The following is a 72,089-nucleotide window of genomic DNA, read 5'->3' as shown; positions in this document are numbered from 1 at the left end:
GTTCCGCTTGAGAAGATGTCGCGTCCGACTTAAACATAGGATTGTTGTAGCGAGTGTCCCCTTCATCGTTTACATTAGAGGGATCTTTTTGACAAAATTTGGCACTTTCAGCAACCAGTTTTGTTTTTTATTTGGTAAATGCTTCTGTCATTCAGTGATTTAGGGCAGTATTGACTTTATTCGCTTGTCTTTGCATACAGAGGTGACATGGATCAATGATGTTTGTTGTGTTGAGAATTCTGCGGGAAGCTGTGTCCCACAAAAGAAGTACTAGAAACCCCTTTCAGGAAGCCTGCATTGATCTGAGCTGCCTTTTTGCCCCTGTTACTACATGGAACCTCATTTCTAAGCTGAAAATGCTTGCCTACATATATGTATCTTGTTCATTTTAACCTTTCCGTCCATTCTATACCCCCAAAATGAGCTTTTTTTCTTTCGCTTGGTTATGAATCCCCATTTTTTACCCAGATTGCCACCCTAAACATAGTCAAAGTACTTATTTTGTGCCCCAAAATATGAAATTTTGTATTCTCTTGAACCTCTAATGGAGAGCTGGCAATGCATATTGACCATCTGCTGCAGTTTAAAGGCACCCATGACATTATATGCTAGGATATATCATTGGCCTCTGGCAATAAATGGGGCTCCGAGCGACAAGGCGCGTTCAAGATTTCACACTTTTATTGGTGCTAAACAACAAGTTATTGGAAGCTTATTGATTTCTTCTCTTCAAAGTATCTTTGATCCTCATTTGTACTAATTTGTTTATTGTCTTGGATGAAATTGGATTTTTCTTTGCTTTGAGATTGACAATTTTTGGGGTGATTTAAAAAAAAAACACACAAAAAGACACATTATCAAAACTGCTTAGAGTGAAAATATCTAAAAATTCATTCTTTCACCACCCCGCATAAGCCACGTGCATGTCCATTTGGTTTGTGTTGGTTTTGTTGCAGATATTGAACTTAACACATTTAAATCTTAAAGGGACATTAAGCTTTAACAGGCCTAAAATCGCCTTCTTTGGACCGAAAACACCGCGTGTGAAAATATGAAAAAAAATGGCCAAATGGACAGATAATCCAGCCAAACTTATTATATGTGTGCATATGAATAGGAAGATAAGAATACGCAAGAAAAAACACATTTAATCAGAGATATTTTTCCTTTAAACTAGCTTTAGGTAAAAATGTAATAGCATCTGCATGTGCAAAATATGACTGGGAAAGCTGATTTTTGGTCATTTCTTAGCAAAAGAGAAGAAAATTAGTGCATTAAATGCATGAATTCAGAATATTTGACCTGGAATAGTTGTTTTTTCAAGTTGATTCCCCACCCTTGTATAGCCGAATAAGGGTCTAAATTGCTTTCCGACTTAAATTCAAAGGCATTTTGGTTGACCGTGTAGCGTTATTGTGCTACATGCAGTCAGAATTCAACGCCAAGGACTCCGCAATCCAGTAACGCAACAATAGCTTGTGCGTAAAGCATAAACATTCAAACACAGCCCCATTTCACCTACATGGAATGCGGACATTTATTTACAGTTTGACAGTGCAACATATGCTTAACTGAGCCAGCTTTCATATTTAGTACAATCATGCATATAACAAGCTTATCACCTCATATTATTCATAGAAATACACTAAAATACATAAATGCATGTTTTTTTCTTCATTGTATATCTTTTTTCTATTGGGTATTTTGACTTTTTTCAGGTAGAGGAATGTCCTGCAATTAAGCCGAGGGCCACTGGATAAGGGTTGTTGATGGTAAACAGGTAATAATACTAATTTAGTATCATGTACACAGGCAAATAAGCATATTTATGATGCTTAAGGTGTGAAATACTGTCCTAATCAGTTTTGTGGTCACTCAAATTCTTGCCGTCGTGCAATTCCCATGCAGTTTGTATCGATTATTCCGCGTCCTGACACGTAAAGCTCGTGCTCTGTTGGCAGCAGAAGTTGGCACTCAACATGTTTATCCTTGTTCCTGAGCATGTATGCAGCACAGCTGAGTTGATTTGCTACTTGTTACCCTACCATTAGCTTGTGTTTGGTACTGTTTTCTCACAATATGCTTACAGTCATGGTTCCGGCTTGAGAAGATGTCGCGTCCGACTTAAACATAGGATTGTTGTAGCGAGTGTCCCCTTCATCGTTTACATTAGAGGGATCTTTTTGACAAAATTTGGCACTTTCAGCAACCAGTTTTGTTTTTTATTTGGTAAATGCTTCTGTCATTCAGTGATTTAAGGGCAAGTATTGACTTTATTCGCGTGTCTTTGCATACAGAGGTGACATGGATCAATGATGTTTGTTGTGTTGAGAATTCTGCGGGAAGCTGTGTCCCCAAAAGAAGTACTAGAAACCCCTTTCAGGAAGCCTGCATTGATCTGAGCTGCCTTTTTGCCCCTGTTACTACATGGAACCTCATTTCTAAGCTTAAAATGCTTGCCTACATATATGTATCTTGTTCATTTTAACCTGTCCGTCCATTCTATACCCCCAAAATGAGCATTTTTTCTTCGCTTGGTTATGAATTCCCCATTTTTTACCCAGATTGCCACCCTAAACATAGTCAAAAGTACTTATTTTGTGCCCAAAATATGAAATTTTGTATTCTCATTGAACCTCTAAATGAGAGCTGGCAATGCATATTGACCATCTGCTGCAGTTTAAAGGCATCCCATGACATTATATGCTAGGATATATCATTGGCCTCTGGCAAATAAATGGGCTCCGAGCGACAAGGCGCGTTTCAAGATTTCACACTTTTATTGGTGCTAAACAACAAGTTATTGGAAGCTTATTGATTTCTTCTCTTCAAAGTATCTTTGATCTCTCATTTGTACTAATTTGTTTATTGTCTTGGATGAAATTGGATTTTCTTTGCTTTGAGATTGACATTTTGGGGTGATTTAAAAAAAAACACACAAAAAAGACATTATCAAAATTGCTTAGAGTGAAAATATCTAACAAATTCATTCTTTTCACCACCCCGCATAAGCCCCACGTGCATGTCCATTTGGGTTTGTTTTGGTATTTTGTTGCAGATATTGAACTTAACACATTTAAATCTTAAAGGGACATTTAAGCTTTAACAGGCCTAAAATCGCCTTCTTTGGACCGAAAACACCCGCGTGTGAAAATATGAAAAAAAATGGCCAAATGGACAGATAATCCAGCCAAACTTATTAATATGAGTGCAATATGAATAGGAAGATAAGAATACGCAAGAAAACACATTTTAATCAGAAGATATTTTTCCTTTAAGGTTACAATATACTAAATCTTTTTGGAGTGCAATGCTATACTCTCTAAAAACATGAAACATCATTTATTTGAAGACACGGTTCTCTGTAGGGTCACTTGCCATGACTTTATTTTAGTATATTTCTGTGTGCATGTGGCAGGGAAAACATTGTTGTTTTACTAGAAATTCACTCTTTAATCTGAAGATTGGAGACTACATAAGACTTTGACAGATGGCGGGAAACCCTCATGAACTGGATAGAAGCCGGTAAATAGATGGCCGTAAAACAGTGACTTTTGATTCGTGACGAGTTCTTTCTTACATATCGCGTGACCTATCTTTTGTATTGCTTAATCAATTCGGCTTGGAAATGCTCTTCGAGAAAGGTATGGTTATAAGGTCTCTATGCGCAAAAGTTTGACTTTATTTTCGTTAAAGTTATTGCTTTTACATTGAATTTGTGTAGGAAATCTTTTACTATATTGTACTAAACTAGCTTTAGGTAAAAAATGTAATATCATCTGCAAGTGCAAAATATGACTGGGAAAGCTGATTTTGGTCATTTCTTAGCAAAAGAGAAGAAAATTAGTGCATTAAATGCATGAATTCAGATTATTTGACCTGGAATAGTTGTTTTTCAAGTTGATCCCCCACCCTTGTATAGCCGAATAAGGGCTAAATTGCTTTCCGACTTAAATTCAAAAGGCATTATGGTTGACCGTGTAGCGTTATTGTGCTACATGCAGTCAGAATTCAACGCCAAGGACTCCGCAATCCAGTAACGCAACAATAGCTTGTGCGTAAAGCATAAACATTCACACACAGCCCCATTTCACCTACATGGAATGGCGGACATTTTTACAGTTTTGACAGTGCAACAGATGCTTAACTGAGCCAGCTTTCTTATTTAGTACAATCATGCATATAACAAGCTTTATCACCTCATATTATTCATAGAAATACACTTAAAATACATAAATGCATGTTTTTTTCTTCATTGTATATCTTTTTTCTATTGGGTATTTTGACTTTTTCAGGTAGAGGGAATGTCTGCAATTAAGCCGAGGGCCACTGGATAAGGGTTGTTGATGGTAAAAACAGGTAATAATACTAATTTATTATCATGTACACAGGCAAATAAGCATATTTATGATGCATTAAGGTGTGAAATACTGTCCTAATCAGTTTGTGGTCACTCAAATTCTTGCCGTCGTGCAATTCCCATGCAGTTGTATCGATTATTCCGCGTCATGACACGTAAAGCCTCGTGCTCTGTTGGCAGCAGAAGTTGGCACTCAACATGTTTATCCTTGTTCCTGAGCATGTATGCAGCACAGCTGAGTTGATTTGCTACTTGTTACCCTACAATTAGCTTGTGTTTGGTACTGTTTTCTCACAATATGCTTACAGTCATGGTTCCGGCTTGAGAAGATGTCGCGTCCGACTTAAAACATAGGATTGTTGTAGCGAGTGTCCCTTCATCGTTTACATTAGAGGGATCTTTTGACAAAATTTGGCACTTTCAGCAACCAGTTTTGTTTTTTATTTGGTAAATGCTTCTGTCATTCAGTGATTTAAGGGCAGTATTGACTTTATTCGCTTGTCTTTGCATACAGAGGTGACATGGATCAATGATGTTTTGTTGTGTTGAGAATTCTGCGGGAAGCTGTGTCCCCAAAAAGAAGTACTAGAAACCCCTTTCAGGAAGCCTGCATTGATCTGAGCTGCCTTTTGCCCCTGTTACTACATGGAACCTCATTTCTAAAGCTTAAAATGCTTGCCTACATATATGTATCTTGTTCATTTTAACCTTTCCGTCCATTCTATACCCCCAAAATAGCATTTTTTCTTTCGCTTGGTTATGAATCCCCATTTTTTACCCAGATTGCCACCCTAAACATAGTCAAAAGTACTTATTTTGTGCCCAAAATATGAAAGTTTGTATTCTCTTGAACCTCTAAATGAGAGCTGGCAATGCATATTGACCATCTGCTGCAGTTTAAAGGCACCCATGACATTATATGCTAGGATATATCATTGGCCTCTGGCAAATAAATGGGCTCCGAGCAACAAGGCGCGTTTCAAGATTTCACACTTTTATTGGTGCTAAACAACAAGTTATTGGAAGCTTATTGATTTCTTCTCTTCAAAGTATCTTTGATCTCTCATTTGTACTAATTTGTTTATTGTCTTGGATGAAATTGGATTTTCTTTGCTTTGAGATTGACATTTTTGGGTGTGATTTAAAAAAAAACACACACACAAAAGACATTATCAAAATTGCTTAAGAGTGAAAATATCTAACAAATTCATTCTTTCACCACCCCGCATAAGCCCCACGTGAATGTCCATTTGGTTTGTTTTGGTATTTTGTTGCAGATATTGAACTTAACACATTAAAATCTTAAAGGGACATTTAAGCTTTAACAGGCCTAAAATCGCCTTCTTTGGACCGAAAACACCCGCGTGTGAAATATGAAAAAAATGGCCAATGGACAGATAATCCAGCCAAACTTATTATATGTGTGGCAATATGAATAGGAAGATAAGAATACGCAAGGAAAAACACATTTTAATCAGAAGATATTTTTCCTTTAGGTTACAATATACTAAATCTTTTTGGAGTGCAATGCTATACTCTCTAAAAACATGATCATCATTATTTGAAGACACGGTTCTCTGTAGGGTCACTTGCCATGACTTTATTTTAGTATATTTCTGTGTGCATGTGGCAGGGAAAACATTGTTGTTTACTAGAAATTCACTCTTTTATCTGAAGATTGGAGACTACATAACACTTTGACAGATGGCGGTATTGCTTTTACATTGAATTTGTGTAGGAAATCTTTTACTATATTGTAACCTTATAGAAACCGGAAGTAAGTTTTAACGTATGGACCGCTTTAAAAGCAATGGCGGCCAGTGTACATGTTTAACATTAATTTAATTATTTTTCCCGTGCTTTATGCATAAAACCGTGTACAGTGAGTAGAATCATTTAATTTATGATTCAGTTTACTTATATGTGCAATTAAAGTGCATTTGATTTGCGAATGCAATAGACAAATCGAAATTCATGTAAAATTTAGATAGCGTTATTTTCTTTGTTTTGATCAGTGTATTTCATTTTCCCAGAGTTGGTGTAACATTCCAGCCGGCGGATCTGTCATATATGCACCATTGATTTTCGTTGAGATTCACAATGCCTTCTAAACGAAAGCGAGGTTCGGACAAGCCAGAGGAGGGCGAACGTTCACCGACACCGACGTCTGCTTCTGCACCAAAGAAAAAGAAGAAAGAGTTGCAATATGATCCCGTGAGATTAAATTATTCATTAACACATTTTTTTTTAATCGTTCGCAAGCATATGCCTTTGTCAGAATTGATGCGAAGTTAGTTAATTATCTATAAAATAGAGAAATGGCCAAGTAATTTAAACAAAAAATGCTTTTAAAAAGTTCAAGTAGCAAATTGAAAATCTAATAACTTAAATTCAAATTATATATTTGCCCACCTACACAAATATTCTATGATACCGTACTACCATGTAAAATTTAATGTTGAAATATGAGTAAATATAATACTGAAAACACTTGTATTCTCAATTTTGAAGCTTTTTTTAGCAAAACAACAACAACACTAATTTCCCAATTTTTATTAAAACGCCACAAACTTTCCCAATATAAAGGAACCAAGCCCTTTCCCAAAATTGTGAAAAAATCACTGGAATGGATCAAAATAGATTGTTTGTATTAATGAGTTTAAAAATAATAATAAATGCATGTTTAGCAAGTCAAATAACAAGAATAAAAAAAAAATTGCCTTTTTTGCTCATAAGCAGTGTGTAAGTTATGAAAAAAGAGTAATAACATCTTTTTCAGGTAATTTTTCCGAGTACATCTGATATAAACTTTGTAAGAATCGCATGCTTCAGCAGTTGTGCAGTGATATAATTCAAGTTGCATAGTTGTATTGTTTGTTAAAAAATGTCATGAATGAGATATTAAAGTTTCAGTTTAGTCATGAAAGTTCAGTTTTATAGTTAAGCATGTGCTGATTGCGCTTAAAGGCCTGGTTTGAGCGTTTCTTTATTTGACCGCACATAAAAACTGACGACAAAATGTTGAAAAAACATAACAATTTTTTCTTGTGTTAAAGTACCCATGCATATATATCGTCACACTGCAGCAAATATTATCTGTGATTATCAATTAATAAATTAAAAAGAAACAGTGTGATAAACCATCGGTGATTCATTAAAAAAATGTAGAAGGAAATAAATGACATGCGTTGTGCTAAAATGGGTCTATGTCATAAGCAGGCAGCAAATCTTCAGTTAAGCCTTTGCATGTACGCAGCGTGGTCAGGCTCCTAATCTAGAATTAGGCTGGCCACACATGGCATAAGATTCATTTGGCATGACACAGCTCATATCATGGATCAATGCACAGGTAGAATACTGCATGAAACGGCCATTTGATCAGTGCACATAGTGAAAATATTGCCCATAGATCATAGATGGGCCATTGATCAATAAACCTAGTAGCATTATACGGATTACCTCATTGATGGGCCATTGATCAATGAACATACCGTACGTCTTCGCTTATAAGACGGTTTGACTATAAGACGAGACCCCAACTTTAGGTCCCAGATCGGCTGTATATTGCGTGGCCTTGCTAATAAGACGGGGCATTTTTTAAAGACTAAAATCGGTAAAATTTCAATAGTCTAAATTGTTGGTCGGCCATTTTGTTCGTAAGTACAATACACCAAGTAAGCTCGTTATCGGATTCGTACCCTGATTAACGTCGTCCTTTTTGAATGCCGAATTTATATGTATATTAATTTTTTTTTGTATAATCATGTACCGGTACTTGACATATATGGATAATTGTAACACTTATTTATTAATACTTACATTATAATCATTGTATAATTCATTATCGCACGCTGACAATGCAACTTCAAACAAGAACAACAGAAGATGGAATTCCTTTTATATCAATTGTATTTATAGAGCATTTTAAGCTCATCTATTTTTGGAAAAAAAAGAGCTATTGTCATCACCTTGGCGTCGGTGTCGGCGTCAGCGTCCAGTTAAGTTTTGCAATTAGGTACACTTTTCTCATAAAGTATCAATGCTATTGCATTCAAACTTTGTACACTTACTTACTATCATGACGGGACTGGGCAGGCAAAGTAAGATAATTCTGGCTTGCATTTTGACAGAATTATGTGCCCTTTTTATACTTAGCAAATTGAAAATGTTGGTTAAGTTTTGTGTTTTGGTCAATTTTATTCCTTAAGTATCAAAGCTATTGCTTTCATACTTGCAACACTTACTAAATATCATAAGGGAACTGTGCAGGCAAAGTTATGTAACTCTGACTGGCATTTTGACATAATTATGTGCCTTTTTATACTTAGAAAAATTGAAAATTTGGTTAAGTTTTGTGTTAAGTTCCATTTTTCCATAAGTATCAAAAGCCATTGCTTTCATACTTGCAACACTTACTAACTATCGTAAGGGGACTGTGCCGGCAAAGTTATGTAACTCTGACTGGCATTTTGATGAATTATGTGCCCTTTTTATACTTAGAAAATTGAAAATTTGGTTAAGTTTTGTGTTTAGGTCCACTTTTTTCCTTAAGTATCAAAGCCATTGCTTTCATACTTGCAACACTTACTAACTATCGTAAGGGACTGTGCAGGCAAAGTTATGTAACTCTGACTGGTATTTTGACAGAATTATGGGCCCTTTATACTTAGAACATTTGGTTTAGTTTTGTGTTTTGGTCCACTTTACCCCTTATGTATCATAGATATTGCTTTCATACTTGGAACGCTCGCAAACGATCATAAGCGGACAGTAAGGGACAAGTTGCATAAATCTGGTTGTCATTTTTACCGAATTATGGCCCTTTTTTGACTTAGTTACTTTGAATATATGGTTACATTTCTGTTTAGATTCACTCTAAAGTACACTACGCGACCCGTGATTTTTGCCTAATTAGCGGAGTAAAGGCGGGCATTTTGCTTTTTGACCGTAAAATCACCGCGATTTCACGTGACTCGTCACTCCGACGTCGCGCGAGAGCAAGATAATCTTCGCACTGAATCCCCTAAATGCTGTGGTGATTCGCCGCAATTCGCAGTGATCGCAGTGGATATCGGTAACAACGATGACTCGCCAATTCATGCATAGAAACCGAATCGTATCGATAACTGTATACATGTACATAACGCTTCTAATGTTCACAATTATCCGTTAATCCAACATCAAAAAAATAATCTTAAACATTTATGTCGGTAAATATGTTTGATAATTTCATTAAAACAACCATATGACTACGCCATTTTTCAGAAGTGTAAAGAGTACAGCGCATAATGTGGGACAACAGCTTCATTGGACGAGCGAATTTAAATTTATATTGAATGCAATACGATCTTACCAAGAACGTGTATTGCGTCATACGCCTTCATGTTAAAAAAGATATCCTCCTGGAAGTAGTGCTATTAAGGCATAATATTATCAAACATTTTTTGAAAGCGTTGTAACAAATTAATATTCAATTCAAAACTAATATACCATAAGTATAAATGTTCCGTTAAATTCACAAATGAGAATATAATGTATAATCCGAAATACACTTCCGATGTTTTAATGTTAACACGATGTTTACAATTGCTTCCAATATATATTCATCATGTATATTCCCAACAAAAGAGCGCGAAAATTATGCGGCATTGTACAAGGTCAAGGTATACGAGCGTGCAAGTATTGATTTTTTATACAAACTGTGTAGCGCAGAGAACATTAAATTCTGTTGATTTCGGTCAAATGTTTCTTTGGTATTTTTAAAACAATTATATCGCCAACAATTTGATACTTTTTTAAAGTCATTTCAAATCAACACGTCGTATCCGTATCGTTACTGATAGAAGTAAAACATAATACCTTGACTTGTATACTTTTTGTTGTTGTGAGAGACCATCTGAGTAAACGGCGTTTGTCAAATGTCCCGGATTTACAAAATCCATACAAAATCCATATATACATGTACCTTATCTTAGGCTTAACTGCACCTCGAAATCTCTGTATATCTGCACCGTCCTCCATGACAATGCCTACCCGAATTGGCAGACTACGCTACGTGTCAAAATCGATCAATTAACAGGGGTCCTGTTATCATATCAATTTTCTCACGTTCGCGGTCAACCGAAAAAAAGGGCGCCATTGTGTAATGTGGTTGTCAATTGACTTAATCCTACTACGTCATTATTTCGCGCTGCGTAAGGACAAAGGATAGTTGTTCACACATCTGAAGTCCAACATCGCTGAGTAAAAAATTAAAAGCAGTGTATGTTCGCACGTTTAACCGACGAAGAAGTTTAGTAAAAATGTAAGCATATAAAAACGTCATCCTCACTAAATTTATTATTTTCTTGTTCTAAACCCCCAGTAAACATAACGTTTAAAAATAATAAGTGAATTTGAATTGCATTCGCCATGTCAAAACGCCCAGCAGATTCGTCCACTTGTCCCAGCAGCAAAAAAGTGAAACGCGTATGTACGTTTCAAGACAAGTGGACGACTGAGTTTGTTGCATATCTAGAAGCAAAAAGGGTATGTTATAAATTAATAAACGCGTATCAACAACTACGCGTTACACACCGGTCTTAATAACAATAACACCGTGACGTCACCATCTATGTTTAGAACGCTTACACTGAAAACATGTGGCTTGTAACTAGTAACGGAAGTAGTACTGTTTAATTTGACGTTAATAGATCAAGTGTATTTAGATAGGCTTTCGAACTTTTGCAATTGAACGATGCGAAACAAAAAAAAAAACGTACCAAAATGCATATGTCTATAACATCGCTAAATTTTATACATGTCCCGGAAAACACGGCAAAAGTCCCGGACAATTTAACTCAATGTCCCGGAATTGGTTTGAAAAATTATGGCATGTATGAAACGCTGACAAATATATGCAAACTGTTATTTTTTGTCAATGCCCTTTGATCCATTATCGCACTTATTGGCAGCGCCATCCTGTTGTTTCTGTGATTGTAACATGTTTTCACAGTTTGTACACGTACAAAGATGCCAATTAGACACTAGAACAAACACTATCACCTGCTGGACAGTACACAATAAATAATCGATAGTTGAGTTTTTTTTGTTTAGGGCGTGAAAACCCCAGAGAAATGAATGCACATCATACATCATCATCAAATTTACTGAACTCTGCGAACGCTAAATGCATGTTGATATACTCGTTTTTTTCAGCAAAACAACACAATGTTTAATGGCTTTAATATAGGCAAATGATGTAATAACAACATATTTACGGAATTTGACGAATGCTTTTTGCAACAATTATTATGGTGGTATTATTAATGTGGCATGCTGGTAATTAGATACCATGTTTTCTTTAAACACTGAAACAAATAGGTGCTTTATTTTTGAAAAATTACTGGTACAGATGTTGAAGAATAACGTTCGGTTACCCTGCATTCCCTGAAAATAGAACAAAATATGCAAAACATTATTCATCAAATGAAAGTGATACATATAAATAAATAAACATATATTTTAGATTTTTACAACAAACGCTTCCAAACTGATCAAATTAATGACATAAGCGACCCTAACGCTGATTCTTCACCGCCACAGTAGAAACGATCCGCAGTAAATTGGTGCAAATAGAAAAAAATAATAGATCAATGATAACAGTTTTTACTCATTTATACACATATGTTTAAATAAATCTATATTTTAAATTTTTTATTCGATAATGAACTCGTGAGCAGAGCTCCAGATAAGGGCCTAAGCCGTCAATACGCCTTTTTCATGAAGATTTACGCATTTATTTTTTATAAACTGGACGTACAATAACGACTTTACTATCCATTTCACGCATTTACGAAAAAATCTGGCCGTACCGATACGTCTGCGTCAGCGCGGCGGGATTTGTTGGTCTCTAACCTTACGGCGCTTTTCGTAAATTTAAATTACCGAAAAGTTGTAGACTGGGTTCATATCGTATTGTCTTTTCTGTTGCGTGATTTGCTATAACTTGAAAACCCGTCAAAAACAATATGTCTGCGCGCAATGGAATGCCGGTGTAGCGTAAAAGATGCAAGACCCGTAAAATCTGGAAGTTCCGGTTCCGGTCATGTGAATTTTACGTTAGGCTCTGTAAAAAGGGCAAGACCCGTAAAAAGTGCAAGTCTAATATTGTTTTGCAATGACTTTGGTATTTAATTGGAGAAAAACATCACTAATAAAGAGTGTGAATGGGCCGACGTTCGTTTCTTCAAGATTGGGCAAAAAAAACATTGTCATGCGGGTAAGACTAATTTTCGGACATAACTCTTTTCGGACATACCGATAGACTTTCAAATTGAGCTCCAATTTGAGTTTTAGGAATTATTGATTTTTCGCCACACTTGATATGTGTTTGTATAAATAGCGTCGTGTGTTTTTAAATTGGTAAAATAAAGCATGCAGAAATGTTTATGTGAGCTATTTTCTTGTTTTAAGGTGAATTTTCGACCGTAAAATATGCAAGTCAGGCTTCTTAAGTGTTTAATACTACCCAACATTAATCTTATTTAACAAAAAAGCTTAATTATAATGTAATTGCTCACAATCAATCCTGACAAGCCTTAAGACAAAGTTTGTTGCATTATGTGTGGTAGAAAATGTACCATATGTTATTTAAATCAGGCAATAAGGGCGTAAAATATGCAAGTCAAGGTTATTAACGCACTGGCATTTTATATGGAAATATCTCCCAATGTTCCATTTTTTTGTTGCAAAATGAAAAAAAAGTGATTTATTTCATATTTTATTGCCCATAAATTTCATTGCGACAAACTTTTCAAAATATAGTTGTCGATTTATGCAAGCACTGCATAAATTTACTCACTTAAATCATCATAAAACCCTTATCATTTTAACAAAGAAATCTAAGAACTATGCAAAAGCTGTCCCAAGCACTGCGTAAATTTACGAACTATTACATTTATAAAAAAGGTGGTGTGGTAGTTTGAATTTCACTAATAAAGTATTTTTGGGAAGTATCTTTTAACATAAATTTACGCACTTAAATCAATATAAAACCCTTGCAAATTTACAGGCTATTTATAGTTGTAAACAGAAAATTGTCTCAAGCACTGCATAAATTAATAAACCAATTTATGGCAAAAGATAGCAACATTATTGTTTGAAATTCAAATATACAACACTTTTAACTAAAATATATGATCTTTCTGCATAAGTCACGCTCTTCATAAATTAACGCGCTTAAATCAAATAAAAACCCTGGCAATTTCTCCAGTGGCAGTGCGTAAATTTACGAACTAATTTATTGCAAAAGCAGTTCGTAATTATCCCCCGCCAGAGGCGGAGGGATATTGTTTTGGCGTTGTCCGTCCGTCCGTCCGTCCGTCCGGCACTTTTGTGTCCGGAGCCATATCTTGGAAGTTCTTTGGTGGATTTCATTTAAACTTGGTATGAGTATATATATGCATAAGAGGATGATGCACGCCAAATGGCATTGTACACCATCTGTTAAAAACAGACTTATGGCCCTTTGTATCTTGAAAAAATACTTTTTAGTGTCCGGAGACATATCTTGGAAGTTCATTGGCAGATTTCATTGAAACTTGGTATGAGTATAAATATGCATAAGAGGATGATGCACGCCAAATGGCATTGTACACCATCTGTTAAAAACAGACTTATGGCCCTTTGTATCTTGAAAAAATGCTTTTTACTATAGGCACTTTTGTGTCCGGAGCCATATCTTGGAAGTGCTTTGGCGGATTTCATTTAAACTTGGTATGAGTATATATATGCATAAGAGGATGATGCACGCCAAATGGCATTGTACACCATATGTTAAAACAGACTCATGGCCCTTTGTATCTTGAAAAAATGCTTTTTAATAAATTGTGAAGGCTTAAGAATCTTCCTTTGTCTTAGTTTTGTGTTATTGTCCTCCGTCCGTCCATCTATCATTATGTTCATCCGTCCAATTTGCATCCATCCTCAAACAAAGCATATGTTGCGGGGGATACCTTGGGCCTTTCAGGCCCTCTTGTTTATTGTAAAGAGGTCAGCTAACTATCTTTCTACATGTACTGGAACAAGGATAAGGCCAGCAAGTAGAACCATTTAATACCACCGGAAAACTACACAAAGTCCTTTATGCGATTTATTTTCCACAATGACATACGATGATGTAAGATGGTATTACATGCGGTAAATACTGAAAATAAACAAAGAAACTAAATAAGCTATATTACTATTAGACATTGACGTATAAACACATATTGACTCCAAAAGTACAAATACTGCAGTTGCATTCAGGAACTGGACTATTAAAGATTCAGAAAACTATAAAATAGTTATATAAATGAAGAATTTAAGCTCTAAAGGTTAAAATACGAAATGAGCACAAGTACGAACAATTTTGGGTACTAATCCAGAAATCTATAAAAACCGAAGTTTAGAGAGTTAAACACGAAAGTATTACTGCTAAAGTAACGATTACATCAAGAAATAATTAAATACTTCAATGACTTACACCATGCAACCTCCATAACGCTGCATTTATATTAAAATTGATGGAACAATATTTTGTTCAAACATGGCTGACGTAAAAAATACACGAGGCAAACAATCGACAGAAAAGATAACGAACTATCGAAAAGAAGCGAAGAGCTAATTAGCGACAAGAGGTACTCCCGGTATCTGGGGGACACGACACTCCCCATCTAATATCTTTAAAGATATTACATTAAAATTATTATACAAATGTATCAACAACAAAAATATAACAATCAGCAGAATTAAATTCAAAAGTTGAAAATTCCGTTTTGCGAAGTCTTATGAAGTTCTGGACTCAAAAATATCTAGGGCCCTTAGATAAAATCAAATACAGAACCACAAAAGGCAATTAAATTTAAAAAGACTTAACACAAAATATGTGATATACATGAACAATTTACTAGTAGAAAAATTCGAAACAAGTTACAAATATTACGCTAATTTAGTACTTATGAACAAATTACTGCATATTGCAAGTATTTCTTAACAAGACGTTTCAAAACATGGACACTGGAATACAATTAAACGGCCGACTTATGATAAACTCACTATTCAAACTGTAACACTTTTAGAGCACAAATAACGTTCCACCACTTTAAACGCACAAATAACGTTCCATCTGAATGGCTTCTTAAAAGTTTCACATCAGTCAATTATATCGATATAAACACTGATCACCACATCAACATTCGTGCCTTACTAACAACACTGTTTCTATGACTGGTCTAACAAAATAGACTGGTTTATCGTCTTTGATTACACAAACTTCAATTTTGCGAATTTTCTCATCAGTACTTGGAAACAATTTGCTCACTCTTCCTAAAGGCCAATGATTGCGAGGTACTTCATAATCTTTGAGCAGAACTGCATCATTAAGCTTTAGTGGGGCTCGATCTGCATGCCACTTAGATCTGGCTTGAAGGGACTGGAGAAACTCTTTTCTCCAACGTAACCAAAATTCCCCTGCAAGGTACTGGACACGTTTCCATTGATCTTTGTATAGGTTTTTAATGGATTGGTGATCAACAGGCTGTTTATCAGGATCTAGTTTCAAGTTCAGTAGAGCTGATGGACTCAAAACTTGAGGGCATTCTGGGTCTGAGGACACAGGTACAATTGGACGTGCATTCACGATCGCACTAACCTCGGCCATAAGAGTAACTAAGACATCATGAGTAAGGTTATGCACATTAGAAAGCATAGATTCTAGTATACGTCTACAGACCCCAATCATCCTTTCCCAGGCCCCTCCCATGTGTGAGCTGTGGGGGGCGTTGAAAATCCACACAGTGCCAGACCTATGGAGATAACCTTTCATTTGTTCATCTTCAACATTGATAGCATCGACGCCAATATGAGCGGTAGCACCCACAAAATTTGTACCGCAATCAGACCTGAACACTTTTACAGGACCACGAATTGCAATAAAACGTCTAAGGGCGTTTATAAATGCTGATGAAGGCATTTCATCGACTACTTCAATGTGTACTGCTCGAATTGTGAGGAACGTAAACAGAACTGCCCAGCGCTTAGAACAAGCCTGTGAACTGCGAGTTTTACGAGAAACAACTTGCCATGGGCCGAATATGTCTACCCCTACATAAGAGAAAGCATACGTTTGCTCTGTTCTATCTGTCGGCAAGTCCGACATTTTTTGAGTCTCAAACTTTCCCCTAAATTTCCTACATGTCACACAGTTAAATATTAGAGAAGATAAAATGCGTTTCCCCCCTAAGATCCAATAGCCCGACTGTCTAATTGCACCTTCAGTAAACAAGCGCCCTTGATGATACACGGATTCGTGACAGTGTCTAATGAGTAGTTTAGTCACATGATGATTTCTAGGCAATATAATGGGATGTTTCTCCTCTACGGACAAATTACTTTGACTAAGGCGACCACCTACTCTAAGCAAACCTACATCATCAAGGAAAGGATCCAAGGACAATAGGGGATTTCCCTTGCTAAGAGGATTCTTTGAACACAAAGCTTCTATTTCTACTCTAAAATTGTCATACTGAACCTCTTTAAGGATTAATGTCTTTGCTCTAGACTTAGTTTCTAAAGACCGAGACTCTAAGCATACATGCCAATCTTTACACTTCACAGCTCCTTTGATTGATAGGACAATGTGCATCAATACACCCATAGCAAACACCAACCTTTCCCATGAGGAAAAGTGTTCGAAACGGCTCGTACCTAAATGTGAATTTTTCTCTGCACAAGTTACCATGGCAACTACATTACGCACTTCACTATCTGACTGAGGATCAACTAATGGATAAAACTCTGGTAACGGCTCAGTAAGCTCCTGCAGGAAAGATGGAGCTAACAACCACATACTATCTTTCAACTGTTGAGGGCAACTACCTCTTGTACCTATATCTGCGGGATTTTTCTCTGAACAAATGTATCTCCACTGTTTAGGAGTACTTACGAGTCTAATCTTCTGTACTCTATTGCTTACATATGTATAGAATCTACGAGACTGGTTGTTTATGTACCCTAGTACAACTTTACTATCTGTATAAAACACTACCTGGGTAAACTCTACATGCAAGTTCTCTACGACTATCGAAAATAGCTCAGTCACTAATACGGCGGCACAGAGCTCTAAGCGTGATATTGTGTGTCCCTTGGAGGGAGCTACTTTGCTTTTACCCATAACAAAACTAGCGTGCTTGGTATTACTATCTGAATAACCAACAATGTAAGCTACCGCTGCAATGGCTTTTTCCGAAGCGTCAGAAAACAGGTGTAATTCTAATTGGTGCATCTCCGACAGAGATATGTTGAAAAGAGACCTTGGGACTTTGATACATTCCAAATCTTTCAGACTTTCTAACCAACGCTGCCACCTTGTCTCAAACTCAGAAGGTAACGGTTCGTCCCAGTCTACACCACTAGACATGACATCTCTAAGTATCAATCTACCCAATATAATAACAGGAGCTAAAAAGCCAATGGGGTCAAACACACTATTTATGATGGACAAGACACTTCTTTTGGTCAATGGCTTATTCTGTACATGATACCTGAACAGAAAACAGTCCGAGTTCAAATCCCACTCAAGTCCTAGACTACGTTGTACGGGAAGGCTTTCAAGCTCAAAGTCAACTTGGTTCAAATCCACCGCTAAGTCTTCCTTGGGAAAACCTTTCATAACGTCAGGTTTATTTGAAATAATTTTATGAAGACGAATTCCTGTTTCGGACAAACATGCTTGTGTACGTTGGAGCAAATCCACGGCCTGGTGGACAGTAGAACATGAGGTAAGCCCATCGTCTACATAAAAATCATTATGAACAAACTGCCTAACATCGTCATTCGATTTCTCAACAGACTTTCTTAAAGCGTAACTAGCTATAGCTGGAGATGGGCTGTTACCAAACACGTGTTTGGACATACGATACTCTACAAGTGGCTTTGAGACATCGTTATCTTCATGCCAAAGAAAGCGGAGATAATCTCGATCACTCTCGTGAACTCCAAAACAATAGAACATTTGTTCTATATCTACCGAAACTGCAACTAACTCGCGCCTAAACCTAAGCAATACACCAAGAAGGCTGTTGGTGAGATCTGGGCCTTTGAGTAATACAGAATTCAATGATACGCCATCATACCAAACAGATGAGTCGAAGACAACACGGATTTTGGATTTCTTTGGATGATATACCCCAAAAATGGGAAAGTACCAGCATTCGGAATTATCCTGTAACTTTGGAGCAATTTCTGCATGGCCATTAGCAAGTAATTCACCCATGAATTCAACGAAATGCTGTCTCTTGACTGGGTTCTTACTCAAATTAGCTTGGAGACTTTTTGCTCTTTGGAGAGCCTGTGCTTTGTTATTTGGGAGTTTAGGACGGGATGACCTAAAAGGAAGGGGGCAGACCACCTATTCTTAGAATCAAGGACGAGCTCATCATTCATGATGGCCAAAAAATCTCTATCATCTATAGACAACGATTCCTTATCGTCACGGACAGTAGACGTGAACACATAATCATATGTCATCTGTGATGACATGTGATCAAGGTTTAATACATCATTACATGGTTTGAACAAAGTATATCTACCATTGTCTATAACATAGGTTGAATTGCAGCCATAATCATATGCCACTTTACCCATTTCCTTTGACTCAGACACATGGATTTTGCTAGGACACGGTGGCAAAAGTGAAGCTCGCCCGTCACCCACAACAAAGGTCTTCATAACATTCACATCTGGGATTATGTGTGTACTGCCTAAACAGACCTCACCTACTACAACCCAACCAAGAGGCAAGAGTTGTGCAAACGGGGAACCTTTCGGACCTAAACGTTGATCCATGACATGATGTACATCTGGGATGTCACGGCCAAGCAACAACAAGATTTTTGAATTGCTATCTATCTCTGGGATTAATGGCACTATATCTGACAAATGTGGGTGATTGGCTGCCACACTAGGTGTAGGAATCTCATTCCTGTTACTTGGTATATCATGACATTCTAACACAGTAGGGAGATCAAAATGTACACTTTTATCAATGCATTCAACAACCAAATTGTCTGATTCTCTACCAGATTTAACAGAAACACCATTACATGACGACATTGTATACTCAACAGACTTGCCAGTTACATTTAAAAGATGAAATAATTCTGGCTTTGCTAGACATCTATTACTTTGATCATCAATGGTAGCATAACACTGAACACAGTTATCTGGGTTATCTTTGACATATACATTGACAAGCATAATTTTTGCACAAGATTTACCAACAACATTTTCACCGCAAATTTCAGTACATTTGTTATCAATGTTCTGTTTCTGTTCTGAAGATCTTTTGATCTGTTGTCCATCACTTCTCCAGGTAGATGATTGCTGTTTCTCCCCACCATGAGGGTCTATGGGTTTCTGGGTATTAGAAACTTTACAATCGCGAGCTTGATGATCTCCAGAATAGCACCGAAAGCACAACTTGTTTTCATAAAGAAAATACTTCTTCTCCTCCTCCGTCTTACATTTAAAATTTCTGCATTCCGCTAGAGAATGAGGAGCTCCGTTGTGGATTAAACACTGATTACTAGATACACTAGACACATTAGATTTCTGATCACGATGAACTCCGGTTTTTGCTGCTGCAATATGACCGCTGTATGCTGGTTTCGAAGACGATGAATTGTGATCCCTTTGTCCACACAAGTACTGGAACCTTTTGTTGGCTGGGTTTCATAAAAGAAACTAGGGTCGTTGTATATTACGCTGTGCTTTTTCACGAAGCTTGTAAATATACCGAACGGTGGGAATGGCACTCCATGAAGTTCCTTGTAGTGAGATGCATGGGTTATCCATTTCTGCTGAAGACTGTGGGGCAACTTGCCCACCACAGGATTTACACCTATCGAAGAATCAAAGTACGATAATGTTTTGTTGTATTTGGGGTTAGTCATCAACCCCTCGATCTCTTGTAAGATGTCCGCTAAGTCATAGAGTTTAGCTCTATCTTTATTTGTCAAACAAGGAAAAGCTTGCAGACGATTTGACAAAGAATTCAGCACACTTTCTGGTGAGCCAAATCTTTCGTCCAACCTCCGCCAGATCTGATTCAACGCTTCATCTGTATCATGAAGATAAGCTGTTCTTAGGCTTATTGCGTGCTTCCTAGAACTGGGACCCAGATATTTGATGAGTAGATCTATTTCTTCACTGCTGTTTATGACCATTTCCTTGCTGACGGACTGGAAGCTAGATTTCCATGCTTGATAGTTTGCACATGTGTCATTAAAGTTTGTAAGTCTTGACAGAATAAGGTCTTTCCTTAGGAGAAATTGTGCTGTAACACTCGATTCATTTACAGGTTTTTCTTGCTTTAATATGGAATTTGATTCAGTCTGATTGGCTGCTATAAAGCGGTTTACCTTTGCAACAGAGTCCTCTGCTGGTAGAAAATCGCCTATAACCGATCCATTCTTTGACGTACTAGATGGATTTGCTAGCTCCTCAGCTTCAGTAGCCAATGCTGCTGCTTCCCTTTGATATTTTAAGAGCTCGAGATCAGCATTAATGTTCGCCTGCTTTTTCATCAGTTCGATCTCCTTTTCGACAAATTCAAGTCTAATTTTGGCAGCCTTTGCCTGGGCGGCCTTCGATAAGGCCAGGCTAGGTGACGAAGATTTATCACTATTGCTCATTGTTTCCAGTTTCTGGTCCTTGAGCGCCCTTATATACTTAAGGCAGTCACTTACTCTAGCCTCTACTTGTACAAATGAATTTTCAAGCCATGTTGATAAGGTTTGGCTTTCAGTTGTTTTTACCCCGTCCAAATATTTGAAAAGAGTCGCATAAGCGACTTGAACATTTTTGAACAATTTGTCACAATCGTCCCTATAACTATTTAAATTGGTTATGGAACTGCTTGCCGATAAATGAAAGTCTGACAAGATAAATTCTTCTAGTCCACTAACATGATATTTGTACTGATTGGTCAGTTCGCCGCTGCGTTGATGATACAACTCCATGGCTTTATATGTTTGTTGTCTCAACTTTCTTGTTTCCATGCAAACGTTATAAGCTGTAGGTTATTTACTGTACTGGAACAAGGATAAGGCCAGCAAGTAGAACCATTTAATACCACCGGAAAACTACACAAAGTCCTTTATGCGATTTATTTTCCACAATGACGATGATGTAAGATGGTATTACATGCGGTAAATACTGAAAATAAACAAAGAAACTAAATAAGCTATATTACTATTAGACATTGACGTATAAACACATATTGACTCCAAAAGTACAAATACTGCAGTTGCATTCAGGAACTGGACTATTAAAGATTCAGAAAACTATAAAAATAGTTATATAAATGAAGAATTTAAGCTCTAAAGGTTAAAATACGAAATGAGCACAAGTACGAACAATTTTGGGTACTAATCCAGAAATCTATAAAAACCGAAGTTTAGAGAGTTAAACACGAAAGTATTACTGCTAAAGTAACGATTACATCAAGAAATAATTAAATACTTCAATGACTTACACCATGCAACCTCCATAACGCTGCATTTATATTAAAATTGATGGAACAATATTTTGTTCAAACATGGCTGACGTAAAAAATACACGAGGCAAACAATCGACAGAAAAGATAACCAACTATCGAAAAGAAGCGAAGAGCTAATTAGCGACAAGAGGTACTCCCGGTATCTGGGGGACACGACACTACACAAGCCAAGCTCTGCGTAAATGTACGCACTTAAAATCTACATCAAAATACCTGATATTTTTACCAACTTTTCAAGCAAACAAAATTGTCCAAAGAACTCTTCTACATAAGCCAAGCTCTGCGTAAATTTACGCACTTAAATCAATATCAAACCCTGGCAATTTTACAGACTATTTGAAGTTGTAAACAAAAATTGTCCCAAGCACTGCGTAAATTTACGAACAACTTCATGGTAAAACAAAACAGTAGAGTTATACTTTGCATTTTACAAATACAACATTTTTAGTCTCCTACCGGTTTCACCGGAGGGGACTTATGGTTTGCGCTCCGTCTGTCAGTCCGTCTGTCAGTCCGTCCGTCCGTCACACTTTTCTGGATCCTGCGATAACTTTACAAGTTCTTAATATTTTTTTCATGAAACTTGGAACATGGATAGATGTCAATATTGACATTATGCACGTCATTTCATTTCGTTCCTACGTCAAAAATTATAGTTGCTATGGCAACAAATAGACTAAACATACTGCTGAAATGGTGGTTTTCTGGATCCTGCGATAACTTTTAAAGTTCTTTATAATTTTCCATGAAACTTGAAACATGGATAGATGGCAGTATGGACATTATGCATGTCATTTCATGTTGTTCCTACATCATAAAATTCTGGTTGCTATGGCAACAAATATATATATTTTTAAATCTGAAAATGGTGGAATTTCTGACAATGGTGGAGCCGGTAGGGGACTAATATTTCCTTACAATAGTCTTGTTCTAACTATTTTTCTACATAAGCCAAGCTCTGCATAAATAACAATGAAAATCTGCAAAATACTAGCAACTACAAAATACCTGATATTTTTACCAACTTTTCAAACAAACACAATTGTTCAAAGCATAAGTTAAGCTCTGCGTAACTTTACGCACTTAAATCAATATAAAACCCTGGCAACTTTACAGACTATTTGAAGTAGTAAACAAAAATTTCCCTAGCACTGCGTAAATTTACAAACTAATTATTAGGTAAAAAAAGTTTGGTTATAATATTATACTCTGAATTTCTAAAATACAAAATTGTCTGACTATCTTCCTACATAAGCCATGTCTTGCATAAATTTATGCACTAAAATCATCTAAGAAATACCAAATAATTTTACAAACTAATCAAAGTAATAAAAATTGTCCAAGCAATGCATTTATGTACGAATATATGGCAAAATATAGGAATATTATAGTTTGAAATTCATAAAAAAACACTTTCAACAAAAAAATATGTCAGGAAAGTCTATTTCATCTTGTTCTAGTTCGCAGTGCGCAGGCTACTGTCCCCCTTCAAGTGCACCCAGGTCATACAAGCTGAACACGGTTGACCTGCACACCTAACAGTGGAAATAATGAAACAAGTGATCACACATCCACCCACTTTCTGCCCGGAACAACAGGTTTTCCTTTGTATTATTACTGTTTAAAGGTTAACATTGCAGAATTAGTTTAAACCAATTTATTTTAGCTCAGTTGCATAGAAAGCCATAGGTTTATTAAAAATGCTGTCAAGTCCGTTTCTTGAGACTATGACCAGTACTTGTTGTCTATGGGGAGATCTAAAGAACGTGCCCACATTGTGGATTGAACCTGTTACCTTCTAGCAGGGCTTTTTCTGGCTATTTTGGGAAAAGGAGTCTGACCAAATTGGGAATTTTTTATCGACAAAATTGGTCATTTTGGGAATTTTTGCGTCGATGAAATGGCTCATTTGGGAAAAAATTGTGAATTTATCATGCTTAAATAATTCAGCGGTTGAACAAATAAATGTGTTTTTATTTTTTATTTTGTCTTCTTTATATAAACAGATGCAATATTGGGCATGTTCAACGTTTATTCAAGTACTGCAGTTTTGTTTTTCAGTTACAGTTACACTCTGAGATAAGAACTGAACAGTCAAAACCTCATAGCAGATATTTTGACCAAATCAAACACTGCTTAGTCACACAAGTTTTAAGACACTTCATTCTTGAAAAAAAACACAAACATTTTTTTTGTTGGAAATTGGGATAATTTTTTTAATAATTTCGGTTTGGGATCAGGTCTGTTTGCTTTAGGAGTGCATCCGTTTTCTGGAGGCGTAGACAGTGCTGAAAAACCCCTGAGCCTAGTCACTGGGTGGACATCGTAACCTCAACGACCGGCGACTTAATTTTGCAGGATTACAGAGTAGTAATTTACCATATGCTATAAGTAGGATACTGACTTAGGATGGGAGAATTAGGTTGAACTAATATGATGTAAATCCATATTACTTAAAAGCATTAATCCAAATTTTAGGTACATGTTCCTCATAATGTTTATTAATATCGTAATACTTTTATATTTTTCATAATACGTTTCGTCATTCACAAAAATTGTTAAGTTCATACAATGAAATAAAGCAACCTGTCTGATTGTGTTTAAATATATAGTCTTATTAATTCTAGACCTGTGCAGGTATTGATGGATGCATCTGATGTATAACAATCGTTACATGTTAAACATTTTATTGAAATACTGATTTCAATGCATGAATTGATGATGTCACTCATTCAATTGACCTGTTCAAATTTTATTTCAAATAGATATAATTATATTAAACTGTTTTTGCATCAGATTGTATGTTTTGTGTAGGCATTATGTAAGCATTAGTTTGAAATGGTTGTTTAGTTACAGATTTATTTATATTGCCCCAAAAAGGTTTTTTTCAAACTATTGTCATTGTGTCTGTCTGTCGGCAATTTTGGTTTCAGCTCTGTAACTCAGCTATTTGTATTAATATTTCTGGTAACGGTACTAGGCCACGATCAATAACAATTAAAAGAAAATTTTTAGTGGTTTAAATATTCATTTATTTTGTTTTGGGGATGTTAGAGTTCGGGACCAAAAGAGGCGTTTTGCTGTACAGCCTGAAAAGTCAATATGGTTACTATATTTGTATTAATAACATTTAATGTAACTCATTTAAGTTAGCTACGGGTCCCCCAGCTGCACAGATGTGAAACTATATTATCTGCTCGATGGCAGGTGTGTCATTGGCGCCACCCAACTCTTTGTTGCCCGCATTACATGTCCATTTTATAACTTTTTTTGTTTTGTTTTTTCATGTAGAGGCACTTGTTTTTCATTGAATGGTACTGCTATGAGAACTTTGCTGTGCAACATACATGTACATATTGCTCTTCAAGGGCTGCCCTTACTGGCAGACCACAGCACTACAGGTGGTACCACCTGCCACACACAGATCATTGTACCCATCGCTGTGTTCCTGATGAAACGCTGCAATTGGGCATATCACACTTAGTGTCGTCTGCTTCTTTGCTGTGTTGCAGAATCCGTTCCCTGAGATAATTCCTGTATTCTTGACAGTGAACCTGCCGCATTATTTTATGGGGAACCCCAAGAGCAATGGCTTCAGCATTCTGGAAAAAAATAGCGTTCATAATAACAGTTAAAATTGACGGCTCCAATAATTGTTTTAAACAAAACTGAACATGGCTACTTTATATGGACGTTAAATTGCCACCATACTGCTTTATTAAAACCTGAACAAGACAGGTATAAATTCCTGTTGGTTAAGGATAGGAATCAGTCAAACCTAATTTGTATTCTACACATTACCATGTACTAACTTCAACCATCAAATGTCCAGCTTCTTGTCATTAACTGAAATGACTGTAATTGGGGCCTGTTTATTTTATTCTATTTATGTCGAAAAGGCAGCTTATTTTGATATTCATGAACATACCATTAATGTGAATACTCCGCAAGAGTTGCTGTCCTTTTGCTTGTTACTCTGCATGGGACTGTATGTCCAAGGACCAAGTTGCTCCTTAACATTGGCAGCTTTGTTTCTTAGATCAAAGAATTGGCTGCAGTAAAAAACAAAACACATTAGAGTCATCACTCATACGCCAATCTATAAACAAGAGAAGGCAACTGTATCAAGGATTTTGTAAGAATTACAGCCCTTTGTCCTTTTTGAATATGCATATCATTGATAATTCTACATTAAAGGTTAAAACAACTGTTTGAAACACTTTGTAAGAATTATGGCCCTTTTTCCACTTAGAATATGCATACTATTGAATCTATGTAAATGTTTGCATACCACCTCAAATATTTTCAATGTCTCTTGACATATTGAATTTATAGTTTGTTTCATTAACAGTATTTTTCATAATTGCTTACCTTTTTTTCCGAATTGTAAAACTTACTGGTAGAAAGTAATTATTGTTTTATTCTTTTATTTCCTTCTCTTTTAACCAAGCTGGAATAATTTAGTGATACAAATATATGATGATAATTCTTATAGTTGTTTTGTTTTATTTTGATAAATAACAACAATTCTTACAACTATTTTTGTTTACCCCCAAACAGACTTGCACTTACCCCCAGAGCCACTTAAAGTTTTGGTGGTGTAATGAATCTAAGATTGACACTGTCTTTTCCTTGGGTTTTGCCACAAGAAGGATCCAGTGATTGCCATGGCTGTTGATAGGCATCAGCAGAAGCTTGTAGTTGAAGAAGTGTTCCTTCATAAAAAGAGGTTACTGAATTTAACATTATGCTGCCACAACATTGTCCAGATCTCTCTTAAATGTCATTTCACAATTGTGAAATAGTCAATATGTGTAACATAGGTACATATATGCTTCTGTGTACAATAACATATTGCAGGGGCATTGATGTCTGTTGGACATAGAATTTATAATGTATCATGTATGAGAGACATGTGCTCATGATCAGATTGGATATGTGTTAGTAACGGCTACTTGAAGTTATTCCAAGAAGGTATTTCTAGAGTATAGAAATGGCAATGCTCTATATACTGACATTTAAACTTGTGAAAAATTTAGAAACTGTTAACAGTGAATAAATCATAATCTTTCTTTTGTGTTTTGTTATTTGTGTTTCATAAACGTTCTTTGCTTACATATATTAATGATTGCTTTGTATTTTGTTTCAGTTAGCTTTCTGTGCAAGGTCATGAGGTGAAACCTGGATGTAAGAAACATTTTTATCACATGTTACGTTGGCAGTTCCTGTAATTATACTTGAACGGTTCAAAACATACGTTTACAAATATGTCCAGCAAAAGACATTTTATGACAGACTTCATTATGCTACATAATTGGAATCAAATTGCTTTTAGTAAAAAAAATTATTGACAATAGAATATTTAACCATTTAGGTTTCGTATCCATGACTGCATACAGCTACTGTGAGAGTCTCGACTCTTTGGGTAAGCATTATAATATATAGTGTATCAAATGATGAAGTTTTGTTTCAAATACTTGTTTGTTAATTTAGGCTAAATTGAATAGTGAAGAAAAAAGACAATAAAACTTGAATTATGTATAAATTTATATGTAACTCCATGCTGTTTTAATACCTTTTCAAACATCCAGTGGTTCAGGGTCCCATTTTCCCACAGTACTGCTGTATACGAGGGCAGGACAAACAAATGGTTACTGGTGAGATTCACTTCTGCCTTCATAAGGCCAAGGTAGGCATTGATGACCTGCGATAAAAAGTAGCTTTGTTGCACACATGTTTCAGCACCATTTTTATGTCAATAACATACAGTTGGTATATAACTTTTATTGCTGTCCATATTTTGAATTATTTTGCTACACATGTTTCAACAATATTGTTTAAAGGCCAAACTTGCCATGATGCCTATTTGTAATTGATTTTTCTGATAAAGTTAAAATTATTTACACAATAATGTAATGAAATGATTAAAATAAATTGCAAATTTTATACTTCCAAATAAGGCAATAATTGTGTAAAAAGTGTTGTCATGCTGACATGTTTATACAATTAATTTATTTTAAATTAATGCAATTATCAAAGTTGGATGAGATTAATCTGAAAAACGCAAAATCGTAAACTAAAGATAATACTTGTCCGTTTAATACATATAATACAATATAATACATAAGTGCGTGTGAATGCTTAAATTTGTTCTTATTCAGATACACATTTTATACCAATTCACTGTTGTGAACTTACCTTGTCATCTACCCATTCTCCAGCATCTAATGCTTCAATGTTGATTGGATCCATAACCTCATTGCCAAGTCTGAGCCTTTGATCATTCTTGTATGGCATCTTTCTCACAGTGGTGGTCTTCAAGTGACGCGGTTTTGGCTTAAGGGTCTCGGCTACATCCACGACTGGCAATTTGGCTTGAAAAGCCATAAGGCAGACACTGGAGAGCGACATACAAAGAGTTGTTTTGGTTTCCAGGTTGACATCAATGGTCCTGAGATGGGGTAGGATGTTGGATGAAATAGTTTCTACATCGGCCTCAAATTTACTTGCCATCTGTGGTAGTCAAACAAATAATGGGTTGTTTAACTGATCAACAAAAGTGATACCAATTGGCTTATGTTTCTGAAACTAATATTAAATTAATTTTAATTTTGAGGAGATCAATTTTCTGAAAATGTGACCTCTATTCTACACTTAAAAGTACAACAAAGTTTATGTCATTTCTAAACATTAATCATTAATTAAATTCATTAATCACTATTAAATTGAATGTATTTATGTCTTAGAAAAAAAGACAACCTTTTATCCAAATTGAATATCAATTATGACACTGGTTTTATAATAAGCCAACATGAACAAGACAATTTTCCTGTATCAAAAAAACGTATGGTATGGTATAATATATAGTATCTCGATATATTATTGTTGTTTGTATGTTACTATGTACATATTTGTATTGTATCGTTGCTCTTCAGGTTTGCTAAAGCTAGTATTACCTCATCTATGAGCGTTTGGGAGGGTAGCTGCTGGAGCAAGCCACTCTGCAAGATAATATTGCTGAGCTGGTCAAGATGTCCAGCTGCTGCTGTCTGGGACACGAATTCCTCCCTCTCATCTGGTTGCTTGACAGGAACCTGTGTGGTTGGTCCTTCGACTAACGGCGATGTCACAGCTTCTGCCTCTACATACTGTTTCAGCCGGTCTAAGGAAACCTTCTGCTTCAGCCTTTGACCGTCTGAAAGGAGGCAGGCTGTCTTTCCCTGTATATGATCCATTGTATAAGGGCCTGTATAGTTAGCTTGAAGGTTTCCTTTTCGGGTGGTTGTCTTAGCACGAAGGAGGAGCACTCGGTCGCCTTCTTTTAAAGCAACATATTTTTTGGTTTGCCTCATTTTGAAGTCCTTTTGCTGCTTTCTATGTGCAGTGTCTATGTTGGTGGTCACCTCATCCATTGCTCTTTTTCTTATGTGTGTTATGTTTTCTACCATATCTTCCTCCTCTTGTTGAGTTACAGTAGGAATCTGCAATAGGCAAGAAATGGTACACATGTTTGTGTACTTGGGCATAATATTTGCTTGCACTTTTTAAGAGGATATTACACTTATTATGAATAAGATTGAAATGTACAATTATTTGTTGACTCCAGTATTTGAAGATCCCACTTGCTGACCTGTATGCATGTACTTGTTTCATAAATCTTATTTATCACATGCCATACCCTGTTTCCCATGTAATATAACCATAACATATATTTTTATCTTACACATATGTAATATACTTTATAAGCGTTTTCATAGGCTTAGTTTTCGTTTATTGACCAATCGCATTTTGTTATGAATGACGTTGCAACAGCAAATGACGTCACGGAATGTAAACAACATTCGGGATTTATTGTTATGTTTGCGTAATATTTATTTAATTTGCTTATTTAAAAACATGTGATAAAAAGATCTGACAATCGTTGTCATATCATACCATATTTTACTAAACGCGTCAAAGGCTCGCTAACTTACAAAATTCCTGAACTTGTTAATAAAATATAGTAAGATATGACAACTCATGCTAGATCCTATATGTATACCAGGCATTAACAGATCAAATGTAAAACATTGGATAACGCTTTACAAATTGAGGTCATTTAGCTTAATGTTCATGTAATTGGGATAATTTTAATGAAGTATCTCAATTGCTCAGTATTATTTTCACACTTATATACTACTCAATTCTGGCATTTAATTTATTGATTCATTTAATACCAAATAACATGTGTATGCCATGTATATGTAATTTAATTGTATTCTATAAATCCTCTGTTCTTAATAACAATTGTATAACATACTGCTCCAGTGAACGCTGGCGGAAGCTGACTTGGGTAAACCGCCTCTCTCCCGTACAAAAGGAAGAAGGGTGTGAACTTGGTGCTGGAGTGCCGTTTGGTGCGCTGGGCAAACATAGCTCCATCAAGGTATTCACACCAGTTGTTTTGATTCTCATTGACCATTTCTCTCAGCACACTAAAAAGATTTTTCAAATACCTGTTCACAATTCATTTAGTTATATATAATGAAAACAACATGTTTTAGGTTGAACAATTTATATTGTTTTTCCATTGGATGTTTGTGTAAATTATTTTGATGTTTATTAGCTCGGCTGTTTGTGGAGAAAACCCCATATATTGTCATAACCAGCTCGTCGGCCATCAGCTTTATGCTAAAGCCTTAACATTGGCACTAATAAAAGACCAAAATCAAAGTGCTTCCACCTACAACATTGAAACTTCATATGTAGATGCACCTTGATGAGTTCTACACGCCACACCTATTTTTGGGTCACTAGGTCAACGGTCAAGGTCACTGATCTCTAATATTCTTCTGACAAACTTTCATTTATTCAAAACTGCACCCGCAGCCGAATGTTTATCAGTATTGTACTTAATTAATACATTAATGAATATGCAATAACTGGTGATTCAGAATAATCAACTTATTTATCAGTTTGCCAGTGAGTTGGTCACAGTTTATATGTATTTTATCTCGGTCGAGTCATTTACATACATTTTGATGGTCTGGTTTGTCTTTTCATCCAGTCCATTGGTCTGTGGATGATAGGCCGAAGTTATCCGATGCTTTACATTCCACTCTTGGCAGAGTTCCTCGTTCACCTACAAAGACAAATGTTTTTGTTTTCCAATTTTATTTAATTATGCTCATATGCAAATTATTTGCCATTCGCATATTATTTTTGTCTGTTTTTAGCTCAACTATTGAAAAAAGGTAAGCTATTTATCTCTTTCTTGTGTTTGTGCCAGCGTCAGCATCCAAACTTAGTTAATTATTTTGGTAAGCTGATTGCACAGGAATGGCTTGATGGATGTATTTCTCTTATCCAAATTACAATTCAGGCAAATATTACTAACTAGTTTAACTATAGTAAATTGGTTAATATATTGGTCCATTGAACACTTAATATGAAATATTGAGGCCTTTTGTTTAACATAGTTCCTAGGGGATGACTTAAGGAATTTCATTCAAACTAAAAATGTATTCCTTATACAATTAAAGTGCTCCTAGCTTTGATAGGCCAAGGTTGGGAAAGTGTGATTGTTATTTGTCAACATTATGAGTCATATAAAAAGGCTTGTAAAAAGACAATCTAGTTTGCAAGGGACATAGTTTTTCGTGTTCAAATACATTGTTATGGGAGAAGGGACATTGCTGGTTTACTTATATTGCAAATGGTTTTTATATTTCCTTGTGACGTTTGATAGAAATCTGCTGTAATGATTAATGCTTTAACTACCAAGTAAAATAATAAATGTGCACTTTACCTCATTTACAAATTCTCGGCCCTGATCAGTGAGAATGGCGTTCATAGCGCCATGAGTTGCAAACAGTTTTCTGAAACATTTGTTGACATCCTTTGCAGTTTTAGATGGAATTGGGAACGCTTCAACCCACTTGGTGAAATAATCTGTTGCGGTAAAAATGAACTTGTTGCCACTGGATGTTTCTTGGAATGGGCCCATAAGATCTACACCAACCAGCTCGAATGGGCGAGAAACCTAGAATTTAAGGAACTATTACAAACCGAACTTATGAGAAGAAAATATACTAATGGCTATGCATCGTGGACTCGCATTTTTCCTTAAAATGCAGTTTCAAAAGTGATGTAGAACAATCTATTTGTCAGAGTCCCATATCTAGCACATTATATGTTAACTGCTTGTAATTTGTACATTCATGTTACTTATTTTGTAATATGTATATTATATAATTGCTGTACATAGCATTTATAACATCCTTTTTCTCATTGAATGTATATGGTCCTGGTGTTGTTGTCTCCGTCTTCGTCCGCGTCGTGCTAAAACCTTAACAATTTGTAAAGGTTCTGAACATTAGCTCTAAAATCAAAGTGCTTCAACCGACAACTTCATATGTAGCTGCAACTTGATGAGTTCTAAATGCCACACCCAATTTTGGGTCACTAGGTCAAAGGTCAAGGTCACTTAAAAAAAAATTCTGTCAAGCTTTCATGTATTCAAAACTGCACCCGCAGCTGAGCGTGCCCGTTATGCTATGCTCTTGTTCCTTTATTGTTATGTTTTTATCTGTTTTTACTGTACAGAGAATATTTTACGTATTGTAATACCTTTATTTGCTGGAGTTCGGGTTTCTTGGCTGGTTTTAAGGGGTCAGACTTCTGACAAGCCTCACAGGTACTCACCTAAAATAACAGATTGTATTGTTTATTTATAATTTATTGTCTTTGTGTGTCTTTATACGTATACAGTGATCTTAAGTAAAAGATAAATATATAATCACAAGTGAAAAACCAAAATATGTAAACCAAAATTTAAAAAGCATGTGGAAATTATCAGATGCATGTCATAATAAGGCTTTATAGAGGTATAACAACAGGGAAGTTTACGTTTAAATTGTTTTTGCACCTTACTCAAAAGATGTGTATGTGACTGTTTGAAGAAATCTAAACTTACATTTTAATAAATAACCATTAATCAAGAAATTTGAAGTAAAGAAAGGATTAATTACTTTTAACCTCTACCATTCCCACCTTTTTCCTGATTTATACTTACGTATTTCTTAATGTCCTCTGTGAGCCCTGGCCACCAATAACGCAAGTGTATCGCCTCTCTAGTCTTGTTTATGCCACTGTGGCCACCAAAGGCACTTCCATGGAACTCCTTAAGGATATTGTTTACATCCTTTTTCAATACAACCTTTGTACCATCGATCTTCCCAGGTACAAATCTGTACAGATCACAACCTAAAACCAAATTTATGAAATACCTTGTTTTTAACATTATAACATATTTCATGTTTAAAAATCACAAATGTGTTTTCAGCATAAAAATTCCTTTGTATGTTAACTTTATGTTCATCAAAAAGCTTGGCTTAAATGAAATGGTTCAGGCATAAAAACGATAAAGACGATGGGTTAGAAAAGAGTACTTCCGTCTATTTCATTTCATAAAATGTGCAAGAAAGGCTTCATATGTGTTAATTATTGACTGTTGATTTTATATAACAAATATAGCTGAATTACAGTGTAATGGGTCACGATCAGGTCTGAAATAGTTTTTTTCTTGCATACTTCAGAAAGGCTGTAACTGTGTATCTTATGCAATAAATACATTTGTATCCCTTGTTATTGTTAGGCTGTAGAATATGCAAGTCAATATTGTGACTAATTTTCTAACTATTCATCTTTTTCAACAAATATTGCTTACTTATAATGTTATTTTATTTAAACAGGCACAAAAACGCTAAAAGCAATGTTTTTTTGTATCCTTCAGTTAGAAAATAGTGTTTTTGTTGTTCATTTTTGTCTGAAAAATATGCAAGTCAGTATCTTATGTGCTTCATTTTGGAAATGCTCATCTTATTAAACAAATATAGGTCACATAAAATGTTATTGTTTGTAAACAGGCACAACAATGCTAAAAGCAATGTTTTATTTTTGCATCCTTCAGGGTTAGAAAATAGTGATTTTCTTGTTATAAAGTTTTTTTTGGGCCGTAAAATATGCAAGTCAGTATTCTTATGTGCTTAATATTGGAAATGCTCATCTAATTAAACAAGATATGTCACTTACAATGTTATTGTTTATAAACAGGAGCTAAAATGCTGAAAGCAATGTTTTTCGCATACTCGGGGTAAGAAATGAGTGATTTTGTTGGGGTAAAGTTCATTTTGGGCCATAAAATATGCAAGTCAGTATTCTTATGTGCTTAATTGATATGCCCCCCCCCCCCTTCGAAGAAGAGGGGGTTTATTGTTTTGCTCAGTCCGTCCGTATGTATGTATGTCCATATGTCCGTCCACCAGATGGTTTCTGGATGATAAATCAAGAACGCTTAGACCAAAGATCATGAGACTTCATAGGTACATTGATCATGACTCACAGATGGCCCCTATTGATTTTCAGGTCACTAGGTCAAAGATCACGGTCATGGTGAAGAGAAACAGTAAAATGGTTTTCGGATGATAAGTCAAGAACGCTTACTCCTAGGATCACAAACTTGACAGGTACATTGGTCATGACTGGCAGATGACCCCTATTGATTTTCAGATCACTAGGTTAAGGTCAAGGTCACAGTGACTCGAAACAGTAAAATGGTTTCCTGATGATAACTCAAGAATAATTAGGCCTAGGATCATGAAACTTCATAGGTACATCGATCATGACTGGCAGTTGACCCCTATTTATTTTCAGGTCACTAGGTCAAAGGTCAAGGTCAGTGACGAAAAAACATATTTACACAATGGCTGCCACTACAACTGACAGCCCATATGGGGGGCATGCATGTTTTACAAACAGCCCTTGTTTAATTGTTCATCAACAAATATTGTTTTTATAATATTATTATTTATGACAGGCACTCAAATTCTTAAAGCATTATGCTTTCTTAAGATTAGCTAAGCAGGGCTTAACATTAACCGAAAAACCAACCTGCCCTATCGGGCAAGTACTTAGAAAATCTACTTGCCCTGAACGTAAAGCCACTTGCCCAAACATGAAATATCACATCAACTGTAAACCTCATATGTTTTATAAACCAAAATGATACACCTCAAAACCTTTTTTCTTTTTGATCATTTAACATAATGATTACAGCAATGAAAGTCTAATTAAAGTACCTTAATTAAATGCTCTTTGTTTTTTGCACTTTTCCGGGCGGACAACTAGATTATAAAATTACTTGCCCGCACCTAACTTTTACTTGCCAAGGAAAATAAAACAACCCTGCTAAGTGATTTTTTATATTTAAATGTGGATTTTATGCAGTAAAATATGCAATTCAATATTCTTATGTGCTTAATGGTCATCTTATTCAACAAATATAGCTTACTTTTAATGTTATTGTTTATAAACAGGCACTAAAATGCTAAAAGCAATTTTTAATGCATACTTTGGTCAAGAAAATATTTATTTCCTTGTTAAAAATGTGGAATTTAGGCAGTAAAATATGCAAGTCAGTATTTTTTGTGCTTTATTTTCTAAATGTTCATCTTATTTAACAGATATAGCTTTCTTACAATTTGATTGTTTATAAGCAATGCAGTGTGATTCTCTTGTTTAAAATTATCATTTATAGCCTTAAAATATGCAAGTCAATATAAACAGGCACTAAAATGCTAAAAGCAATGTTCAATGCATGCTTTGGTCAACAAAACATTTATTTCCTTGTTAAAAATGTGGATTTTAGGCAGTTAAATATGCAAGTCAGTATTTTTTGTGCTTTTCTCAATGTTCATCTTATTTAACCCTTTCAGTGCTGGAACCGAATTTTGAAGGCCTTTGCAAACCGTTTGGATCCAGATGAGACGCCACAGAACGTGGCGTCTCATCAGGATCCAAACTGTGTGCTATTCTGATAGTATTCTTTGAAAAAATTCGAAGAAAATGCTAATTTTAGAAATTCTGCAGACGACATTTTAGCAGATGACAAATTTCCCAGCATGCAAAGGGTTAACAGATATAGCTTTCTTACAATTTGATTGTTTATAAGCAATGCAGTGTGATTCTCTTGGTAAAATTGTAATTTAGAGCCTTAAAATATGCAAGTCAATATATTTATGTGTACATTTTACAACTGTTAATCGTTTTAGACCCACACGGCTTGGATTTCATCAACAACACGTTATGTTACTTATGTATCTAATTATAAGGTAATTTTAGACTTTTGGATGGTGCCAGATAGCAAAATGTTGGCAAAATAGAGTCCATAGAAAAAAATATTAAAGAAATTGTTAAAAAAAATACACAAAAATGTATGTGTGTGGTACAAGCTATATATTGTTTGTTCTTAGATATTAAACAATGGAATAAAAATGCTTATGTAAAAAAAGTTTTGAACCTAGGGGCTTTTGTCCTAGAGGGCTAATGTCCGTACCCCGCAATCTAGACGAAGTGCATAGGTCCAAGAATGTAAACAACTGTCTTAACTAAAATTTGATGGGGGGGGCATATTAGGAGTGTAGGACATTAGCCCTCTGGGTTATTAGCCCCTAGGACTAAAGCCCTTAGGACATTAGCCCCTTAGGAATTAGCCCCTACCTACTTTTACATTCATTTTTTAGGTATTTAATTTCATATTTTTTTAAATGAATGGAATTAATGGGTTATTTTTTAAAAACAGCAACAACAACACAATATGTTACTTATGTATCTTATTGTAAGATAATTTTAGACTTCTGGATGGTGTCAGATAGCAAATTTTTTGCAAAATAAATAGAGTTCGAAGAAAAAATAGTAAAGAAATTGTAAAAAAAAACAATAAAATGTACGCGTGTGGTACAAGCTATATATTGTTTGTATTAACATATGAAATTTAAAAATATGGAATAAAAATGCTGACTTTAAATAAAAAAAGTTTTGAAAGTTTTACATGTAAAACACATTGGGGCTTATGTCCTAGTGTGCACTTTTTTGAAAGGGGCTTTTGTCCTAGGGGCTTTTGTCCTAGGGGCTAATGTCCTAGGGGTTAATGTCCAAGAGGGCTAATGTCCGTACCCCGCATATTAGACATTAGCAACGAACAGCACAAAAACACTTGACACAAGTTATGGAGCATCCCGAGGAATTTACTGGATTAAAGCATTTTGAGGGTTAAGGGAAAGTGTTCAGCTTGAAACGTCACATTTGACTCTATTATACATGAACAAGTCATTAGAATATATTACTATTGCTAAAATTGCTTAATGTTATAATTGTGCATGTTCAGTATGTCTGGTGCATTACAAATAGTGTCTAGTTTATTTTCTACATTGTCAGATACAAGTTTAAATAGGCAACATAAGTTTGTAAGATTTTATTAATAAATAACAACACAACTGTTATATATATTAGGAAACAATGGTTATTCTTTTACTATACTAAAATTCCAGTACTTGAAATTGGAAATGACATGGTCAGCAATGTAAAAATGATGCAGATGAACACTACATAGATTGGCATGTTAACAAGTTCACTTGATACTTCACATGTGCATTGGCCTTGTACTGTACAGTAGATACCAATTTTATGAATTTATTTAGGTTTTAAGATTGCATTGTGATATTTTATGCTGCATACAAATTATGTTAATGTTATGTCTTGGAATGAAATTAATGTTACTTGATGTTAATACAGAAGTCATTATGACCTAGTGTTATATTTTATACAAAACCTCATATTGAGGCCCTCAACTACATGTACGTGTTATTTCTACTTAAATGGGTTCAGAAGAGGCCACGGGTTCAGAAGAGGCCACACGCACAAAGTAAAAAACAAGGTTCCCAGCTTATTGTATGAACAAAATTCCCAGAATTTTCCCTGATGGAAATAAAAATTCCAGGATCATAATTTCGACCTATTTCTTGTTTTTGAAACCCTCAATAAATAGCAGTTGCAGATATAACTAAGCTACATGTATAATACAAACCCACCATAGCCAAACAAAGGATTCGATTTGCTGTTTTAATCGTATAGATTCTCGACACAAGTCGGGAAAGTCTGACCAAACAAAATTGCCTGATTTTTCCCTGATTTCAGGAACTGTTCACGAATTCCCTGACTGGAAAAAGTGAAAGTCTTTTTCCAGGTTTTCCCTGATTTCCAGGTTGGCTGGGAACCCTGAAATATTGTATAGACTTGGATAGCTATATAACTGATCAAACAAGAGGGCCTGAAAGGCCCAAGGTATCCCCCGCAACAAATGCTTTGTTTGAGGATGGGTGCAAATTGGACGGATGAGCATAATGATAGATGGACGGACGGAGGACAATAACACAAAACTAAGACAAAGGAAGGTTCTGAAGCCTTCACAATTTATTAAGTGGAATTAATAAGTCGTGCGTTTTCCACAAAAACATTCAACGTTTACATATACCAAGTTTCAAAGAAATCCGCCAAAGCGCTTCCAAGATATGGCTCCGGACACAAAAATGCCTATAGTAAAAAACATTTTTTCAAGATACAAAGGGCCATAAGTCTGTTTTTAACAGATGGTGTACAATGCCATTTGGCGTGCATCATCCTCTTATGCATATATTTACTCATGCCAAGTTTAAATGAAATCCGCCAAAGCACTTGCAAGATATGGCTCCGGACACAAAAGTGCCTATAGTAAAAAGCATTTTTTCAAGATACAAATGGCCATAAGTCTGTTTTTAACAGATGGTGTACAATGCCATTTGGTGAGCATCATCCTCTTATGCATATATATACTCATACCAAGTTTAAATGAAATCCACCAAAGAACTTCCAAGATATGGCTCCGGACACAAAAGTGCCGGACGGACGGACAGCCGGACGGACGGACGGACAACGCCAAAACAATATCCCTCCGCCTCTGGCGGGAGATAATTACTTCCTATCCGACATGTGCCAAATTTGATGGGGGGGGGGTTGATATAAGACATTAGCAAAGAACAGCAAAAACGTGTATCACAGTTTACTCTATTATACCCCGTACATGAATGGCTTCCTATCTGAACATTACAATATAATGCTGTTGATAGTCTAGCAGCGTTATGTTGAATAATGCATTTGCACACTTAAGTATGTGGTGAATTACAAGGTTTTTCTATAGCCATATGAGGTAAACTGCCCCACCACCAGGTGGCCATGTTTTTCAACAGACCATAACCATTTTCGAACAAAGCAGAGCTATTATAAGAACAAATAATCTGACTAAGTTTAATGAACGTTGAAGTATACATGTGAGTGATAAGGTTTTACTTAAAAAGATGAGAAAAGATTCCCCCTAACGACGATGTTTTTCAACGAACCCGAAACATTTTCGAACACAGCTGAGATATCGTTAAGACATATGTTTGCCCAAGTTTCAAGAAGATTGAACAATTAATGTGACCATTTTTTTTGTTTATTTTGATCTAGTGACCTAGGTTTTGACCTGGTGTGACACAGTTTCATACCCAACAAAGATATCATTGGGACACATTTTCTTAACATGTTTCATGGCAATCAAGCAATAAATGTTTCCTATAGTGTTAACAAGGAACAAGGGACAAAATTGTCACAACAAGGTTTTTACAAAAATATATTTATAACAAACAAATTCGTTGAATTGATATCCCCCGCAAATATGCTTCTGGACACAAGTGATATATTTGACACTCAAATAAGCATTTTTTCAAGATACAAATGGCCATAACTCGGTAATTAACAGATAGTGTACAATGCCATTTGGCGTGCATCATTATCTTATCCATATATATACTCATACCAAGTTTCAATGAAATACGCCAAAGCACTTCCAAGATATGGTGCTGGACGGACGGAAAGACGGACGGACGGACAGAAGGACAACGCCAAAACAATATCCCTCCGCCGAAGGTGGGGGATAACAAGGGCTTTTTCATACACGTGACATAATTTTACCCCCACATGCTGCATTGACACAGAATATTTTGCATGTTGTCTTCACAAAACAAGAGAAGCTAATTTATGCGATTCTTAAGAATTATTACGCCATTATCATGTGGCCATTTTGACCTTTGAACTCTTGAATTATTTTGCATGACATGCCGTCCAATGACTGTGAACAAAATAAATGTGCATTTTCATTTTAAAATCTGACAAAGAATGACAGTAATGGCCCGAATAAGATCATTTATGGCCATCTTTGAACTCAAAGTGTGACCTTGACCATGGAGATATTGACGTAATTCTTTAGCATGACACATCGTCCAATGTTTGTGAACACATGTACCAAGTAGTTTTAAAATCTCACAATGAATGACATAGTTATAGCCCGGACAAGATCATTTATGGTCATTTTTGACCTTTTTACTAAGTGTGACCTTGACCTTGGAGATACCAATGCAATTCTTTCGCATGACACACCGTTCAATGATGTTGAACATATGTGCCAAATGATTTTGAAATCTCACAATGAACAACATAGTTATGCACGGACAAGCTCATTTATGGCCATCTTTTACCTTTGAACTCTAAGTGTGACCTTGACCTTGGAGATATTGACGTACAATGATGGTGAACATATATGCCAAATGCTTTTAAAATCTCACAATGAACGACATAGCTATGGCCCGGACAAGATTGTTTCGCCCGCCAGCCCGCCGACATTCGCGAATCTAATAACCAGTTTTTTCCTTCCGAAAACCTGAATAAAAGTGTTGATGACGCACAAGGGACAAATACTGATCCTAAAAGCACACCATATGCACCTTGTGCTCAGGTGAGTTAAAAATAATGAAATAAATAATACATGCTTTATGAAACAAATGTATTTTTTACTTAAACTTAACTAAATTTCCAGTACTTTAAATTGGTAATGTCATAGTCTGAGAGGTAAAGTTTCTGCACATATACATAATATAGATTTGCGTGTTCAAAAATTCAAATATATGACTGTTAGATTAAATTATGTTTTTATCCCAGTAATTCTCAAACTGGTTAAGCTTTTTTGGGAAAATGAGGGACCACGATACAGAAATGCTCCTCCAGTCAGATCAGTTGTGTGCAGCTTTGAGTAATTCATCCATGGAAAGGCATGTCCACTCTTTTACATTATTCATCCATCTTTTCTACAAATGGCCTATCGTCGACCTTCCTTTAGCGTCCCTGGAAAACAGCCTTGCAAAGAGTCGTGCCTGGTGATGTGTCCAAACCAAGCCAGCTGTGCCTTAGAACAATTATTCATGGTCATGGTAGTGCAGTTATAAAATTGACTTAAGTAATCCAGTTGTATTTGTCCACTTAATATTGAGAGCTTTATTTGTCCATTGATATGTAGAGAGAACATCAACAGAATTGATTTGCTGTTGGTATGTATGGTAGTCTTCTTCGACCTTGTGAAGTCTGTTCTCAGTTCTGAAATTTAAAGAAATATTAGCATACAGTAGACAATATTACAGCCAATACTTTTCACCGTTGAATACACACACATACACAAATAGGCATGAAGGATTTCTTTGCCTATTATTCTTTGTAGAAAAATTCACAAAAATGCTGGCATCATAATAATGTTATTTTGTTTATAAAGCTATACTTCTACAAGTGTACAATCAATAAATGCATTCCAAGCATAACAGGAGACAAGAACTACATTAAGTATATATCTATGGTAACTACCGGTAAAGTAAAAATATAAATTAACAAGAGCACCGCCTTGCGGGTGCAGACCGCTCATCTATTTTCTTTTTAAAGATGAAAGGACTCTCATTTTCAATCACAAAGGAGGGAGGGGTGGAGTGAAGAGGGGTGTATAGTGTGGGGGTTTGGGTGCGATGGTTGGACGGTATTTCAAACATAAAATAATAAAAATAAATATTTAATATTTGTGTTTTGAACCGTTTCAAAAAAAAAAAATGGGGGGTGGGTGGGTAGAGTGTGAGGGTGTGGTGGTCATTTGTGAGATGATCTTTAAAAAAAAATTAGGGGGGGGGATTCGGGGTGGGGGGAGGGGGGGTGGGGGGATTCTTGGGTGCGATGGTTGGACGGTATTTCAAACATAAAATAATAAAAATAAATATTTGTGTTTTTTAACCGTTTCCAAAAAATAATTTGGGGGTGGGTGGGGTGGTATAGTGTGAGGGTGTGGTGGTCATTTGTGAGATGGAATTCCATGGAAATCCCTGGAATTTGAAACAGTTTCCAGGGTTTTCCAGGGTTTTGTTCTAGAAATGTCCATGAAACGTGGACTTTTTTTCCAAGCATTTTCCAGCCTTGGATGGAAATGCATGGAAAAGGAATGGAAAACGCTGGATTTAGGCTGGATAACCATGGAAAATATTTCCAGATAGCATGGAAAGTGGAACATAGACTTTTTAAAGCATGGAAAAGACTCTAACATTTTCAGCTGACCCTGGAAAAAACTTAGACTTTATAAGAGGAGAAAATAAATTATAAAAATGCAACACATTTTATTCAAAGTAAATCAGAGTTCAACAATTTACACAACATATGAATAAAACATAAAACAATGTGCATAGTTTGGGCAGAAATAGTAGTAGTTATAGTAGTAGTAGTAGTGGTAGAAGTAGTAATGCTGAGGCTGGCAGTAGAATATGTTGTAGGAGTAGAAGTTAAAGTGGTTGTTGTATAAGTTGTATAAGCAGTTAAACTACTGATAATTATACTATTGGTGCAAATTTAAGTGACAGTAGCAGTAGTAGCAGTTATTATTGTGTTGTTGTTTTAGCATTTACAGGAATAGTAGCAGTAACGGTAGCAATAGTAGTATAAATAATAATAACAATACTAGTAGCAGCAGTAGTAGTAGTAGTTAAGGAAGTAGCATTAGCAGCAGCAGCAGTAGTAGTAGTAGAAGTAGTAGTAGTAGAAGAAGTAGTAGTAGAAGTAGTAGTAGTAGAAGTAGCAGCAGCAGCAGTAGTAGCAGTAGCAGCATCAGCAGCATCAGTAGCAGTAGTAGTAGCAGTAGTAGTAGCAATAGTAGTTGAAGTACTAGTAGTAGTAGTAGTAGTAGTAGTAGTAGTAGTAGTAGTAGTAGTAGTAGTAGTGGTGGTAGTAGTAGTAGTAGTAGTAGTAGTAGTAACAGCAGCAGCAGCAGCAGTAGTAGTAGTAGTAGTTGCTGTAGCAGGAGTTGTAGTAGTAGTAGCAGCAGCAGTAGCAGTAGTAGTAGCAGCAGCAGCAGGAGTAGTAGCAGCAGCAGCAGTAGCAGTAGCAGTAGTAGTAGTAGTAGTTGAAGCACTAGTAGTAGTTGAAGCAGTAGTAGTAGTAGTAGCAGCAGTAGTAGCAGAAGTAGTAGTAGTACATGTAGTAATAGTAGTAGTAGTAGAAGTAGTAGTAGTAGTAGTAGTAGTATAAGTAGAAGTAGCAGTAGTAGTAGTAGTAGAAGTAGTAGTAGTAGTAGTAGTAGTAGTAGTAGTAGTAGTAGTAGTAGTAGTAGTAGTAGTTGTTGTTGTTGTTGTTGTTGTTGTGGCTGTTGTAATAGTAGTAGTAGTTTTGCAGAAGTAGTAGTAGTAGTAGTAGTACTAGTAGTAGAAGTAATAGTAGTAACTTTCAAAGCAATGTCTACAAGTTTAAATTCTTTAACCCTGTTCAAGGTGTATACACACGCAATATTTAACTACAGTTCAGGTTTGCAATTAACAAACTATCTGATAAACCTGTGTGTGAGTCAGATATGTCTGCTGCTAATCTATTGGTTATAAAATATCACAGCCTTTTCTGATTGGAGTTCAAATACAGAAAGTTTACCTGTTAGATTGAAATTCTGGCGTATTGTAGAAAATTTGCAGGTTGAACTTGTTGTTAAAATGAAGTTAATGTAATGTTCACAAACAGTAGAGTTAATGAGTTTTTCCATTAACAAGAATTTCTTAAAATAATAATGTATGGATATCATTTGGAAAGTGACATGAAATGTTGTTAAAAAGTGATGCATACAAGTGTTTCAGAAGTCTGTCTAGGAATAGAACAACAACTGAAGGTTTGTGCTTTTCATTATTTCTAAATATTCCTTTAAATTTATTCTTCTTATGTCATCATTGTAGACCTTTTTTATGTGACATTTTAGGTAAAAGTATGGCAAATATAGAAGTTTAAAAGCAGCTGTCGCACACATTTTCACTAAGTGCAGTTTGCAGCTTGATAAAGGAAGTCCTATGTGGAGATATTAATAAGCTTGAATGTAGTATCGGAAGTTTATAATGCATGGCTAGGGAACTGAGGCTAAGGGAGTTATGTGCTGTGCATGATGAGAACTCAATGCTCATTAATGCTGTTAATGTTTATAGATACATTAATTAAACCAATAGCATTGTTTTTTAGGTTTCACTGTACATTTTCATACCAATAGAATTACACATCATTCTAATTATAGCAATAATAAATTTGTACTAATCATACCTACAAATTTTGTTATGCTATGCTTTGTGATGTATTAACTTCATTGTAAGTTATTATTTAAAGACAATTTTACTAAATATTTAAAACAATACTTGAATTATTTTCTATATACATTTTCATTATGTGCTTTAACTGTAGCTGACCAGTTGATGGAAGATACTGCAGAGTTTGGCAGGGAAATAACCCAAGACAGCAAAGCGGCTCTTTTGGCGCATTTACCAAGAGGACTAACATGGCCACAAATTCATGGTAAATATTGTTATGCCCCGGGCTCATATAAGTAATTTAGTGTTAACCACCTGAAAGTATTTTGTCTTTTTGGTATCCAATATTTTGGTCTAGTTTCAATTACAGGTTATTTTTATATGAATTAGCAAATTAGCATATCTTTCATATAGCAATATCTGAATATAAAATTCCTATATATGTTTGAGTTTCCAGATACATGCTAGTGTACCCCGTTTTGGGGCATTTAAGAAAACAACAATATAAATTTCAAAATAAAAGAGAGTCATATAAAAATATAAGTTAAATCAACAATTTATTCACTTGAAAGTCTCAGTTTTCCTGTGTGGTTGCCTGTTTGCAAGTAGATTAAAGCCCGCTTGCAAACTTTAAGAGAATAAATTTCAGTAAATGGAAAAGAAATAATTGCTAACTACTTAGGATCGTAAATGTTCGCTCAAATACAAAAAAGCCAGATGTACCGAATTGAGCAGTGATATGAAATATCTAAAATAGATTAAAATATGAATGAGCATTAAAGTATAAATATTCAATCATATGATTGCTGCACATTTACTTTAACAGATGAATGTAAAAAACTTATGACTTTCTTGTAATATTGTTTGCTTTGTTTTTCTTTCAGAGATCATGCAGGAGCCGTACAGTATAACAGCAGTACAAGTTCTATAAAAGATCCACGACCTACTGAAGCCCAGCTAATTAACCAAAAAGTTTTTAAAAACTGTTATTTTATCCCACCTGGGTACTTATAATTTACTAAGCTGCCTTCACAAGTTTTAGACTTGCAATTATATTTTAAACTGTCACTTGGAAAGTAATGCATGTACATGCATTGTGTTCTGAATTTCTTTGAACAATAAAATTATATAAAAGTATTTTAATGAAATTGAGCACCTAAATTGCATTAAAGTGAAAGTAGCTGAGAAAAATAGTATCCTTGTGCTCATGGGCAGCTACATATATTGTGACAAACATGAAGTAGCTAAAATAACTTAAATTTTTCATTTTGTTTCTTGTATATCGTTTGTACAGGGTTCGTGAATTGTTACTGTATATTACTTGACTTGCTTGTATTTTGTTACTTTGAATACATGTTGTTAAGGTTGCATTATACTTTTTAACTTTTAAAGTAACGCCTGTTCTGTTATGTAAGGGCCTGATTTATGATAATGGACCTAGAGGCTTTGTAAGCATGTATTAAACAACACTTGTTTGATCTCAATAATTTGTTAAATAAATGTAACACAATTTGTAATCTGATGTGATATTTTGATGAATTGTGAACAAAATAATACATCGAAGAAACTAAGGCATTATGTTGATTTTTTGTTTTGTTTTAATCTAACCTTAAATTATGATTTATTTAAGCTGTGAGTATTGTATTCATTTAATACATGAATATTGTTTTTAGACCAGAAATTTCTTTTTCTATTCAGTGACCATGGTAAACGCTGGACAATTTTCCATGTTATACCAGGCATCCATGGAATATAAAACAAAGAAAAACCCTGGAACATTTTCCAGGGTTTTCCAGCAAGCATGGACAAAATACCGTCCGAATACTCCATGTAATCTGGAAAACCCTGGAAAAAATCCATGGTTTTCCATGGTTTTCCAGATTACATGGAGTATTCGGACGGTATTTATTCCATGCTGGCTGGAAAACCCTGGAAATTGTTCCATGGTAATTATTCCAGGGAGCCTGGAAAACCATGGAAACTATTCCAGGCTATTTCCACATACCATGGACAATTTTCCACCCTTTTTTTTAAATATTGACGCTGGAAAAGGCTGGAAACTTAGTCCGAATACTCCAGCCTCATATTTTCCATGGATTTCCATGGAAAACCCTGGACAAAGTACACCCGGGCATTGTGGTATGTCAGGTAAGAGTAGTTTTGTCAAAGTATCAATCAAATCTAATCATAAATAAAGAAGTTATGGCAATTTTAGCAAAATTTAATAATTTGACATTGAGAGTCAAAGTCATTCAAAGGTCAAGGTAAAATTCAACTTGCCAGGTACAGTAACCTCATGATAGCATGAAAGTATTTGAAGTTTGAAAGCAATAGCCTTGATACTTTAGAAGTAAAGTGGATCGAAACACAAAATTTAACCATATATTCAAAGTTACTAAGTAAAAAAAGGGCCATAATTCTGTATAAATGACAACCAGAGTTATGCAACTTGTCCTTTTACTGTACCCTTATGATAGTTTGCGAGTGTTCCAAGTATGAAAGCAATATCTATAATACTTTAGGGGTAAAGTGGACCAAAAAACATAACTTAACCAAATTTTCAATTTTCTAAGTATAAAGGGCCCATAATTCCGTCCAAATGCCAGTCAGAGTTACATAACTTTGCATGCACAGTCCCCTTATGATATTTAATAAGTGTTGCAAGTATGAAAGCAATAGCTTTGATACTGCAGTAGGAATAAAGTGGACCTCAACACAAAACTTAACCAAATTTTCAATTTTCTAAGTATAAAAAGGGCACATAATTCTGTCAAAATGCCAGTCAGAGTTACATTACTTTGCCTGCACAGTCCCCTTATGATAGTTAGTAAGTGTTGCAAGTATGAAAGCAATAGCTTTGATACTTAAGGAATAAAATGGACCTAAACACAAAACTTAACCAAAATTTTCAATTTTCTAAGTATAAAAAGGGCACATAATTCTGTCAAAATGCACGCCAGAGTTATCTTACATTGCCTGCTCAGTCCCCTCATGATAGTAAGTAAGTGTACCAAGTTTGAATGCAATAGCATTGATACTTTCTGAGAAAAGTGGACCTAAACGCAAAACTTAACCGGACGCCAACGCCGACGCCGTGGTGATGACAATAGCTCATTTTTTTTTCAAAAAATAGATGAGCTAATAAAAACACAACTAAAAATTCATCCCATGAATGGAAATTGTTCAGTACTGTTGTCTCGCAACATAATATATAAATTTCATGCTTGTTGTTACAATGCCATTGAGTTGAATTGTATAGATTACTTTATACGAATATCATCTTTTTCATCTCTAATATTTCTATTCTTTTCAACTTGTTACAAAATACAAGATATTTTCAATTCATTGCTTTGTCACTGAATTTATGTATTTTTTACCACCTTCCTGTAACTTTTAATTTAGTGTTTTGTTTGAAATGGGATTTTCATGTTAAAATTTATGCATTATTCAAGATAGATTAAATCAAAGACAAATGTTGATAAGTGCACATTGATAATATTTCATTCACTATGTGTGTAGTTTCCTATCCTTCACACGAATCAGTAATCATGTACGAAACAAAAATTTGTTTGCAGCTGGTTGTAACTGCATGTGTAATTTCTATTCAAAATGATGGTTTTAATAACATGTGATTCAATAAGAAATGCATTTCTCATGTTGACCAGTTAATAATGGATAATCAGAGGATATAAAAAAAATTCATCAATTTACATAATGAAGTATTTATAACACCATGTTATTCGGATACAGGCAACTTCAACATTTATTATGCCCCCCTTCGAAGAAGAGGGGGTATATTGCTTTGCTCATGTCGGTCTGTCGGTCGGTCTGTCGGTCCGTCCACCAGGTGGTTGTCAGACGATAACTCAAGAACGCTTGGGCCTAGGATCATGAAACTTCATAGGTACATTGATCATGACTCGCAGATAACCCCTATTGATTTTGAGGTCAAAGGTCAAGGTCATGGTGACCAGAAATAGTAAAATGGTTTTTGAATGATAACTCAAGAACGCATACGCCTAGGATCATGAAACTTCATGGGTAGATTGACCATGACTTGCAGATGATCCCTAATGATTTTGATGTCACTAGGTCAAAGTTCAAGGTCACGGTGACCCGAAATAGTAAAATGATTTTAGGATGATAACTCAAGAACGCTTTTGCCTAGGATCATGACACTTCATAGGTACATTGATCGTGACCCGCAGATGACCCCTATTGATTTTCAGGTCACTAGGTCAAAGGTCAAGGTCACAGTGACAAAAATCGTATTCACTCAATGGCTGCCACTACAACGGACAGCCCATATGGGGGGCATGCATGTTTTACAAACAGCCCTTGTTAATTTATATGAATCATAATTACTATATGTGCTCATGCATACACGTTGATTATTGTTGATGTCTTAATAAACCAATAGTATATTATCAATATGTGTTGTTGCTCGAAAATATGTTTTTGTAGCAGGAAGTGCTTTGGGCTCGATTAATGTGAGAACTCCACAAAATATTAATAAAATCCTTCTGTGCCTTTTATTTCTGAAAACATAAGTAGCCAGTTGGTATTACACATCTCCTAAACAAGTACAGCACAATGAAACTTATAGGTTCTATAAATAAATCCTAATTTGTTTATAACATCTTTTCCACATACAAAATATAAATGATTGTGGTGCTCAAATAATGCAGATGGTTAGATTATGATAAGTGCCAGAAAAAAACAAACTCTGGAGATAATAATTTATATGATAATCATTGCTTGACAGAATCACAATTGACCTTAATATTTATTTATGTGGTGATGTATTTTTCAATGAGTGCCTTAAGATTCCAAGAACATATTGACTTAAAATAAATAATACCGATGGTGGAAATGACTTATTATTTCACGTTCATGAACCGGTTTTAAAATACTTTGTAGACTTATCTACTAGGCGGTGAGGACTTTTAGACCACCTCAAAAGGTGATAAACTTCAACTAGATTTTGACCTAGGTCAGTAACCGACTTAAGAATATTATGAAAACATAATACTGATGACTGATGAGTCTGTTTTGCCTTATATTATCAATGCTATTTAAAATGTTAAATCCATTTCAACCTTAAGACAAATAATAACAAGCAAATTCATTAAATTGATATTTTCCCGCAAAATAAATGTTGATTATTGATGGGTGCAGAACTTTCAGAAAAGTTTATTTGAAGGGTTGTACCCTTTCTCACTTATTTAAAAGTTACAACAAAAAAAAACAATGGGCACTAACTCTTATTTAATATAGTGAAGGGTTATGGTTCTATTTATGAGATATAGCCCTGAAAAGTTACATCATACAAAAACAATAACAAGAAAGGGCAATAACAATTATGTAAGAAAGTATACGATTATGGCTCTTGTGCATTGATAATTATACATCCATGAAGTTTCATGTTAAAATCTAGTATAGTATCTGAGATATAGCCCTAGTAACATCATACCAAAACAACAAAGAGCAATAACTCTTATTTCAGAAAGAGACGGGTTATGGTTCTTGTGCATGGCACCTCTTCTCAGCAATATTTATACACACATAAAGTTTCATGTTGAAAACTTATATTGAGTTTCTGAGAAGAAGCCCTGAAAAGTTTGTGAGAGACTGCACTGACAGACAGGCAGACGGTACATTTTAGTATATTTAGTGTACCCGGGGTACAGTTAAGTATACGTAAGAGTACCCGGGGTACTTTTAAGCAGTACCCGAGCAAAACCGACAATGTCCAATGGAGCTTATTGACAGACTAAACAAATGATGATAGTGGTAACTTTGATTGTATGAAATATATTATAATACAATAATTTTCTTGAATTGAGTGTACATGTGAATTAGCTAAAATAATGATAAAACAGCGTTTAGGATTATACATTTCTGGAATTGAATTTTGTTTATAATAAGTTTTTAACATTTTTTATCTTTTATTTACATATATATATTCTGAAAATATTTTCTTAAATAAATGTTATATATTTCTATTAAAACACTGCAACACCATAAAGTACACATTAACCTATTTGTTTACAACATAATGCATGTACATCATCGATATATATAACATTTGAAACGAACATCGTTTAAAAAATCAAATGTTTGCATGATTTTAGAACTACTGTTTTGATATCTTTGTTGTGAACAACGTCTTTACGTTCAACGTCCGAAAAAAGATGTCCGAAAATAACTGCAAGGTGTTAAAACGCGAAATGAAGTTGAATATAAACAACCATTCGTAAAATATTATTTTTCATCAATTTGACATTTTTCACGGCGACTGATCTGAGCAATCTCACGGGGGTACTGTGAGAAGCGTCAGATTTCCGGTTTATCTGACAGATCTCACGATCTGACCATATTCACGCTACACCGGGAAATTGAGGGAAACGATAGCAAGAAAGTTCTACGCCAGATTTCTTCAAAGGTAAATCGACAAAGTTTATTATCATTATGCATTAGTGATGTGTTAGTTATCGTTACATTGCAAAGATTTCCTTGTGGCTAATGTATCTCTAGTTTTTTCGTCATCGATTTGTATTGATGAAATTGATGTGAAGAGTGGAAGTGGGTGGGGAAATATTGAAGGGCGATGGTGATTTCGTCCAAATCATGGATCTTATGTATTGTTTGATTAATAATAAATCACACCTAGCATAGCTAGGTCCAGTGTTAAATCTAGAATCGCCGGTTGAATGACCCGATGCACTCATAAATGAAAATACTTCAAAACTTATCAAATTCAAGGGTTGCAACAGGGCTTTTTTCACCAAGTGGGGAAAGGGCCTGGCCTTTACGTTGGGCAAGAAATTTCACGGTATTTTGTCCAAATCGGGAATTTTCTGAGGGGCCTTTCTCTGAGGGGAAACGGTCTTTGACAGGCTACTGACAAAGAAGAAATGCGGATGTTTCGCGACCAGGTTTTTTTAATCTTGTTGTTTCTCTCCCAAGATGTTTCGCCCCCATTTTTTTAAAATTTGATATTTGCAGTTTCCATGTCAATGACACTATTGGAAATTAAGTGTGTAATGTTATTACATAAATCACAAATTATAAGCAATGTCAGGGCTAGCGCTGGCCCAAAAAATGTTTGAGCAACCCAGATGTAGGGGGGTCCGGGGCAGTGCACACCCCCCCCCCGGAAATTTTTTGGATCCTAGATTGTCTGTGGTGCGTTTGCGCGCTTTGGGCCTATTGCCAACCAGTTTTCGTTTGTTTCAAATAACAATATATCCTATAGATTTTTCATATTTCTTTTAATGACAACAAGCACATGTCACATATCATAATAAACATCACATCACAATTTTCATAGTAATAGAGATATTTTAATACAGCGCATTTTTAACAACATGATGGATGGCATGTAAAATACAAGCATACATTTCATTCACAAAATACATTGTTTTGCTGCTTTACTGCTTGCTGGCATCGACGGCATGAGTGTGATCTGAAAATAAAAAAAATAAATACATAGTCAATCTGCATATACTGGTCAGCGAGTATTTGTCGGACAGCAGTATTTATCGGACGTTCTATTTATTTCGTGTATTTTAACCCATTAGCACAATTTTCTACGTCACATCCTTACGCGCGATTGTTTTCTCAATGTTGACACCAGAAATTCGTTGAAAGGCAAGTATTGTAGTTAAATAATTGTAATGTTTACAAATTTTGTCGCAATGAAATGTGACCTCCGCGCGGGGGATATTAATAGTACGCGCATGCGCAAAATAATTCACTCAATAAGGCCCGACCTGTGTTCTTGACATTTTCGGTCGTCTGCTACAATACACCAAACCTCCATTGTTTTTTCTTAAAACCTCATATTTAACACGAAACTGATGTAGTCAACAGCAACAAACTATTTCAATTATTGATTTGTTTACATTAAAAACTCGACACACTTTTTTATAAACAGATATCGTATTTGCTTGCAAAATGTTTATAGTTAACGCTTTGATTAAAGGGAAACAAATCTTATTGACGACTATATACATTCACTGCTGGGATTTTCGCCCTTGATGGGTTTGTAATAGCTGTGTTTCGTAATATTGAATAGTCTAATCTATGTTAATGTTTGCATAGTTTAAGTTATTTTACGAATAAACCCCACATTTGATACACAAATATAAGTTTAGGAATGCTAGCATTAATTAAACGACTTAAAAAGGATAATATTATATTTAAGTGTCTGTTTTACAATTAGAATGTAATGCAAAAATGGATTGAATTGCAGAAAACAAATGCAATCAAGGGAAAAGACACAGATGCAGCGTGCCGTCTCTGCTGTTAGGCAGCACAAAATGAAAATTAGGGTCGCTGCACGTGAATTCAATGTTCCACGTAGTACATTATAATATCATGTACATAGGCGTGTTGACGAGACACGCCCAGGCCCAGTGAGCCTATTAAACGATGAGGAAGAGGGGGCTCTTGTGAGTTATCTATTATACATGGCGGATCATGGTTTCCCTATGACACGAAACAGAACCCGTGTTTATATTCGGGAAATCATTAAGCAAGGAGGTTGGTTCGATCATTTATGTTTACAATTTATAAGTCTGTAATCTTATTATGAATACTGTGCATGTAATTGAAATGTTTTACCCTTGACTGGTTCATTTACCACGGACACGTATATTCCTTTATAATTATACGTCTTCATAACATGGTCCCGCCCCTACATCACAGTTATTGTTGTATTATATGATATTATGTAGATTTACTTTCGAACTAATGTACAGGTAGGACATATCCGTATAAGGTGTCAGAAAATGGGCCGTCAGACGAATGGTTCCGAAAATTGTTTGCGCGCCACCCGGAACTTCAGGAGCGGACGCCCGATAGTTTGGATCCGGCACGTTCCTCAATGTCGAGGGAGGATGTCATATACCCATTCTTTGACTTTCTGGACAAAACCCTCACACAGTATGGTGTAAAAGATAAACCGTCACAAGTAAGTTGTTTTATATCGTAAACGGGTCTATATCAACTGACATCAATATGGAATACTTATATGAATTTAGTGAAAATATAAGTTCGTTTTTTTAAGGTTTTCTTTTTTCTTTTTATTTGTTAATGTCATTTATAAAATTATTTTACTTTAAGAAACATCGGAATTTAATAAAAACGAAGACAAACCTATTTACTTACTGATAAAATAATTAGTGCATTCAAATCGTAAATTTCATTGCTTACACACTTACGTATACGTAATTAAGATATTCAACTGTGACGAGACCGGTTGGTCGGGAAAAGAAAAAGCCAAAGAGAAAGTTATTACTGGAAAAAGGGAGCACACCATCAGCCGGAAAGTTATGGGCGGTGGAGGAAACCATATAACCGCGCACCTTTGCGTTTGTGCAGATGGGCGGTTTCTCCCTACAATGATTATTTTCAAGGTAATTGTATTCTGTATAAATGCAGTGAATTGTTTAAGCACTTAAATATTATTCAAGCTTAAACGCTTACAGATTATGAAATTGTAATATAATATTTGAGCCTTGTTCTGAGAAAACTGATCTTAACGCATGTGCGTAAAGTGTCATCCCAGATAAGCATGTGCAGTCCGCCTAAATTTTATTTTCGGTAAGGAGGGACTTCCTTGGAACTAAAAATACCATACAAGCGGAAAGTTTCGTCCCTGATTAGCCTCTGCGGACTGCACAGGCTAATCTGGGACGACACTTTACGCACATGCATTAAGCTCAATTTTCTCAGAACACGACTCATTTAAACTCAAATGGAAAAAATATGATAATATATCAACCATGTATTTTTGTTTATAGTTTTGTACGTAATATACATGCTTTTATGTCATGCCCAAGGTACTTGGTGATACATGTTTAAATTTGAACAATCATACAGGGTTCATTGCCACACACGCGTTTTACCGACGGCGTGCCAGACACATGGCTCTATGGGAGCAGCTCGACGGGGTATATCGACCATGAGTTGTTTCAAACATGGTTCATGAAAGGATTTCTGCCCCACTGTGGGCGAGCAAGGCCGGTTGTCTTGATCATGGACAATCATGACGCACACATTTCCCTACCAGTTATTCAGGCGGCCAGGGCGAACGATGTTGTGCTGATCGGGTTTCCAGGCCATACCACGCACATCTTGCAGCCGTTGGATGTGAAGGTATCTCAAACTCAATAGCATCCTAGTCAAAAGCCTAAATCGTTGAATAATTTATTAACAAGGCTAAACAATCAAACTAACATTGTACTCGTATGCATTTAGTCACATCAAAACACGTAAGGTAAATGAGGACTTACATAACAAGTGTTTTATTTGAATAAACATTTATTGATTGATTTTTAAAAAACATTTTCAGATAATTGGCACGTTAAAGACAAACATGGCATCACTTGCGTCTGATCTGGGAATTGTTTGCCCGTCCTTTACTATAGGGAAATCCAAATACCCTGTTTTACTGAAGTATGCGATGGACCGCATCACACCGTCTACCATCATAGGGGCTTTTGTCAAAGCTGGTATCGTCCCACTAGACAGGGGAGCCATAGACAAGTCCCAGCTTATACCGGCGATGTTTCCCGCTGTGCAAAATATTAATGGTACAGTTTACCTGCAAGATGATTATCAAAAATAACGTATGTTTAAAAAAAATGATACACACATTGCACACATCCTCATATTTATTTATTAGTTTTTCATATTATGAACATATGCGTTCTTTTTAGATGACAACTCGGCCCAGACATGTAAAGAATGTGGACGTTTCACGGTTAACTCTCTTGTCAAGGCCGGTCTAGTGCCTGAGTCACTTGCTGACATTTTAGTTCCACCAGCGTCAAAACCTGCAGCTCAACGAAATAAAAGAAGAATAGTTACCGAGGGACGAGTAATAAGTGGTGACGAAATAATGAAGGAGTTAATGGTAAGGCGTAGGTATTTAATCACCATAATACAACACTATCCAACATTCAGAAGCAGTGCACATTTTGTATGTATTACTGTACATTAACACTTATTTCGTTATAACTGTCTCGTGTCATATCAAATCGTATTACATGCATTTTACAATGGTTTTCCTCCGATAGGAACGAGAGAAAGCTTCCGCCGAGAAAGACCGTCGAGATGCGCAGCGAGCTTTGGAAGCCGACGAAAGGAAAAGAATGAAAGAGGAGGGAGAAATTGAAAAGATTAAGAGAAAAGAGGAACGTGTTGAAAAGCGATTGGCCAGGGAACAGGAACAGAAGAAAAAAGCGGACGAGAAAATGGATAGAGGGAAACTTGCTAACAAGAAGTTTACGTGTGGAGTCTGTTGTATGAGAGGGAGGGTGTTGGATGAGAGCAAGGGCATTGTGTGGTTCGGGTGTGATGAGAAAGTGTGTGGCAAATGGTACCATTTTGAATGTTTGCATCGTAGCGAGCAAGAATACTTACGAGAGAGTATGGAAGAGGGAGAAAGCTGGTATTGTAAGGCATGTAAGCCATGGCTGTATTGTGAAGAGTGAATGGCTGTGTCCCTTGTGTTTCTCGTGCACGAGATTCATGTAAGCTGATTTTGACGTTTGTGATGTATTGATTATTATAAAACCTTATGTATTGAATGAAACACGTTTTTGGTATTAAATAATCATCATATTATAAATAATACCAATGCAATGATAATTTATAGCCTTGTTTCTCTACCAATATGAAATTATCTCACGTTTATTTATTAATGCGATGACCGTACAACATTTTTAAAGAGACATCAACAACGGATATTCTTGTATGCACTGATATTGGATTCCAATTGTAACTCTATTAATACACACTGAAGAATACATTTTGCACCATTAAATAAATACATTCACGTGTTTCTATCGTTTCAGTTCAGAAAAATACCATTTTAAACATAATTTGTTGCGATTTACTCAAATCATATAAATGTCCGGAAAATACTCCTGTATAGTGTAAAATTACCTCCCTTTGATGACCCCATATGCGGGCCTCGTACATACGCATGCGCACATCAAAATCCGACTATGTTTACATGCACTTGTACATGACGAACCCAAGATATATCGGTAAACTTTTCATGCCGTAATTTGCATTATTAAGGAAGTAATCCACGAAAAACCGTGAATTTCGTCCGACAAATACTCGCTGACCAGTATACATATAGTTAAACTACAGCATTTCAAAGTAATTTCAAATAAAAATTCCTCTCATCTTCAAAATCTTACCTTTAGACTTTGCATGTTTCGTCACCGAGTCTTTTTTCAGGATATTGCAACCTACAGTGAACGTGTTGGAATTCTGCACCTTAATGCATAGGTCACAGTACATTGATTTTGATTCATTCTCAAAGCGAAGCCAATTATTATCAACTTTCCATGACTCTTGGAATGCTCTAGTTTTTGGTGTTTTAATTATTTTGTTTGTTTGTTCAGACTCATTTTCGTCCAAAGGACGATTTAAGGTTAAAGAAGTCATGTTAGCGACTGTACGGACAAAGTGGTTCCTTCCATTTATATAGTAGACGACATGAATTAGTCTTCCTATGCGTTACAAAATTCGTAACTTTAATTAAATTTTAATTGCAAATAAACCGCGCGTGTTTTTCAAGTTTTCCTTTGATTAAAATACGCCGCTGTTAGTTATCATAGTGTGTGAGTAAAACGATCAAATTAATTAATTAACACCTTTTCATTTCAATCGAAAATCGGCAGAAAGTTGTAACCTCAACGACATAGAACTAATTATTTAATTATCACTATTTAATTTAGATCGATAGTCAGCTTGGAAATAATTAATTTATTTTCACGCTTATTTTCATTTATAATCTTATAATAGACCGTTCCATAATTTAGTAATTACCCAATTATCTCCCCTGAATACTCTCCGCGTCCGCCATTACACTACTGCCAAACAACCGGTAACATATATAAGAGAGTACCGATTATTCAACGGGTGAATTTCTTTCTTTTTGTAAAACGTGTTTGTTTGTCATGCAAATTTAATGAAATAAAGTTTTTCTGCTAGAGGAGATGTTAAGTTAGTGTTATAACAGAAAAATGTTTGAAAAACGTGCATTTTTTAGGGATTTGTCTAGGAAAATAAACACGTTGACACATTAAAAAAAACCATTTAATTAAACTAAATGCAATATTTATCATTTGATTATATGCATCAATCTTAAAATCGCGTAATCCTTTGCATTCCAGTGTTGAATTGCCCGTTTGTTCTGCATAATCCGATTATCTCGTTTTGATCAGATATTATCCAGACTTAACTAACAACATGGCTTCATCCCGGGGTGTCATAAACCAAACTGGGTGGCAGATGACAGTCTGGTCATTAAACACAATTGATGATGCCACCATGTCTTCTCTTTCTGGTAGTATTAAGCAGTCATTTGGTTTAATATTTTACCTCCGACATACTTAACAGTTGCGTTCATTAGATATGTTACATATTGTACAAATTAAAAGTTATGTCCAATATAGAATATCAGAAATTGTACACCGTAAAGATACTAGCCCGTTTAATCCCTGGTTTAATTTATGAACAAAAGAATTTGATAATTATAAAATTTACCTAAAAACATAACATTTAGCGTATTTAGCGGGTATCGGTTAATTAAAACTACGGCCTTCACGTATGAAGATTTAATGTTACGGCAATGCACGAACGACATCATAAAACAAGAAATTACATATGACACGAACGGGGGTAAATAATGTTTAAAAAAATATTAATATAGATATATGTGTGTTAAAATGTTAGATATTTGCCACTCATACTCACTAGTAACGAGTTTTCAATATACATGAATACACAGTTCAAATTGCATCATGTAAAGTTGTGTTTTTCAGTTGTATGTTAATATTCCTCAATAGCGTCATTCTCTGTACAAAACCCATCAAATTAAAATTACATGTTAATACTGTCATGCACTTCGCTTTTAATAGGGCTTTGTAGTACGTTTATTTTCAATGCACTCCTTATACTTTCTATTACTCACGTGTTTATCACACTAACGTACTCATGCCATTCATAATTATATTTTTATAATTAGATGTATTACTATTGTAATTTATTGAAGCTTTTCTGCAAAAAATATTACGGCTTATGCATAGAGCTCTTTGTTGTGTCAAATTGTCGGCCTTTCAGTCTTCAGATAATCTTTAATTTGATGCTTATGCCGCGTTTTTAAAGTTGCAAATAAATGTATTAATAAATTCGTTTGGGGCTTAATAATATATTTTTGAAATATTATTTAGGTGTTTTTTTCGGAGTTTTTGTGTGTGGATTAATTTACTAAACATTTGGTGTCGTTATCCATATGTTTTGCGTTACTTCAAAGACCTATAAAATACATTTTTTAGTATTTTTTAGCTTTATAGCTGTTAAATGATTCACAGATGAAAATATAGATATATCACATAGATCACATTCTCTTCATCTTCCGAATAATCACATAAAATATCGTCAAGATCAATATCACTCTCTCATGATAAAAAGCTCGTTTTTTAGCGTGACAAAATTCCATCTAAAAAAAATTAAATATAAATCCAAACCACAATTTTTTATCTTTGATATCAGTTAGAACAAGAAAAATAAAGGAAGGCGTATCACAAATATCATACTTAATATAATATGTTATGATTTTGGAATGTAGATTTTTACCACATGAGACCAATTACAAACAATTAGCGGTAATTAATTGCGCGAGAATCTTTAATAAGTATTAATTAAAAGATTATCTATTTAAATAGTCGGTAATTGTTTGAAATTATTGATTTGAGAAATTCGCGGATGGCGATATCGAACTACATTATACCACGTGACGCCATTCTTCCCTGTATCTTGCACCTATGTTTTTAACGCCATCGGCGCTCTCGTTGGCTTTTGGAATCGCAGTCTCGCACCAGTTAGCAGCAGTGTAATGGCGGACAGTCACGTGACTGACAATATGGCGGCGGTCAATTTATCGATTATGGAACGGTCTATACGACATTTGCGACCATCCGCTATTTTGTTTGCAGACGACAATATTAACTGTGTATTCATAGCTCCACCCATGTTTACGTTTCATTCAACAACGTCATTTAATGTGTAAGCCAGCTCAGTTTTGATTGGCCAGCTACCATGTGCACTTCAATAACAATAAGGTCAAGCGATGTCTCGATACAGGTGCATACCGGTTTTTGTTCACTGTTCAAATTGCGAATACTTTCATCGAAACAAAGAGAAAAATACCAGTTTCGGGTTAAAATGGCGACTGTTTTCAATGAAATTTTACGAGATTTCAGCATTTTCGCAAATCGGATTTTTCTTGAGCCAAATTCTCAATATTTTCGCAAATGGCTCAAGTGGCGAACGACAGCGCCAGACCTGAATGTTCTGGGTAACTTCAGTCCACTCAGGTGGTCTGAACAGTTTTCCACATGCACTCAGAGTGTCCATCCAAACATCTAAAGAAGGCAATGTTAACAACTTTCTCGAACATTAGTGCTTAAGTTAGTTTTTTGGAAAAGATTGAGTCCTTGTAACATTACATTTTCACTCTCATATATCAAAATCATGTCAACTTTTATTTTGTTGTCGAATGTGGTCTACAAATGTATTATTACTCATACATGGATCTTTAAAACATAAGACAAAATAATGAATAAATACTTGAAAAAATAATATGTAAATACTTGGCAATTTATTGAAATAGATTTATTCTTACTAAACCAGCAACTATTTTAATAGTTTTATAGAGATCACCAGCTGTTTGTCACACATATCGGTTTGAGCAGCAACCTATACAAAACCTGTGTTTGTTTACATCCCAGGTTTGAGTCAATAAATGGTTAAGTGAAAAGTATATTTTATTTGTTAGATTACACTAATTGGCATAACATCTGCTTTATCGCAATTAGAGCATATGGAATCGATTGTTCAAGGTTTGTTCTAGTATTCCGTTATCGCTTGTTTAACGGTCCACTTTCTTCACGGTAGACCTGATCATGTGACACTTATCCGGCTGTAAAAACACGCACAGACGTTGAGAGAAAGGAAAATAATAAGGTTTCTGATATTGTCATCAAGATTATGAATTCTTTATGAAGTTATAATTATGTATTATTATATGGTTTTATTTCAAAATACAGTAGGCTTGAAGCCCATGAGTACACATACATATAACACAGAATGTAGTCAACAGTGGTCAATGACATACAGGCACATACATAATATATTTTTTTAGGAATATAAATTTAGATTTAACAGTAAAAGGAATTAGCAAAGTTCTCTTAAGACATGCATATTGAAAATAAACAGCTATTTTTAAACAGGTGTATATATATTTACATGTATACCAGTGTGTTCCGTTACAAACTAATTTAAGGTAAGTATAGATATAGGTAATTAATAATTATATAAATATTAAGTGACAATTCTTAAGTTGCACCAAATCAAGCTTCAATTAAAAGTATTAAAATAGATCGAGTGCCATAAATTCATGTTGGTTGTGTTCTTAAATAATTATACAGAAATGTACTTATACACTGTATACATAATACTAAAAAGAAACAGCAAATAATGAAAAAAGTAAGCGAAATCGCACTACTACTTCATTATCAGACATTGCATATAAAAGATATCTATACTATCCGTGTTATTTTGAAAATTACTTTTTAATTTAATCACATACATTAAACATCATTAATTGCATTTTGCTATTGTTTATTTCGAATGAAACAACATTTATTACACTCTAGTCTATTCAGGGCTCAACACTAACGGTGGTCCGTTGACCCGGGGTCAGTAAAAAATAGTGAGGACAAGTGAAACTAGAAATTGGTTGATCCGTCGGACCGGTTTAAAATCCTGGTCAGCTTATTGTGAAATACTGGTGGAAAGCCGTTTTAATCAATAAAACAACTTTATATGTTCATAATAAACCGATAATTTCATCATTATTTTATGGGTCGACTCGAGACCGGGATTCAAATAGCAACATATTGGAAATTCCAATTTTTCTAGATGCCCGGATAACAAAAACCTGTTGTTGGATCAAAAAATCAATTTGCGTTCCACAAATGTCTCTGGACTTTGCCGTGATCGATACACAAATTAACATAACATTCAAAGCGTTTGAATCGAGAAATGAACAAAATGGTATTTATTATTGTGAAAAAGCAGCAATAATCAGCATTTTATCGATCTTAGTACCATCAGAAATGTATTTACCGTGCGAATTTACACTGGAGGGCGCCGAATAATGTTTTGATATTGCCGGAGAGTAAACGTGCGTATTTTCAAGATAACAAGTTATTGCAATGTGGAATTTCATTCCGGGGTTGGTTGAATCTCCGCCTAAAAAACCTAAAACTAATGAAGAGAAGCTTGAAATTTAGGTAAAATAGCATACACAAATTGTCGGACCACGTATATCTTGCAGGACCAGTAATTTCTGAAAGCTGGTGGTCCTTTGGGACAGTAGGTAAAAAAGTTAGTGTCAAGCCCTGCTATTATTGTTTATTTTGTTGTTCATGTATTGTGTACAGTTTATTCATAACAAAGCATGAAATAACACATAAAACATTTTAAAACAAATACAGTAATGTTTATCGACAACGTCTTATTGTAAGTAGAAGATAAATATTCTCGGCAAAGCATGATAAGCAATGCCACTTCAAATTCGGGGCGAAACGATGAAGGGCTTAACATCCGGGGTCGAAAAACCTCAAACCTCTCGAAATTCTAAACTAGTGAGTTGCACCTCACTGGTTTGAGTACAAATATTCATACTCAAGAATTATTGGAATTGAAATATTTAACCCCGAAAACCGTGGGGTGCAGCTCGCTATTTTAGACGACAAATAACCCCATACATTTTGGATATTAAAATTGTGTTTTAAACTCAAATTCTAAACTAGTGAGTTGCACCTCACTGGTTTGCGTTAAATAATAATAATTAAGAAAAATTGGAATTGGAATTTAAATATTTGACCCCAAAAACTGTGGGGTGCAGCTCGATATTTTAGACGACAAATAAGCCCATAATTTTTGGATCTTTGAATTTTATTTTCAACTGAAATTCTAAACTTGTGAGTTGTACCCCACTGGTTTGAGTTAAAATTGTTATATTCAAGAAATATTGGAATTGGAATTTAAATATTTGACCCCCAAAAACGTGGGGTGCAGCTCGCTATTTTAGGCGACAAATAAGCCCATAAATTTTTGATCTTAAAATTTTATTTTCAAATGAAATTCTAAACTAGTGAGTTGCACCTCACGGGTTTGAGAACAAAAATTTATATTCAATTATTATTAGAAATGAAATATTTGACCCCAAAAACTGTTGGTTGCAACTCGCTATTTTAGACAACAAATAAGCCCATAAATTTTGGATCTTAAAATTGTATTTTCAACTGAAATTCTAAACTAGTGAGTTGCACCTCACTGGTTTGAGTTAAAATATTTATATTCATGAATTATTGGAATTGGAATTGAACTATTTGACCAAAAAAAAAACCGTGGGGTGCAACTCGCTATTTTAGACAACAAATAAGCCCATAAATTTTGGATCTTAAAATTTTATTTTCAACTGAAATTATAAACTAGTGAGTTGCACCTTACTGGTTTGAGTTAAAATATTTATATTCATGAATTATTGGAATTGAACTATTTGACAGGGCTTTTTTCACCAATAGGAGAAAGAGCCTGGCCTTTACGTTGGGGAAGAAATTTCATGATATTTTATCCAAAAAGGGAACACATTATCTATATTAGCTAATTTTTAAGTGAAAACTGCATGATTTAAAAAAAAATTGTTTGGGGAATTTTTTGAGGGGACTTTCTCTGAGGGGAAGCGGCCTTTGACAGGCTACTGACAAAGAAGGAAGAAAAGGCCTGCTATAAGGAATTGCGGATGTTTTGCGCCCAAGTTTTTTCGCATCCTTGTCGTTCCACTCCCAGGGGTCACAAATATTTCTAAACTGCACTTGTCCTGCAACGGGCTGATAGATCTAATAAAGTTTCCTATATCACTGCTAAAATGCTGATTACTCAGTTATTCATGCCAGCTGATCACAAAAGACCTGTTAAGCAGTGAAATGAGTTACTTTCTTTAGGAGAAACGCAAAATAAATAAATGAAGACACATTTGTGTTTTCCTTTTTTCTAATACTCGCGCGCTTTCTGTTTCAGACGTTTGAACATCGCTCCAGCCCCCTTTTAAGAACATTCATATGTCAGATATGAAATTTTAAGATGAAATCCAGACTGGTTTAAAACCGTACTTGGCGGTTAAATCCTTCTTTAAAATCATAACTTACATTGAATGCAGTCGGATGGTTCCCTGTCAACATGGACGCGCAAAGTTTACACCAAAAAGTCAATATTTACTTGGGACACAGTCTCGCATAACAACGCGCACCTGCTGTATGAATTTACAATTACAATTGCGGTTCATTCGCGTTCTTCCGTGGAGTCTAGAATGGATTATTTTATTTTGCTATATAGGATACCGCTAAAGTTGGCCGTAAAGAGGCGGCCTCACCGCAAAGTAGTCGTATTTCCAAGATGTCTGTCAAGTCTGTCAAAGAATGCTGAAGGGAACGAATTTTTCTCGACGGTCCAGAATGGGCCAAAGATTAAATAAAATTATAAGAGTGAAGCGAATTGTCGTCAATTGAATTGGAACTAAAAACTGTTGCGAAAATTCAGGTAGGCTAAAAATAAAAAGTCGTTTAAAAGCTGATGAATCTGTCTATTTAAGGTTCGTGTAGAGGCTTCAATTTGAAAAATGTGGCACACCTAGCATTGAACTCAAATTTGACTAAAGGAAGAGTGCCACATTGATAATGTATACATATATGCTTTAAAGGATGATTTTCCTTCAAACTGCTACCAATTTTTTACATCAACGTATCATGACATCCACAAAATCAATCAAAATACAAAGCGATTTTAACAATAAAATATACATTATTTTCACAAATCTGAATCATGTTTATTCCACGTATTTCGGCGGAAAATTATATAACTAGTGATTAATATCGACATTGACGAGGGCAAGTTACGCTTAAAAGGTAAAAAAAGTTTAAATATCTAGAAATATCAAAACTCGAACACATGTCAGTTCATCACCATGGGGGCAGCCATTTTTAAATTAATAAATTAGAAAAAAACATGCTAAAAACTCGCTCATCGCCTAATTGACATTCCAAACGGTTGACGATGACAAATGCATTGGATTGTAATCTTTCCGTTGATGTTTGCAAACTGCACGATCAGACCTCATAAACACTCAAAAGAATAACTATGTAAGAAGCATTTCACCAATGTTTACAATCGTTGTCGATTCACATTACTTATATTATTGCGCATAAAATAGTACGCTTACAGACTGACAGAAAGATCGATACGTAACTCCGTTCAATTCATCACGGTATACTATAATAATGATAATATATAATAATACATCGCTTTGACAATCTAAAAGTAGAAATAATTCTTTTAAACGGAGTTTTTAATAACGAAAGTGAAAACAACGGAAGTTGGATGGATATTCTGTGAGATGCACTTCGGCTCCAGAAAAACAATAAAAATAAACTAAAAAAACGCGTGGGGGACAATTTTCAGCTGGAAAATATTTGAAATAGGGTAAGTGATGGTATATCTACGTGGTCATTTCTGTTATTTAGTGCGATATCTTGCTGATTAATGTTAATATTTGTTTTACTTGTTGCCACCCAACTGTCAAAATAAGTTATGTGTTTTCTCAGGTATGTGTATACACAAACCCGGTTTTCTCACCACTGCACATGGTTTCGACCGATTTGTTTTGCACGTTTTTCTATGGAGCACAACGATGGCCACGCTTTCAAAATGGGTAGAAGGAATTGAAATATAAAATCAATCGGTTTGCCAATGTTTTTATATTCCTATACAATTTTATATGTCGTCTGCAATCTATTTCAATTTGAGATGGTTTAAAATGTGCAATTTGGTTGAGAGGTAAATAACAAAATTGTTAAGCCTTTGAAATAGAATTGTGACTCTTATTATTCACCATACCTGGATTTTTAAAAAGTAGTTACGTTTTAGTTATTTTTAGAACTTTGTTTAGGAAATTTATCATAAAAAGGCAGTTGAATAAAAACTCATTTGTTGTTTTATGACAATAATTTTCTGTGAAATGTTGCTAACTTTACATTGTATATGTATACAGCTTTGTATTTATTCAACTTCAGGTAGTGCATATCCTTCCTAACTTTAGATTGAGATTTTGTAAATTAGTGTAAAAATGTATTGGTTTTAAACAAAAATATGAATAAAGCACACAAATACTGAATGTCAAAAATGTGTTTATGTTATTCTATCCGTCTTCAGCTTTAAAATGATATATAGTTTGACCATATTGTACCACATTGAATGAAGAAAATTCAAAGCGAAGTTTTAATGAATTGTATCCCCCCATGAACCTTAAATGTTTTCATGTCATTTTAAATACATAATATTGATGAATCAAAGCAGCACAAATTGGTTATAGAATGTAATAAATTAAAGATTAAGGCACAGGGGTGCCTTGTGGTCAAAGTTGTTTGCTGAAGGCCTGTATGTTAAAAGGTAAAGCTATGTTTTGCACGGTCACACGCGTACCCCCATTTTGTCATTTGTGAATATACAAAAACAGAGTGACTGAGTCTGCAGTTAATTACTTATAGCCACACAACTTATTTGACATAGTAAATTTAATTATAAATAAGAACCATATTTTATCTATGCAAATTAGAATATATATGGTGGTTACAAGGTAGAAATCCATATTGTTTGTGGTTAAAAACTTCAAACTAATCGCATTTGTCAAAATGGACGTATACAATTTACATATAGAGCAGTTCATTGTTATTGTTTTGATTTTCGCACATGCGCAATGCACTGGTAGGCAAAAGCATGGGTTATAGTAGCTCAAAACATATGGATAACGACACTTGTTGAGTAAATAAATCGAAAAAAAGCTCCGAAAAAACAACACCTAAATAATATTTCAAAAATATAATATTTAGTGCAAAAAGAATTTATTAATACATTTATTTGCATCTTAAAAACAATGCTTCATAAATATCAAAGTAAAGATTGTCTGAAGACTGAAAGACCGACAATTTGACACAACAAAGAGCTCTATCATGCATTAGCCGTATTATGTTTTGCATAAAAGCTTCAATAAATTACAATAATAAAACATCTAATTATAAAATAATAATTATCAATGGCATGAGTATGCTAGTGTGATAAAAATTAGTGATAGAAAGTGTAAGGGGTGCATTGGACATTTTCTACTTCAAAGCCCTTTTATAAGCGAAGTGCATGACGGTATTAACATGTAATTTTAATTTTGATGGGTTTTGTACAGAGAATGACACTATTGAGGACAATTAACATACAGCTGAAAAACACAACTTTACATGATGCGAATTGAACTGTGTATTCATGTATATTGAAAACTTGTTACTAGTAGTATGCGTGACACATATTTAACATTTTAACACACATATATCTATATACATATTGTTTTATTATTATTTTTTGAAAACATTATTTACCCCCTTTGGTGTTAAGCGTAATTTCTTGTTTTTATGATGTCGTTCGTGCATTGCTGTAACATTAATTCATCATACAGAATCATTCAGAATGACGTGGTTTTAATTAACCGATACCCGCTAAATACGTTAAATACGTTAAATGTTTTCTACGTAAATTATATACTTATCGAATACTTTATTTTTTATAAATGAAACGGTTTACAATTTCGGATAATCCATATTGGACATGACTTTTAATTTGTACAATATGTAACATATCTAATTTAAGCAACTGTTAAGTATTTCAGCAGTAAATTATTTAACCAAATGACTGCTTAATACTACCAGAAAGAGAAGACATGGTGGTATACTCAATTGTGTTGAATGTCCAGACTGTCATCTGCCACCCAGTGTGGTTTACACCATGTTGTTAGTGAAGTATGGACAATATTTGATCAAAACGCGATAATCGGTTTATGCAGAACTTAAACACAGTAATACAAAGGCTTACACGATTTTAAGATTGGTGCAAACAATGAAATAAAAAATATTGCATTTAATTTAATTAAATGTTTATTTAATGTGTCAACGTGTTAGTTTTCCGAGACAAATACCATTTTAGTTAATTTTTATATGTTGTTTATTTGGAATTGATCTATTTATTGCTTGTTTTCAATCCGTGTTTCAGTAAAGTAGAACAACTTGTTGGCATGTTCAAAAATAAAATCTAAATAAGATCGTTTAAATATGAACGATCACGTTCTATTTCTTCCCATTGATTGTGTCTTTCTTTTGCCTACCAATGTAGTCCGGATGTAAACACGCAGGTGCGGGTGACGTCACACGTCAACTGGTCTATAGAAATCCTACTTTCTGTTTTAAAAGCAGTATCGTTTGAAAATTCATAAATTACTTGCTAACTAGGCCATAGATTTAATGACAATTTTGAACACTTTAAAATTGCATCTATATGTATTGATTAACATGTAATTCATTTCAAGGTGTTTGGCTTTAAAGCCACACATCTTGAAATGAAATACATGGCATAGTAAATTTTAGTATAAATAAGAAACATATTTTATCTATGCCAATTAGAATATATCTGTTGGTAACAAGGTAGAAATCCGTCTCTTTTGCGCTTTGAAACTTAACAATAATCGCGTTTGTCGAAAATGGACGTATACGTCTAGAAATCCTACTTTCGGTTTTAAAAGCGGTACCGGTTGAAAAATAATAAATTACTTGTTAACTAGGCTATAGATTTAATTTTATCTATCTCAATAAGAATATATATATATTGGTAACAAAGTAGAAATCCGTCTTTTTTGCGCTTTAAAACTTAAAAATAATCGTGTTTGACGAAACGGACGTACACGTAAAGAAATTCTACTTTCGGTTTTAAAATTAAACAGAATAAAAATTTACTTGCTAACTAGGCTTTAAATTGAAGGACAATTTTGCACACTTTCAAATTGCATCTATATGTATTGATTAACATGTGCTTCATTTCAAGGTGTGTGGCTTTAAATGAAATCATACTTCAGTAGGGTGATAAGAAAAAAACAGTATCTTGGTGACCGCTTTCAGTCAATATTCCAGTGACGTTGTGGAAGATGTGTTGTTAACACCAAAAATTTGGAAATTTAGAGTTAAAAAAATAGATTAATATGAACTGTTATCAGATAAGGTATCATAGTTAATTTGGCCCAAAATGTATACATTGGCAGTAGGTCTACTAGCCTTAAATCTACAAGTATTTTCCCTGTATTGAATTGATCTATTCGGTTTATAATACTGTTACTGCAGATTTATGAACTCTGATAAAAACAAACACTAAATTAAAACCACCTGTGGAACTCCGAGTGGAACTCAGATGTACTGAAATTTAATAAAATAATCAAATATATGAATTGTTGTGATAGGCAGCATGTTCATATCATTTATTATAACTTAAAGTTCTAACATTAATTTATGAATTTGAAAATTAGTAAAAAAAGACAAGAGACTGCATAGATAAGTTAATTGCAATTAATGACTTGTACATTATTCTTGATAAATAGATTAATAATCATCTGGAGTAGTTTAAGAAATACTGTTAATGATCCATTATGAGATATTGTGAATGGTAATTTTCTGTGGTGGTATGTTTACATCTTTAACTGAAATAACTGATATCATTTTCTTCTGAAACACTAAGAGATCCATGATAAAACTTTCTTGGAATGTTCCGTGCTCAGGTGTTGAACTGTTCTTTTTTCAAAGTGAAAGCATTTCATATCATTCATTAGTTATGTTAGCAAGTCAACCAGAGTGATAACAGCAAAAAATCGTCTCTGAAACAATGCGACTTATAGCTTATATATTTAGCTTAAAACATCATCTTGTTATCCACTGTGGTGTCTGTAAATGTTATTTTAATCATATACATGTATTATCTGACCTGAAACAACGTTGGTGCTCAGAAATCTTAATTAGCAGCCAATTGTTTTGTTTTTTTACCAAAATAAACAAACAGTGACAATTGAAAACATTTTCAATGAAACCACAAGGCCAAGAGATGTAGATTAATAAGCAGTATCATGTTTAATTAAAATATCCTTCAAAATTGCTCCACACTTTAATGTATGTTGAACAGGTTTGAACAGATTTGACCTTTCCATTGTATTTTATTCATGTGACACCATGTATGTTGAAGAGCCCCTTTGTTTGTTTGTTTTTTAAAGTGATGCAACTTAGTAATGGATTTTCTGGTTTTAATTTGCAGATTGTTGAGGAAGGCGGTCATGCCAGAAGGTTTACATCCAATATTGCCAAGGGGGACAGTAATTAGAACAATTTCTTTAAGTTTGTGTGGACACAGAGGCTTGAATGTAGAAATCAAAGAGTGGACATGCGTATAAAATGTCGCCAACAGACCATGGACGGATAAAGAGAAAAATCTACTAATGTGATTGAAAGTTGAAAATATACAGCAAATAAACTTCAAATAGAAATTTAAACATACAAGAAGTAGGACCTTGACCATGCCTCAACAACATCAGGAACAAGAAGTCAAACATGCAATATTAATTCACATGCTTGTAGCTAATAGCACATCAGCATTAGCAAGTGAAGGAGAGAAAAAATAACTAATGACCATAAAATTCTCTATTGATACTTATCAAAATTGGATCCGTTTTGGACATCTTCAAGAGTCTAGCCAGCTCTATTGATGCTTAAAAATTGGATCCATTCTGGAAATTGTAAGAGTCTAGCCAGCTCTATTGATACTAACCAAAATTGGATCCATTCTGGAGAATTTCAAGTGTGTCGCCAGCTCTATTGATATTGACCAAAACTCAATCCATTCTGGACATTTGCAAGAGTGTATCCAGTCTTGTTGAAATTGACCGAATTGCGATCCATTCTGGACATTTTCAAGAGTGAAGCCAGCTCTATTGTTACTTACTAAAATTGGATCCATTGTGGACACTTTCAAGACTCTAGCTAGCTCTATTGATACTTACCAAAATTTGATCTATTTGGGACAATTTGAAGAGTCAAGCCAACTGTATTGGTACTCACCAAAATTGGATCCATTCTTGACAACTTCAAGACTCTAGCCAGCTCTCTTGATACTTACCAAAATTTGATCTATTCTATACAAATTCAAGAGTCTAGCCAGCTCTATTGATACTTACCAAAATTGGATCCATTCTGGATAATTTCAAGAGTCTAGCAAGCTCTATTGATACTTACCGAAAATGGATCCAATCTAGACAATTACAAGAGTCAAGCCAGCTCTCTTGATACTTACCAAATTTGTATCCATTCTAGACAATTTCAAGAGTCTAGCCTGCTGCCAGCTCTATTGATAATTACCAAAATTGGATCCATTCTTAACAATTTCAAGAGTCTAGCCAGCTCTATTGATACTTACCAAAATTGGATCCATTTTGGACGATTTCAAGAGTATAGCCAGCTCTATTGATACTGACCAAAATTGGATCCATTCTGGACAATTTCAAGAGTGTAGCCAGATCTATTGATACTTACAAAAATTGGATTCATTCTGGACATTTTCAAGAGTGTACCCAGCACTATTGTTACTTGCCAAAATTGGATCCATTCTATACAATTTCAAGAGTCTAGCCTGCACTATTGATACTTTTAGCCAGCCTTGTTGATACTGACCGACTTCGGATTCATTCTGTACATTGTCAAAATATTTTTGATTGATCATATAATGTCCCTGGGATGAAAATAAGCCACACCTTTTTGCTTTTTATTAAAGGGGCCTTTTCAAGTTTTGGTAAATTGTCAAAATTGTTTCAGATTTTTATGTCCCCCACCACTATAGTGGTTTATAAAATTATAAATCGTTGCAATGCAAAACGATTGAATAATATGGCAAGTTCTGTTGTCGTTGTTATATTTTGTGAAACTACGAGAATTGCTTATATAAAGTATAAAATACCTTCCACATTTAATGACCACAAATGACCGAGTGGTCAAAGCAGTAGACTTTTACTCCAGTACTCCAGTTGTCAGTGGTTCTATCCCTGTTGAGGGTTCAACCAAGATTTGATTTTCAATTTGTGTCTAGTAATACACTGGGAACCATGGCGTTTTCCTTATATGCATGTTATAAAAATTATTATTATCATAGACCTAAACAACAAAGATAAGGAGCCTGCAATTGAGGTTGCATCTGAATATTGTATGGTATTTGTTTGAACGACACAGGCCCTCTGGGAACTATTTAAAAAAAGATTATTGATCCATTTTTTAACTTTAACAACTTTTATAATTTTTCTCAGTACATACTCCGGTTTGACTTGAAACATACAAACTAGTGAAAATAATAAGTACTGCCATAATTACCATGGCAATGTGTTGTTGTTTTTTTGTTAAAGGCCAATGTGCAGACTTACTACTAAATGATGAAACAATGATGTAATGTTACTGTTTTAAATTTTAGAAAGAATGTGTTTTGATATTCTTAGCATTTTTATTTATTGTTCATGTAAAATATACACTTTTGAAGAATGGTGTTTTATAACTGTTAAGTTAAATACACAGGTATTTCAGTTTGGTTATGTAGCGGGGTTTGTGTATTGACACAAGGGGTTATAGTTGCCAACTTTTATTAAGCCCCCCTTTGAAGAAGAGGGGGTATATTGTTTTGCACATGTCGGTCCGTCGGTTCGTCCACCAGATGGTTTACGTATGAGAGAGCTTAGGCCTAGGATCATGAAACTTCATAGGAACATTGATCATGACTGGCAGATGACCCATATTGATTT

General features: G+C 34.9%; 1 protein-coding gene and 2 long non-coding RNA genes across 4 annotated transcripts; all 3 read left to right on the top strand.

Moving 5' to 3' along the window:
• Window positions 1-12,400: 12,400 nt before the first annotated feature.
• Window positions 12,401-31,991, top strand: LOC127881264 (uncharacterized). Of its 2 annotated transcripts, XR_008049988.1 has the most exons (4): window positions 12,401-12,620; window positions 30,246-30,363; window positions 31,154-31,171; window positions 31,824-31,991. It is a non-coding gene; the product is annotated as an uncharacterized LOC127881264 (long non-coding RNA). The 2 variants fall into 2 exon arrangements; XR_008049987.1 differs by lacking the exon at window positions 12,401-12,620 and having other exon boundaries at window positions 29,969-30,363.
• LOC127881265 (uncharacterized) lies at window positions 27,536-29,330 on the top strand. Its single transcript, XR_008049989.1, has 3 exons — window positions 27,536-27,627; window positions 28,247-28,373; window positions 28,874-29,330. It is a non-coding gene; the product is annotated as an uncharacterized LOC127881265 (long non-coding RNA).
• Window positions 31,992-51,755: 19,764 nt separating the features above from the next.
• On the top strand, window positions 51,756-55,903 carry LOC127881261 (uncharacterized). Its single transcript, XM_052429013.1, has 7 exons — window positions 51,756-52,789; window positions 53,008-53,219; window positions 53,485-53,664; window positions 54,131-54,406; window positions 54,603-54,843; window positions 54,970-55,166; window positions 55,330-55,903. The coding sequence occupies exons 1-7, from the start codon at window positions 52,717-52,719 to the stop codon at window positions 55,744-55,746; spliced, it is 1,596 nt and encodes a 531-aa protein (XP_052284973.1). The 5' UTR covers window positions 51,756-52,716; the 3' UTR covers window positions 55,747-55,903.
• The last annotated feature ends 16,186 nt before the right edge of the window (window positions 55,904-72,089 follow it).

Source organism: Dreissena polymorpha, chromosome 5 (genome assembly GCF_020536995.1).
Source record: "Dreissena polymorpha isolate Duluth1 chromosome 5, UMN_Dpol_1.0, whole genome shotgun sequence".
Taxonomy (NCBI): domain Eukaryota; kingdom Metazoa; phylum Mollusca; class Bivalvia; order Myida; family Dreissenidae; genus Dreissena; species Dreissena polymorpha.
This window is presented reverse-complemented; position numbering and strand designations above follow the sequence as displayed.

Bases quoted from the DNA above. Each gene is read 5' to 3' on its own strand.
- LOC127881261 (XM_052429013.1), top strand. From the start codon at position 52,717: ATGGCGGATCATGGTTTCCCTATGACACGAAACAGAACCCGTGTTTAT. The intron at 53,220-53,484 runs GTAAGTTGTTTT...TACGTAATTAAG, and splicing joins TAAAAGATAAACCGTCACAA to ATATTCAACTGTGACGAGAC. The intron at 53,665-54,130 runs GTAATTGTATTC...ACAATCATACAG, and splicing joins CTACAATGATTATTTTCAAG to GGTTCATTGCCACACACGCG.